Below are 71,080 nucleotides of genomic sequence, written 5' to 3'. Positions count from 1 at the left end.
GGCCGCTTATAATTCTAACTGACTTTCTTTCGAAAAAAATTTAGTCATATTTTTGCCTTTTCGAGTCCCAAAGCAGATGGAGATTATATAAAACATGTTATAAACTTTTTATTACTGCATTAAATGTCCCTTTTTCCCCTTCATTCTTTGTTTAATCGCCATTAATCATTTCAAGGAAATTAAAGGGATATTGGAATATCACTTTCTGAAACCTTGATTTTTGTTATTGCTCACCTGTACCTTAAACTTGCAGTCATGGCAGTAGCATGGGAAATAGGTATTTTATTGAATAAAAAAATTGTATATAAGGAAGAAAAATGTAACCATTTCCACGCTTTTTAGCAGAACATTCCCCCTCTTTGAGTCTTTCTCATTTACTTATCAATCTTTATGAATAACTTAAAGGACAAGTCCACCCCAACAAAAACTTGATTTGAATAAAAAGAGAAAAATTCAACAAGCATAACACTGAAAATTTCATCAAAATCGGATGTAAAATAAGAAAGTTATAGCATTTTAAAGTTTCGCTTATTTTCAACAAAATAGTTATATGAACGAGCCAGTTACATCCAAATGAGAGAGTTGATGACATCACTCACTCATAATTTCTTTTGTATTTTATTATATGAAATATTGTTATTTTCTCGTCATTGTCATGTGAAATGAAGTTTCATTCCTCCCTGAACACGTGGAATTCCATTATTTTAACATTTTGTGCTTCAGGCAAGGAGGTTCTAATCGTGAAATTCGTAAAAATTGAAATATTGTATAATTCAAACAATAAAAAACAAAAGAAATAGTGAGTGAGTGACATCATCGACTCTCTCATTTGGATGTAACTGGCTCGTTCATATAACTATTTTGTTGAAAATAAGCGAAACTTTGGAATGTCATAACTTTTTTTATATTACATCCGATTTTGATGAAATTTTCAGCATTGTGCTTGTCTGATTTTTCTCTATTAATTCAAATCAACATTTTTCTGAGGTGGACTTGACCTTTAAAATTGCTGACTGAAATTGATTGAAAATTAGATTCCATGTAAGAGTGTATTGTTCACAACCCTGCATAAGTCATTACGTTAAGCAACTTTTCAGTCTAACTTATCATTCAATCATGAATACATTAAACTTAGAGCATTATACTTGATTCACCATTCACAACGTGCTATTTCATTTCCTTCTTTCTATTTTTTTTTTGGGGGGGATGTTTTCACACAAAATTTCAATCGAATCGGGGTCACAAATTACTGTAGAGATTATTAAGCATTATTGATTCCGAAATCATCATGTTGTAGATATTATCACGAAAAACAAGATGAGTTACTTCCTTATCAAAATCTATTATGGTATGCCCATGAGATAATAAGAAATACATTCGGTAACTTCTTTTCGGGATATGTTTGCTTTCCAAAATACTCCTGTTTCTACCACCCCACTATTGGCTATATCGTATATAGGGTTTATACGAGGAAGCACGGCGAGTGAGGACAAACGCTGCCCTTATGGATCGTTCTACAAGTACATGTATATAGGTCAAATTTGTGACCTTGTTAATGAATTTGCTTGCTTTCCAAAACATCCGGTATACGAGCGAGGGAAAATGAGCATTTTAAAAATATTTGTATTGAAAATAAATATTTTGTTTTGCTGTATATATTTATTACATTATTAAACTCCAGTCTGTCATCATAATGATCCTTATATACAAACATATTAGATATCTATATAGGGTAAATGAATATGTACTATATCTGCCAAATTTGATTGTATTGTTGTTCGCATGCCGTCAATAAAACAACTGTTTTTTTAGCAACCGATAAAACTAAGATTTCCTGTGTAATCAAATAAAGAATTTCTATTAAAAATACGCTCATATATCATTATGTAATTCCTTTTGTAAAAGTTAGAGAGAGCTAGAAACGCCACAGCGCAAACACTACAAAAATGCATTACAAAGCAGGAAAAGGATGGTCACTGTCCAAAATCGCTTGAAAATAAATCATCGAGCGAGAGAATACATCAAGAGATTGAAAAACCATGGCCTGGTCTGGCCGCTTCCTGGCTTGATCTGCATCAGTGTTGGTTAGGAAGACGCACAGCCTTGATGTTGTTGAGATCATCAAGCCCAGGTTAATACTCTATCCTGTGTCTTTCTAACATGTTCCCTAGCAGCTGCCCCCGACTTGGGACGGGCGGCGGTGGGTTGAGCGCTTTGGTCCCGGGAACCCTCCCCCTCCATGCAGCTGCTGGAACTGTCAGGACATCTTGTTGTTTCAGTATGAAACAACAAGTATAATTCAAATATTCAAATATTTTAAATATTATAAATTTTCATTTTCATTTCATTTATTTTTCCATTTCCAACAATCATTTACAATAAGTTTTGTAACATACATCTTGATATAATTATAATCAATAAAACAAAGAAAATTATTATGTATAATAATCAAGAAAACAGGTTGGAAACAGAGGAAGCTGCTAAAAAAGCGAAGCTTGTAGAATGCAGCCTCCTATAACATATTCGTATGAACAATGTAAACAAAACACAAATAGAACATGGTAGAAGTTTGAACTTAAATCTATTTGAATAAAATAGTTTAAAAGAAAAAAAAGAAAGAAAGGAATAGAAAATGAGAGAAAAAAGCGAGATCAATGGTCTCCAGATTCAAATATTTCAAATATTATGTAATATAATTCAAATATTTAGAATCTACCTAATTATGATGATGTTGTATCTTTACGTGCATAGATTTGATTATGTGAAACGAAATAGTAGATCAAGGTGTGGGTTCAGATTACACACGGTCGTCAAGAAAGTTTCTTGAGCAAATTTTGAGGTTCTATACAGCTCCAGTAGAAATGGCAATGCGTTTCCATTATTAAATAATTATTCTGAAAATAATATGGGATCACAGAGAAGCAAGTCACCATTATGATAATAGAACCGAACAGGACACAATTTTAATGTTTTTAGCAAAACTTCTATTTAGTGCACCAATAAGATGAAAATTGAAATGCATGGGAATGTTTACTTTTGAAAACCCAATAGTGGATATATGTCTAGGTGAGCAAGCTACCGGATAAGGGGCGAGGTTGGAAAGTGCATCCCTTAGCATGCTTTATAGTGCCTATTCAAGGTAATTCGGTTTTCATGTGACTATTTTAGGTCACAGGAGAGAGCAAATAAAGGAAAGTTATCACAAGCTGGATAAATAAAATTTTACAATGTTTAGGCGGCTGCTGTTTCATGCGTAATAGTATGGAATACTTCATTTTGGCCTTGCAATTTCCGTGTTACATTCGAATGTTTTTACTGTTGCTTGTTGCTATGGTGAGAGTGTGGTCTAATTACGGAAATGTGTTCGAAGGAAAAGTGAGATAACGAGGGGAAATTTGAAAGTACAGAGATACCCCTTTCCGTTAAAAACAAGCAACTATAAGGTACAGTGCATAATAAAATCAATATTAATTATAGATATTTTTTAAAACAAGTGCACACCTAGTTACCAATAATGCATATAGCATTTCCATTTATTTGAAAGCAGGATAAAAGAGCGTTGTAGTTTAATTGCCTTGCTCACGGGCATAGGTGCCGCGGCCGGGGATCGAACCCCGGATTTTCAACCAGGCGCCTACAGACCACTTGAATGTTAGGTCTTATGCTGCAATGATCTATATTGGGCATTTTTAGAAACAATAGCAATCGAATTTAAGTTATCGTTAAATGATAAAAGTAACTTCATGTTTTTGTTTTGTTTTTCATTACCTAGCAACGACCATGAATAATTATGATAATAATATTGCGCACATATCCACCTTGTTAGGTGCTCAAGGCGCTCCTATATTACCCGGCTAAGCTAGGCGTTCATAGCGCACACAGCTTCTTAAGGAATTACTTCCTACCGGTACCCATTTACCTCACCTGGGTCGAGTGCAGCACATGATAAGACAATCAAGCTTTAAGAGATGATATATCAATAATATCCTGATAAAGTTTATCAGTTTTACTTGCAAAAATATTATTCATTAATTAGCTTTTACGATTTTCTTCTTGGTTTAGGCTACCTTTCTCTTGATAATGTATACAGTGTTAAATTAAAGTACCAAACGTAGAGTATTCTTTGGAGAAGAATTAAATTTCTGTATGGATTTGAATTCAGATGTTTTTTTTAATGCGCTTTGATCTTTTAAATGAAGGAGCCTCGGATGGAGTCTCATCGAAATGTTAAGTGGATCGGTCGATGATGGCGCTGTGCCATCAAATAAATTGTTCGGTACTACTAGTAAAGAATCAGAACTAGAATGCAGCAAATATTGTATGCCTACTTCTCGCTAAATCGAAAAAAAAAGTTTCTGTAAAATGGAAAACAGGGGGTGAAAATTAATAATCAATCAAACATTTACAGTTTTCCTCTACTGCCTATCCCTGTCTATCATAGCATGCCTTTGCCTATCTCTAACATGTAAAGCACATGAAAACTTAAACATGTTAAACGGTAGGCCTGTAGTTTCATATTGGTATTTGATTATGATCAGTCATTTTCGCAATAATAATGATGGTATTTGGTATTTATGTATCCCTAACATGGATTATCAATTTCATGGTTCACAGCTCTTTTTTTTTCTTTTAAGAATTATTTCCTACCGGTATCTTTTACCTCATCTATGTTGAATGCAGCTGATGAATTGTGATTAATAAATAATGATAATGTAATACTTTTTGACCAAATCTTAACACAATGTTTTGCTAAGAAATCATGCGGGGAGCGGGCCTTTGCTCATGCAGGACCTAGCCTGTGGAATTCTCTCCCACACAGTTTGAAAACCCAGACTTCAGCGACCACCTTCAAGGGCGACCTGAAAACTTACCTGTATAAAAGTCCCGATAAAAGTGTTTTTTGATAGTCATTGACTTATTGTTCAGACATGTATTACATGTATATGTAAATAGTTTTTGTTGTTCTGCTCTGAAGCGCCTTGAGCATCTAATCAAGATGGAAAGTGCGCTATATAAATCTTATGTATTATTATTATTAATGTTGATCATTTACCTCCAATCAAAATGTTGAATCAATTCTTAGAGTAGGGCCAGATGTTTGTAATTCACTTTAAATTGAAACATCACCCTGAATATACACTAACAATAGTGATTTGACTGTCTCTGTATAATTCATGTATTATCTATAAAAACAATAGCAACAAAATATTATCAATAACAAATTTTTCTTCTTCCTTCGTTATAGCTCCGGAAATCAGCAGATAGATCCTGCATTGCCGCACATAACATGTAGTATGCATCTTAAGAGTGGTCAGTCCGATAAGGTGAATGTATTCAGCAGAGAGGACTGCAAAGGGTCGTGCACATGTGATCCAGTGGTTTGAGCAATGGACTCATAATCGCAAGGTTGTGGGTTCGAATCCCAACTCTGCCATTATTGCCACTTAGATAAAAAGGCCAGAGAGTGATATCTGTCGTCTATAACGTCAGCCACTACGACTGATTAACAAAGACGTAAAATGTTTCCTAGGTAATTGGTTATATACCAACGTGGCGTTTACCAGCAAAATCCTGCCCTGCCGAGTTCACGCGGGAGTTACCATAAACGAAACAGGACTGCAACAACAATCAATATAAAGATGACAACAAAAACAACAGAATATTGATAGAGATCAATGACGTTGGGAAAATATATCAATGAATTCAATGCAACTACAGGACTTTAATTTTGACATTTATAATATGCAAAGGGCGCCACCTCTATTTCCGACACACGATGCTCTTTTGCATACATAATGAATATGACAAATGATTATTAGTATACATCTCTATGGTTTGGACCTACTCCATTATTACTAGAGCTGGAAACATTCGCTATAAAAAGATCTTACATGTTGCATATTGTTAGTGTATCATAATTGTTATTGTTCTATTCGTGTAAAATGGACTAAATTTGAGATTGTATCAAGAACAACCATTAGACGGCAAACTTCCGCTAGAGTAGGTTTTTTTTATAAGTCTGCTTATTTTACTTGCATATTGCACGTACACACACACACCCTCACACACACACACACCTAAAAAACCCACACCCTCTCCCTCACCATTATTCCAAACTGGTAAGTCGATATTATTTTAGGTGCAGCATATTCAAGAGTGAAGATTCATTTATTCTTAATGCATATTTGACAGTTTCACACCCCTCCCGAATGACGTGATTCATAATATTCGACATCTCCCGGTTTAGAGGCCTCTGATGGCATCTCTCTCTATCACCCCCGATCATCGGTTCTTTTTTCCCCTTTATCTTGCTATTCTCTTTTCTCTTGTCTCTGATGGTTTGCAATCTCTAGCTTGCTTCCATCTTTACCCAACAATATAGGGTCCAGGTAATAATTTGGTGTAGATACGGATAACATGGAGCTAATGTATTCCAGGTTAGCAGCTAATAAGAAGAGGAGTCCCATCTGGCTTTGGGTTTATGCTTGAACACTCCTTACCGTGACTCTGTTTGCACGTGATGGGAGATGAACATCTAAAGGTCAAGTCTATATACCTTAGCAGAGAGATGATTTGAATAGAAAGAAACATCCCAATAGGCACATTGTGGAAAGTTTCATCAACATCAGGGGGGGCGTTGCAATCAATCGCAACTCTAAAAATCATGCGCAACTTGATTTTCAACCAATCAACAGCGCGCATTTGGGACTTGCGTTTGATTTTTTGACTTGCGTTTAAACGCAACTCTTTCTGCAACGGGCCCCAGAGGTAAGAATGTCATAATAAGTTTCGCTTGATTCAGAAAACATTGATATGCACATCTTGGTAGGTATGTGGAAACCCACACACTCATTAGAATGAAAAACAAGATATGATGCCTCTGTGAGCATGCAATCTCAATTCCTTAGAGTTTAATTACTGATTAAACTAAAAATCTTAATCTTATAACATGGAAAATCAATCTTTATTGATTTATAGTTTATTTGATTCCTCACGTAGTGTGTGGAAATGCAATATATATTCAATCCTTTTTCAACATTGTGATTTTATTATCTTTTTTATTTAAAAAATGTACATATTTCATTGAAAATTTAGATATAAAAGTAAGAATCAAATAATTCCCTTCTGGTAAAATCTGCCAAAATTGAAATATTCTACGATTTATACAATAAAATAAGTTTGGACATCATCAGCTTTACGACGAAAGTTTAAAGCGTCAAATCTTTCTTATACTAAATCTGATGTTGATGGAATGTTCAGTTTAATTTGTTACAATTTATTCATATCAACTTGGTGTGGATGGACTTAAAGGAGTACTCCGGGCTGAAGATATTTATAGCGTAAAATTCACAGAGCAAAATGCTGAAAATTTCATCAAAATCGGATAAGAAATAATAAAGTTATTGCAAATTTTTTTAAAGATTTGCATTATTTCGGTGAAACAGTTCTAAACATGTATTCATGAATATTCATTATAGGTGGGCTGATGATGTCACATCTCCGCTTTCCTTTTTCCTGTTATTACCTGAAGTCATAAATGTTTCATTTTTTCATACATGTGTAAATGATGTGTCTCCAATATGATGAAATAAGTTGCAGGAAGAAATAACTAATGCACTTAATCAGTTGTCAATCCAACTGTTTTAGTTATTGGCAGAACTTTTTTTGAATAAAGCTAATTTCGTTATAATAAAATACAAAAGAACAAGTGGGAAATGACATCAGCTAATGAATATTCATGGTGACATGCCTAGAACTCTTCAGCCGGAATAATGCATATCTTTAAACTTCAATAACTTTGTTGTTCGATTTTGGTCAAAATTTTCAACAGTTTGCCCTATACTCTATTTATTTAGATATAAATATCTTCAGCCCGGAGCATCCCTTTAACTGCATCTTGTATTCCATTGGTTGTACAGATCGAAGGAGTGGCCCCGGGAGGGGGCAAAGAAGAATAAATAAATAAAGAGAGAGAGAGAGAGAGATAGAGAGGGGGAGAGAGAGAGGGAGATAGTGGATTGATCAAATCCGAACCAGGCATTGCGAAGCTAATCGACCATCATCATCAAATCCATCACTGATTGAAAGCACTCTAAATTCCGGCAGTTTGTTCTTCGTCATTATTTCATTTATGCGCAAAAGGAATCGGGGTCTAAATATTATATGGCATTCCTCTACCGACAACAGGTTTGTGAACCCCATGCCCTTATACATGCCCTTTGAACCGACCTGTTGTTTACCCCCCCCCCCCTCCTCCTCCTCTTTCTCTCTCTCCCTATGAAACCATTTCCAAGCAAATTTCTGTGCTCATAATATGTTTTCCATTTTTGTATTCCCTACTGCATATCTTAAGGGGTATATCGATGAACTTGAACAAAGCCCTGGGGGACACAAAAACAGGTAAAAATGGGTTTGTTTTTCACGGCTGAGAGATGTACGTGTGCGCGCGTATACCAGTGAAAAGGGTTTTGCCAAATTCAAGAAATAAATTACGTATACTTTTCAATAGCCTAGTACGTGTGAAAGTTATTATTCTTTATCATAATTTGCGATCATTAGATACATTATTTAGGAAGAGAAAACATGACATATATACTTTGAGATTATTGTTACTCGTGTAGGGGGCATTTTTGAAAGGCCATGCATGTATAGGAGTGTAATAGAGTATAGTCATTTAAAGGAGTATAGTTGGTGTCCAGCCTGTGCTATGACATGTCCCCCAACCGGAACTCTGAATCACTTTCCAAACAAAAAAATTGCATGTTACCCCCATCATTTATTTTTATTATTTTAATTAAAAAGTTGGGATTGATTGCTTAGAGCGTTTCACAAAATCTCTACAGTGTATAATCTCATGATGAATATGTAGTGTAGAATACTGTGAAATACTCCCTCAAGCATGGCCGTATGCAGCGGGGGGGGGGGTGGCAGGGGACAATTGACCCAAGAAACTTTTAAAACTCACATTTTAACTTTAAAAAGTTCCCGAAAGTGCGCAAGAAATCCTTCAATTTCACTTTAGAAAATACAAAAGCTCCCCCATGACAAGTTCGGCTCACTTGCATTGGATTTTCTTCTGATTTTTTTTAAACCTGTCTTGTCCCTCCCCTCCCCCAGGTAAACATTTCTGCGTACGGCTACGGCTAGGGTGTCAAGCAGTATGGGAAATTATACAATATTGACGATCACCAAAAGAGTCTTTTAAACAAACATAAAAAAAATTAGCTATCACTCTTTCATACTCGACCAATTTCATCAAAATCAGATAACCAATAGCAAAGTTATTTATTTTTAAAGTTTATCAATATATTGGAGACAATAATGCACGTCGTCATGAATATTCATTAGGTGGGCTGATGCTGTCACATCCCCACTTCCCTTTTTCTTATGTTATTGCATGAAATCACAATTATTTCATTTTTCCTACAGGTGAATAATATGTCTCCCTTTTGATAATGAATATCTAATGCGCTAAATCGGTTGTCAATCCAACTTTTTTAGTTCTTGGTAGAATAAACCTTATTTCATATAATAAAATATAACAGAGCAAGTGGGGATATGGCATTATCTTTTTGATAATTGAATATTCAGTGGATTTAATGACGCAGAACAAAATAGTTTTCTGAACGCATAATGATTAGATTTGACAACCGATGATTTCATTTGCATGTTATTTGATTGTATTCAAGGATATTTTATCTAATCACCACTCTCACTCCCTGTGTTTATAATTTTAACAGCTACCAACATTTTAATCTTTCATTAAGATAAGTCCCATCTCTATTAAAAACATGAATTATTAAGTATTCTGGAAAGGCTAAGCCACCATTATTATCAAGCTATTGCCCATGATCTCAATCGTTCATAAATTACATTTTATTTTGTTTGTAGCACTATGTCGTTTCTTTTTTATTTTCAAAACCCCTATTGAATCCGTCCTATTGCGTTGTAAATTTAATAACAATCGTTGCATGTGTGTTTGTGTACGCCGTACAGGCGTTCAAATACATCGCCCATGATCATAATGTTTGCAGCGACAATAGAAAATAGTTGTCTGACTCCCCTGCCATCTCCCCGAGCCCCGGTTTAATTTGCATGGTTAAAATAATATTCATGAATTATTCCCGAAACAATCCTAATCAAGTCAGTCTACATAGCTCACTCCTTAACCCATTATCGATCCAATGCTGTCGTGATTTAACATCGAGTCCCCGAATGTCTCTTAACAATCAAATAACCTAATTAAACACTGCGCCATAGTTCTTTATTAACAACCCCAAGCTATACATCTGGAGCTAGCATACATGCATCATACTACTCGCATACTGATCATGGAGTTATAATAACTCTATGATGCATCCATCCACTTTTGGCGCGGGGTTTCTTCTCGTGCATGCATGCAAATAAATATTCGCTTTACTCCGGAGTTCACCATCGGTTGTTCCATGAAGGTCACACACTTCAATGTATTGTATTTATAAATCGCCATGGTAACGTAGCTCTAGTGCAGAATAATAAAAACTTAATCTTTCTAAATGCCTCAATTCTTGGATCCGATTTCTACCAGCATTTGTCTGAGATAGACAAGAGTTAGTTAGAGTTCGCGCTCTCGTTGGATATATTTGATACCTTCGCACCGAGTCGAATTAACCTGTTCACGTTTATTTTACTGAGTATATGACGTATATAGTACTTGTATCATAAAGGAGTAGTTTTTTTACATACTATTGCCAAGGGCGGTTTTAAAATCCTATCAAATTTAAAGAAATGTTTCTCGAAGGAGGCCACATCATCTTTGAAATCGAAATTATGATACTGCAGGAAGGAAAGGAATGTAGACAAAGAGGTAAAAATGGCTGTTATAGGAGCTCATATTTCTCTCTCAGTTTCCGCTTTGGAAGTGTAGTTCCGGACGAGTTTTAAACTTCAGGCCTATATTGCTATATACTTGTTGGAGATCACAATCATGTTACTTAAACCATTGTTATATGAGGGAAAGTGAGGAAGTGGTTCATCTCTTGTAACTAGATCAACAAAATCCATGGACTAGCTTGAATCGCTCTTTGTACTGAACTGTTGCGGTAGATGAATATATTTAAAGAGAAGCTCGGCGGAATTAAGCAGATGGATATTTTTTCTCTCTCTCCAATCTTGGGTGCAGACATATTCATCGATATTTGAGTTGACATTAGTATCGAGAGCGACAAGTTAACCTATTCAACTTTTGATATGCCTTGAAAAGTTAGTCAACAGTAGGAATCAAAACTGATTGAGAGAGATTAAGGTCCTTGGCAGGCTATTCAACCCCGCTACTTCTGCTCATTTTTATTCAACTGGTGTCATAATATTCTTGCTTCGTTATGGCATGTTTTATTTGCTCTTGTTAACTCAGAATAGCATTGGCTTTATGGGACTGGGACGTGCTCATTTAGCGTGAAGGTTGTTATTCTAAATAAATATGATTAGAGTGCCGTATATATGGAATTATAAACCAAAATGCACTTGTAAAGGGAACAGATGGGATAAAATACAATTAAAGTGGTGCTCAAAGAGCGATTACCAGAGAAATTGAATGCGAAACTGGGTTTGTATTATTCGGAATGTGATCAGCTGTTGTACTGGCATCGACGCTGAACAAACATTTTCCTGTTTATTTTATGAATTCTGACTAGTTATGTGTGACTCTGTGACTCACATATCCAAATATGGTTATTACCTTTATAATTATTGAAGGTAGGCTCGGACGGAAGGTAATAATAACAAAATAATTGAATGGAATGATTTCATACACAAGTCATGCAAGTCATGTAAGCGGAACTTTGAGGGGAAATTTGTGAACCCGGATGTGCTCCATTGAACAACTTCAAACCCATTCGAGTCTCGATCATTGCACGGAAAAGTTTGACTGCGTGAAGTTGATTGGATCGTAATTATTATATCTGAATCAAGAAGTGGTGGTTACATTAATGTCAGATAATTATCACATATGACTGTCAAAGATGACTACAACAATGACAGCAGTGAATGACTCTTCGACAATGTCGACAACGCTCTCAACATCGACGTCGTTTGTGTCAGAGACAATGGAATATACCGAATGGAACGGGTCTTCGTATGATATGAACATGACAACGATTGCGACAACGAAAAAACAGCTTGTATCGGATGCAGAAGCTCTCGTGATGAGTGTGTTCCTGAATGTCATAGCGCTGTTAGGAATCATTGGAAATTCAGTAGTTATCATGAGTGTGGTGTTCTGTCGAAAGTTACAAACAGCGACCAATGTGTTCATTATAGCTCTTAGCGTGACAGATCTCTTGGTGTGTATTACACTACCATTTCAGACGTTTGCTTTAATTTCAAAAGATGGCTGGCCCTTGCCAGACTGGCTATGTGCCTCTATTGGTGGTATAACAAGTATCTGCTTTGGGGCTAGTGTTCTGCTACTCGTTCTAATCGCCATCAACAGATATTTCGTTATCACCAGACCTCGTAGCACTTGTCGACGGTTCTACAAACCCCGTAACCTTTTTTTCATGGTGTCCTCAACCTACCTGTACACTTTCATCATGTTCGCTGTCCTACCGATAGTTGATATCGGGAAGTTAGGTTATTCGGAATCCTATCGTATCTGTTCGTGGGATGACGAGCACGAACTCTCTGAAGTCAACGACATCATCGTGGGGCTGACATTCAGCGTATCGTTCATCATCATCGTCGTCTGCTACGTCCGAATATTTCTCTTCATCAAGAAGCATCACCGTGCCATGCTCTCCCATAGATCACCAAGTGAAGGAAACGTCGGGATGGAGAATGACTTTACTAGCGCAGATCAGACGGAGACCCAGCTACCCTCTACCCCTTCCTCCGTACCTCATAATGCAGCAAATTCTAACATTACAGAAGGACGGAAGACATCGGGTATCCAGACTGTAGTCAACAGACGAGAGGTGGAGATCACCAAGAACCTTCTAATGGTCATTGTATCATTTTTCCTGTGCATTGCACCTTACAGTGTCTCTTTGCTGTTACCCGAAGGTCTATCCCTGTCTATATTCACCGGGATACTCCTTATGGCCAATGCTTGCATCAATCCAATTATATATTCCTTCAAACATCCTACATTTAAAGTTGTCATCCGATGTGTTATCTGCTGTAGGTATGCAGACATTCCAAAGCCTTCACCGACATTAAAGAAGCTCTTAAACCTGAGGCGTAAAACACCTTAAGAACAACCTATCTAAGTGATCGTATTTGTGTTGTAATATTATTGTAATTTCAACTCTATCCAAATCAACTTTGACCAATCACGTGGCATTAATAGTTTAATTGTATTGTAAAGGATAACCTACAATAGGCATGTAATTAACATTTTGAATGATGATTTTTTTAAAAGTGAAAGACATGTAAAACGTAGAGCATTATGTTGGATGTTGAATGACTTTTAAGATTATTACCTTACATGTTGCAGTGCTTCAGCAAGAAGATGTACATGATCAAATTAGAGTCACGTGAGTGATTCGTTGAAGACTTATTTTAAAAAAATTGATACTGAAGTCTTTCACTTTCTTTGGAGATAATCATAGCTTAATATTAAACAAGAAAAGGGAAGTGTGACTTCGCTGTGTTATACAGACGTCTTTGGACTAAACAAAACTAACATCAAAGTCCGGAGACTAATCCACTGGGCCACAACGCTCCACGACCCTGTTAATGATATGAACGTATCTATTAGGCCTCTTTTGGTTATTTTATTGGTCGTGGCGTTTCATGCAGCTGTTCTTAATACTACCGACCTTACACTAAAAAAAAATGTTGGATAAACATTTTGAAAGGTTTGGGGAATGACAACCTTTTCTAATTGTTGCATTTACAAGTTTTAAAATGTTGGATACAAGTTTCATGCAAGGTCGGAAATAACATTCGGAAAAGGTTGTGACTCCTCCGGCCTTTCAGTTAGTGATGTAACATTTTCATTTTTTCAGACCTAGACCCAACTGGCTGCCAAATGGGAAAACAAATGCTCATTCACACCAGCATGGTCAACTAACGTTGAAATCAATCTTTGTAGATTAAAATAATAAATTTCAACAAGCACATGACATGAAGAATTCAATATAAAGTTTGATATGGTTTGTACTTATAGGAAATACACTCTCATCATCATATTAAAAAATGGGGAAAACATAATCTTAATCTCAGACCCTATAGTTGTTGCCACAGAAGTGTTGCTAGGAGTGTAACCAAACGGTATAGAGCAATATGTTTTTTCACACAAAATAGTTATTGGTACAAAGGCAAGACGATAGGAAATATTTTGGTACATAACACCTATGTCTTACCCAATTGAATTTATCATTTTTTTCCAAAATTGTATACGGAGATGTGGCCATCAACTTTGATTACTGTGTACCTCTCTGTTTCAGGGCCCAGGATGGCCATATGCGACGGACATAAAATATAATCTACTATTGACTTACCGTTGGGTGGCATCCACGTTGGGATATTGAGAACTTGGTAAATTATTGCTGAGGATGATTTTTCAATATTGATTCTTTCAATTCTTTTTCAATTCACATAGGCCTATAAGAAGTTAATATAATTGCATTCTTCTCCATTCTTGTAGTTTTCGTCTGGCTCATTGCAAAACATAAAGTGAACGTTATTGCGACGATTGATTAATGTGTTTTTTAATCATATTATCTTATAAAATATATTTCTGTAGTCTTTACAAAAGGATGAAATAAGTATGAACGAATGCATTCTTATACAACAAAAATATGGAAAATATAAAGCTATAAATACTGTCATACTCGTAAGCTTTTCGTCGTACACTCATCATGCTCATCATAATTGAGGTTGTGTTTCCATAGCGATCTGTCCATTCTCGTGATGAGATAAGAGTAATAAAATACGATACAAAAATCAAGAAACTAAACATGTTGTTGCGTTTGAAGTTCTGATTATACATAAGAAACAGCTTTAGTGTATATTATACATCATTGTTTATAGCATACATGTACATCATGTCAATAATACTGAAAGACTTCATGTCATTTACGTCGAGAAATGACAGTTATGGTGTTAATATACATAATTGTTATTGCTTTCTTATCTGGAATAAAGAACATATTTTACTTCAATGTGATATCGTACTTAATGTCTTCTGTTTTTTTGTTATAGCATACAGATTTAATAACTCATAAAAATAACATCCATTGGAAGCATTAGCCGCATTCTGGGAATGAAATAAAACATCTTGGAGGAAACTACATGACGTTTTATTGATTTCTTTTAACAATCTATATTTTGCATACATGACAACGCAGACACCAAACATAAGAAATGTGGAATTCAGTTAAAAATGCAATCAACTTTTTTAACGGAATTCCACATAAGAAATGTGGAATTCCGTTAAAAAAGTTGATTGCATTTTTAACGGAATTCCACATTTCTTATGTTTGGTCCAATTCAGTTAAAAATGCAATCAACTTTATAAAAAGAAAATTGCTTTATATCATAATTTTGTATACCAATGAATGGTAATGGTGTCTGAAATTATAAACAGATCTCCCAACTCCCTGTTATAAAGAAGCTCAAACACGTGGAGTTAATTTCAGACCTGGTTATTTATTTTGCTCTGGGGGGGGGGGGGCATTTCCATTGACGAGTGGATACCAATGCCCGACCATGGGGTCTCGAAAAGCACCCTAAATACATGTACGTATTTTCCATATTCTGAAAATGCACCCCTTAACAAGTATTGGCGTGTAAAACCCTACCCTTAACAAGTATTGGAAACAAAACGATACTATTGGCAAGTATTCCCTGAAATGAACCCCTAAACAGGTTTTGCCTTTACCTACATCGGGCCGGGTTAAGTACAGCCCCACCTCTATATACACTTGACGCAAATCGTAATCTTAACACGTAGTGCTGACTCTTGGACAAAAAGTACATCCTTTATAAAACATTTTAGTCTTACTTTTTTACCTTCGCAAATTTGACCTTAAACAGGTAGCTTTCCTAGCAAAGATAGATACCTCTTTTCATTTTTTATCGTTTTTGACACCTTTATTACGTTACGCACGTAACGTGCCCTATCTTGAAAAAGACATCCTTTTTACGTGTTTTTGGTCACGCATGGTATCCACTCGTCAATGTAAGTGCCCCCCCCCGAACGGGTTATTTTGATAAGGTTCTTCGAAAGAAGAAAGGAGAAGGAGATAATAGAAGAAGAAGGAGGAGAAGAAGACCGAAGAATCGCTATATATTACTGCTATTACCGCAAGCAAAATTGTCTCGTTTATAAAAAAAAAATCGCTTTATGCTTTTATAAATAAATCTAACACGATCGAAGATCTAAATGGATTCGACACTGCTTGCTCGATTTGATAGCAATGATCATCAACCGAACGAAGCCCCACTATTCGATCATTTCTGATTAGATTCACGAGTATTTCCCTGACGCCATCGAACAATGTATCACGAATGAAAGCGTTCTCTTTCCTTGGCACGCTAACGACATATTAAACAAGATGGAGACTGCATTCGATTGATCAGTAACGAGGAAGGGTGTATGATAGTTAAAGGATGATGAAATCAGTGTAACAGCTTGCATAAAATGAGGAAATATGAAAAAATAAGATCGACGAAGGTTTGAGTAAAATGAAATGAGTATTTGAATGTCGAGAACACTGTAGATGCGAGCATTGGTCTTTGTTGATATATACCGTACCCCCAAAACATACATTTCTGCTAATTTTGATGATGGGGCAAACAATTCATGCATCATAATCATAAATTGTGAAAACACGTATTACTGTCTTCTCATCAAAGAAACACCCGATTTTCTCCACTTTTCTTTATTTTTACTTTTTTTCTTTCCTTTCTCTAGTATACTTGCGAAATCATAGGCGGGGTGGGGAGGGGGTTGCCCCTGATTAGAGTTGATAATATTGACGGTGGTGTACAGTCTACGTTATTCAAATGTGGTTACACAATAATGAAAACACTCCTTACGTTTTAGAAAACAAATTAGAACAACCATTGTATATTCAACCTTGATGATTATAACAAAAACGCGATTTTCTTACTAGTAACACATTCTTCCTGGGTTGTTCGTGGAAATACAACGAACAGACAGACGAAATATTACATAATGTAAAGGACCGGAGACGGGCTTTTAAAACATGCAGTGAACATAAAAGATTAAATCATGTTTACATGACCTCAAGTTATTTGAAACCATCCCTCATTCACTGAATAAAGGTAGAATAGAAAAAAATCAAAAGTGAGTGATTTTAGGGGAAATTACAAACAATCTCTATAAACAAATTTCATACTTAGAGTGCCAAATTAGGCTTCGCTGAATACTGCAATTATATGCTGACCTATTTAACGACGGTATGAATACAAAAAATGATAGAGGTAATTATGTCGCATCCATACCACCAAAACATACTCCGGTATTATCTTTAATGGCATACCATCGTCAAATTGGATGCAAGACATTAGCATGTTAATTATGTTAACATGGAGTGAATACTTCGCTCACAATCCTTGTCTTTATTTTAATTGTTCACCGTGTTTCAAGAAGAATAGGAACCCAAACACAGTGACTGCTTCAAAATTGAAAAACATAGGTAGATAATATAAGGTGTCGAAATGAATTCATTTCATTTTAACCTGTCCTTATTAATCCCTGTATAAAAAAATACAATATAATATAAAAGTATACAAAGGTGACATCAATTATTATAAATGATTCATCTGAATAGGGGGAAATATCACAGCAGCAACAACAACAACAACAACAACAACAAGGGAAAAAAAAAATTACATGGTTGATGGCGAATAGTGATTGTAAAATATGAATTGAATTGAATTGAATGTATTTATTGTCCTGTGTAGGAAATTCATTTCACATCGGGTTTACAGAAATTACAAATACATATGCACATAGACAGAATGAAATAGACTTACAATACCGTGGCATTACATACACAAAACAAAATGCCGTATACGTTATTTCAAATATAATAGAAAAAGTACAATTGCAGATATATAAATTGATTGATTATTCAAATACTAATTGGTTTGTGATTCCATATCCAGCCCGAATACGGGGGGGGGGGGGTGGAACGAATATTGCGAGACGGTAAATTAAAAGTGAGTATTAAAAGGGGGCGGGGTTCATAGTAAAAGTGCAATTCCCCCTTCTGAATTTGGGACAAAAGACTGCCTAAAACGTACTTTGTTAGTACGGGAGACACAGAGGCGAACACCGGACCTATTGAAGTTGATGATTATCACCGTTTATACATGTACAGTATGCTTATTTACACTGTCTACGTGATTAAATACTGTATACCTCCAGACTTAACAAAATGTCCATAAATCAAACAGTTTGTAGGCGTCAAGAGGATACAAATCTATACCATATTCATCGAAATCAGGCATGTTAGGAGGCGGAATAAAAATAAATTGAGGAAGTCTTTAACCAAAAATACTGTTGTGTGTACAGCCTGCACCTTATTTTACCGCATCTGGGAATTAGTCACCAAAACTCTCTCTTAAAAAAAAGGGGGTTTTACCGACTGTGTCGTCATTATCATAGTCCTTGATATGCAGATACAGAATTTCTTGATGTCACCATTTTAACAAATCCGTTATAACACAAAAAAATCAATTGAAATCAATGTCTACAAGCTGGGGTGCTGGTGGTCATTTAAAGGAAACCAAAACCCAAGAAGAGAAGCAATCTTATTGGAAAGAGTAAAATGAGAGGAACAATTTAAAAAAAGTTTCATCAAAATCGGTTATGAAATAAGCAAGTTATGGACGATTAAAAAGTCTTGTTGTACTTACTATGTAGATCCTCAAATTGGCAAACGTGCTTCAAAATGGCTGATTTTGTGGACAACTCTCCATTTGTTTTGTACACATATTTTCAGATTTTCCCCTTTATTTTACATATTTTACATTATCTCCTCTTGACCTTGACATATATGGTGTGGATTATATTTTCCCATGACATATGTTGCGCTCAGAAGGAAGCAAGATGCAATTTGAAAGATAATGAGGAAAATCTGAAAATTTGTGTACAAAACAAATGGAGAGTTGTCCACAAAATCAGCCATTTTGAAGCACGTTTGCCAATTTGAGGATGCCCATAGAAAGTTCAACAAGAGTTTTCAAACTCCCATAATTTGCTTATTTTATAACCGATTTTGATGAAACCTTTTTTTAAATCGTTCCTCTCGTTTTACTCTTTCCAATAGGATTACTTCTCTTCTTGGGTTTTGGTTTCCTTTAAGACGAGGATCGGGGGGGGGGGGGGTGGGCCTTCTCCTCTAGGTCCAATTTGTTATTGTTTTGTTTGTCTTTTTAACGAGAAAGATTTTCCAGCGAGTGTTGTTTATTTTTTTTCAGTTCGCTTTGGACCCGCCCCTGGTTGGTTTCACAATTTGGCCCAGACCTTATATAACCAATAGGCCTGCAGCAGATGGCTCTAACTGGGATTTAGCATTGTTATAAATACTCTGACCACTTCACGACCGATCAAGATTCGAAGCACTTAATAATTATTATATATTTCAAAAGAATATTAAGGCACTAATATTGCTCCAAATTTTCCAAAGAGGGATTAAAAATAACGAAGACTTTGATTTGCAAGCATGCGGCAACCTGAGAATAGCCTCCAACAACCGCCAGTAAACCTCAATAATAACAGCATACTTGAAAATAAAGAGAGCATTAATATTCAGCCCATAACTACTTCCAGTGAGTCGAAATTAAATTCATGATGCATCGGTTATTTGATTTCTTTGACGATATATACGGCGCCACATGTAGGATTTAAATATGACTGTTTTAATTAGTCATTATGAAGCCTATGCTATAAGTTAATTAGGGTCTCGAGTCTCCACGTACATGACCAAGTGAAAAATCAAATTATATAATGGGATACAGTAGTTCACCCGGATATTACGTCTATAATACTCCATTACAGGAGGTGCGGGTTGGTGAAATTTGGACAATATTTTGATTACAGACCCAATTATATTTTGGATATGATCAAATAATCTAAACATAGAAGCTGTATTGTATCATGTATTTTGTTTAAGCTTGTACGGTGCAGCTTCCTTGATGATCGCAATATGACGACAAATAATCTTGCAAATTAAATAATTGCGAGCTTGGGGTTCTGAGTGGCCTGAAACTGATTGCCAACAATCGACATTCAGAATAAAAAAGGTATCTTTTTGCCTGGATTGGAAACCATTTGCATAATTAAATCGTAAATTAAACGCTATTATTGTTCTTATGCTAAAGTTAAATTGATTTTTTTAAATAAAATATAGAATGTGGATAAATTACTATGCAATTACGAAAGAGAGGAAAAGAAAAATAATGAAAACAGAAGGAGATGATGAAGAAGGTGAAGAAAAAGAAGACGAAGATGATGACCACATACATTGCACTACGGCATTCCGCAAGGTTCCGTCCTTGGGCCACTGTTGTTTACACTCTATGTTCGTCCAATTGGAGATATCCTTCGATCTCATGATGTTTCCTTCCACATGTATGCAGATGACATTCAGATCTACACCATGTTTGTTCCAACGGATCCAGTGGCAGTTGATACTGCTATTCACAAACTTAGCTGCTGTATCACTGAAATCCATGACTGGATGAAGGCAAACAAGCTCAAACTCAATGATGCAAAGACTGAATTCTTTGTCTCTGCTTCGCCACATCATTTATCATCTGATCTCATGAAGGATGTCAGACTGACAATTAACGAGAAATCTTTCCAGCCTTGTAAGTCTGTTCGCAATCTTGGTATAACATTTGAGCCTTCTGCAAATCTCAGCCATCACGTCACCTTGGTCTGCAGAAACGTCAAGTTTCATCTTCGTAACCTCTGGAGAGTGAGACGTTTTATTGACAAGCAAACATGTCATGCTGCTGTCAGGGCTCTTGTTCTTTCCAGACTGGACTACTGCAATAGTCTCTTCAGCGTTCTTAGCCAGAAGGACTTAGACCGACTTCAGAGACTACAGAACTCTGCCGCTAGGCTTGTCTTCTCTGCTCCCCTTCGGACTCGCACAGAACCTCTCCGACTGGAACTCCATTGGTTGCCTGTGAGACAGAGGATAGCCTTCAAAATTTTGCTGCTAGTCTTCAAGTCGCTCAACCACAGAAGCCCGGAGTACATCGATAACATTCTCATTCGTCGTTCTCAAGTCCGTACTACTCGTTCATCTTCGTCAATCTGGCTCACTCAACGCCTTTCCAAGAGACGTGCGGGTGAAACGTCCTTTCCTGTGATTGCTGCAAAACTATGGAATCATCTACCAGCTGCAGTGAAGATGGCCTCCTCTGTTGAACAATTCAAGAAGGCCATTAAATCCCATCTATTCTGCTAAGTGGACAATTAATTGCAAGGACTAAACTGATCATTCCGAGGTGTAGAACAGTTGTTTTAGTGGCCAAAACAAATATGGAGTAGTGTGTGTGCAGCGCTTTGTAACCGAAAGGAAAAGGCGCTATATCAAATGACTTTTGGATTGGATTGGATTGGATGAAGAAGAAGAATAGAAGAAAAAGCTTGCAGGATTTACCCCCAAAGTCATTCTGCTTTTTATGGCAACCCCTGCAACCTTTTAAATTTTTACGTTATAGAAAATCAACCTTGTTCTTATTTTTTGTAAATATTTATTTTGTTATGTATTTTGTATCTTCTTTGTTATTTTGTACAATTTAATAGAAAAAGTTGCCGCCTAGATGAAAATAAAAAGAAGAAGATGAAGAAGAAGAAGAAAAAAGGAGATATGTTACAAGAAGAAGAGCTAGGTCAGCCCTAGATCATGTAGATGTAAAACCAAATATTGAATGTTTCAAAAAATCTTTTATGTTCTCCGCCGCACGGGTCTGGAACAATTTACCATACTCACTTCAGAATGCAGTTACAGTAAATTCTTTTAAATCATCCTTTAAAAAACGTATTTCCTATGATATCATGTCAATTTTCGACTCACAATGGCTGCCACAATAATAACATAATAACCCTTACTTATATTTCATTTGTTGTAACATACAATTCCCCTATTCCTATTTAATATTGATGTTACATTGCTTTTATTTGTAATGATCCTAACCCTTTGATATCTTATAGTTAGACATACCTTTATAACGGATTGCCATTTTTCATTTTTTTTTCTTTTTCACTCGATTTTCTATTGTGCCAGAATTATTTCATTGTTTATTGTTTTTTATCAGCGAATAAATTATACAATTAGTTGTATTAAAATTAGTTACTGTTCCTTTTTAATAATTTAAAATATTTTAGTTTGATTAATATTACTATTGAAGTAACAATATTTGTTTATTTATATAAGTATTGTTATCTTTGATTTAGATTTTGACTATATTTTCATGTATGATGTGATGATTTATGTTATTCTTTATGTTTTCATCAGGTCATTGATGAAAAACAGTTTTATACTGATCTTTTGTACCTGATTAAATATGTTCGAATAAATAAATAAATTATTTGATTTAAATTCAGGACTCTTACATCATCAACACTGGCCATTCCCTCTTCATTTTAGCTTGTAATGTTTAACACGAATATCATTTAATGCCCTACAAATTATACGGTTTATTTTCTTTAATCCACTTTTTCAATTTTCAATTCAAATAAATATTTATTTTCTTCCATTGTAACAAGATATCGATTTACAATTATAATCCATACAAAATCATTTATCAAAAAAGACTGTAAATATATAAAAGATTTGTTAACAGAAGAAGGCATAATTCCCTGCAAAAATGATAAAGCAAAAAAGCTTGTGGCGGGATATACCTGTAACATAAATACAATACAAATACAAAACGAGAAAGGCTAGGAAAGGGGAGGATAAGAAAGGCAAGGGAAGGGATATTTGGAAGAATATATTTAACGCGAATTTTGAAATAGTATATCATTTTCTTAATAAAAAGAAAATGATTAAAATTATGCATTGCTCTATAAATGAAGATTCCTTTATGATAAACTCTTTTATAACTTGATAACAGTCTTTGCCTCAAAGCGTTTTGACCTAATTTGTCAAGAAATGTGTGGATGAATTGTCTCCTGTGATTGCTCGAATCATCAACCTGTTATTCAGAAATGGCCACTTTTCAGATTCGCTTAAACAGGCAAATGTCAATCCTCTTTTGAAAAAACCTGGACTAGATCCTGAGGTGTTGAAAAACTACAGGCCGATAGCCAAACTGAAGTTCATTGGTAAGATAATTGAACTGGCATGTGCTAAGCAGGTTCAAGCTTATCTCTCATCCAATGATCTGTATGGCAAAACACAATCAGCTTATAGAAAGGACCATAGTGTTGAAACAGCTATGCTTCGTATCTACAACGACCTCCTGCTAACGGCTGATAAGGGCAAGGAAGCACTTCTTGTGTTGCTTGATTACTCTTCTGCTTTTGACTGTATTAATCATGATGTTTTGCTATCTTGTCTGTCCTCCAGATATGGTTTTTCAGGTCTAGCTTTGAACTGGTTCAACACATATATTAGAAATCGTTCTCAGAGTGTAGTAATTGATTGTGTGTCATCTGCACCAGTTTCGTTGTCAGATGGCGTACCTCAGGGTTCTGTAATGGGACCGCTGTGTTATATAATGTATACTGCTTCTCTAGAATCCATTATTGAGGAGCAAGGTATGAGCAGAATTGTATATGTAGATGATACCCAGTTATATATGATGTTCTCAGATAAGGACCGTAGTTCAATTATCCCTAGGATAGAGTCCTGTTTAGATGAAATTATGAAATGGTCAATTACGAATGGTTTGAAGTTGAATTCTGAGAAAACTGAAATCTTGCACATAACATCGCGTCACAGAAACTCAGATAATGTCTCAACTCTAAATGTTGCTGGTTCTATTATTCAGCCAGTCTCCAAGGCACGGGATCTAGGGGTAATTGTCGAGAATGAATTAGAAATGAAGTCCCATGTTAACAATATTTGTAGGGCTGCTACAATTGGGTTACACAAAATTGGGAAAATGAGAAAATATCTTGATAGGAAAACAACAGAAAAATTAGTACATGCCTTCATTTTAAGTCACTTAGATAATAATAATAGTTTACTATTCGGAATACCGGAATCGCTTCTCGATAAATTACAACATATCCAAAATTCTGCTGCAAGACTTATAACTCGAAAAGGAAAATTTGAACACATCTCCCCTATCTTATCTGACCTTCATTGGCTACCCATTCGATCAAGGATCAAATATAAACTTCTCATATTAACATTCAAATGTATTCATGGTATTGCCCCTGCTTATCTTCAAGAACTTGTCCAGATTCATAAACCTAAGCGTAATCTCCGTTCTGGCTCACAAAATCTTCTCTCTGAAATTACTGTCTAGACCAAATCATATGGGGATCGGGCTTTCCAGAAAGCTGCACCAGCACAATGGAATTCTCTTCCATCGACATTAAGAAATATTACCCAGCTTGAGAAATTCAAAGTTCAATTAAAAACCCACCTTTTTCAGAATGTTTGATTTAGTCACTTGCGCATAGAGACCTGTAGGTGTTATGCGTATTTAAGAAATGTACTATTATTATAGGTTTTCCCGTCCAATTTCATCAGGGCTGCATTTAAATTAATGAAAGGACTTTCAAATTCGAAATATTCTGTCAACCCTCTGCACACATGGTTCATTTTCATTTATTCATCATTTAATTCCGTTTTATATCATTCCTTTGAATTTGGTAGAAATTCAATTTAGGGAGAAATTCGTTCAAATTAATGGCCAAAAGTTGTCATTTAATTTCGCAACGACGAACTGATCGTTCAATTTCACCCAAAATACCATTTTCAATTTCATTAATTGGCACACATATTTGCACTTTAAACGTCCAAATTCAGATAACATGTTTCTGTGTTCATTTTTCTTTTATAACGTTATACAATTTTTTTTCTCCAAACTTTACCCTTTTTTCTGATCTTTCAGTTAGAATAATTTTATTCCATTATGTTTGATAAAGACGCAATTCATGTAACACTTATAGGATATGGTTGTGAACGGTTATTCTTTTAGTGATTAATGAGTGGGTGCAGGGGCGGATCAAGGATTTCCAAAAAAAAGGGGGCATTTTCCTTAGGAATTTGACGAGCAAAACAGAAGGTTTGTAACCAAAGAATAAGGGACGGTCCACGATTTTTTTTAATCGTGGCTCTCAAAGGGGGGGGGGGGGGGGGTACGGACACGAGCCAGGTGTGCCCCCCGGATCCGCCAGTGAGTGGGTGGATGACCTATGCCAATGGTAGGTATTTTTCTTTTCATCATCTTGTTCTTTTTTTTATTTCATATTATTGTAAATTATATCGTTGTGGGGAAGGGATGGTATTGACCACGATCTATAGTAAATGGAAAAACGAGTTGTTGTTCCGATGATGGTTTTTCAGATGGATGATACATTTCAGTATAATGGTAAACATCCAATTAAGAAGTAAAACCCATTTCCATAATCATTCAAATGAAGTAACAAAATAAAAAATAAAAAACGAAAAACACTGTGCATATCCTATAAGTGATCGCATATTAATGATTTTGAATTCCTAAACCTTCGCAAGGAGGGTACCGTTGCGAATTTGAAAACACCTCTTCGGCTATTTGAATTTGATCGATCTTTATACTTGTTTAAATGAAATAACCATGAAATCGCGTGCCAATATGATTAAATTAAATAAAGTATTTGGGTATTTAAATGTTTATCTCATAGGTCATTCGAATTAGTTGCAAATTGAACTATTACATCATTAAATCGGTTGAAATTTTGACGAAATTGGACGGGAAAACCTATATTATTATTATTATAATTTCCGGGAATATTAATATACCCCTTTAAACACAAAGCTAGCTATTTTACGTATGAATATTTGATACTGAAAGTATATGGTGTTCCACTTTTTCCATTCTAAAAATTCATCTGATTTAAAATTGATGAGAATGGGTAATTAAAAAAAGAAAACCATTAGATGTACCCACGAGTTGTCATAGTAACCAATTGAAAAAAGGCACGCGGCAATGCTAAAGAATGGACATGAAATATTTATGAAGAATTCAGTATTACTAAAGATGAAAACAAAATTGAAAACATGAAAGGGATTTCAAGTCTCGGATCATGTCAGTGAAAAATATGATACAAATAGGGATGTCACACAATTATGTGCTAAATATTATTTTCTATAGTTTACGATACTTTCTGATTTAAAAACAAAAAATTAACCCCCGTTTTATTGAAGAAAACTTTGAATTTCATTTAATATATGAGCCAAGTATGATTCGAAGCCTATTAATATAAATACAATTTCTTATTAAAAAATCCGATTTTGACATTTATATTAACCACATTGATAAAAAAAAAAAAAACATGTGTAAGGATCTAAAATCAGTAGAAAATATACAACTGCTACGGGGGGGGGGGTGGTGCAGGGAGAGGGTATCCTTCCTCCCCATCATGCGCGAAGCGCGAAGTTTTGGATGTCTCATCAAATTCAAATCGAAAGGAGAAGTCTCTTGCGTCTCTAGTCCCGGAATTTGACTGATATGCTGAGATGAAAAAAAATTGTTTTTGAAAGAATTTATGAGCATCCCAAATATGGAAAAGGTTGAATAATTTGAAATAATTCCTCTTTCCGTGCGAAGCGCGAAGGCTAAAATGTTTTAGAAAATTGTGAAAAGAAGTTGTATGTTTGTGAGTGTCTTCCTTGCTCAGATAAGATCTGATAGCAAAAGATTTAGCCACATTACACTCGCAAAACAGAGTAGTAGACACTTATGCAGGGAGGAAATATTCCTTTCGAAATTTCTCTAAGAAATAAACCTGATCTAGTTTTGATATTTCTTAAATTATACAACTCGATTACGAAGAAAAATTAGCTCAAAGTGTGAAAGGGATGATGCCAGCTTTAAAAGGAGAATGTCCTTTCCCATGCACGCGAAGCAAGGAATCCTGACGCTGTGATTTGTTTTTGAAGAAAAAAAAATGTGCAATTTTGTTCATATTAAGCTCACTCAAAATGTAGGGTAACATACTGTCTACTGTGCTGGGTAATCTATGTTGGTAAACAAATATATATATTCTTGGCAATTATTATGTAATAGAGGGGGCCATTCTCTACAAGCAGTTTGCTTTTTTTATGGTCCTAGCCATGTTGTGTACCATTTATAATTATGTACACTGTATAATTTGTATATACATATTTTCATGGTTGAATAAAATTTAATAAATTGAATTGAATTGAAATGTATTACCCAGTTATTAGTTTACATTACCCAATTTGGGCAGATATTAACCAATAGTTGTGTGGACAGTATATGTTGCCCAGGGTTGGTTAAAAGTACCCAACTATTAAGAGAAGTGCTTCCTTTGTTTGAATAAGAAACTTCAGAAATATTCAGTTTCAAAATAAGACAGGAGATGGATGTACAGCGATGTAGGATAAAGTTTCATCGCACTTTTGCATATAGCACGGCGCGAATTAAATGCCTGCCCCCTTCAGCTGATACTTGCCAAAAATTCGTTGCTGAAAAACAAAAATAAGCATATGCGGACACGGGGAGTGGCGGCAGTGTTTACCCGCTCTGACCAGAAGAGCTGTTTTTTTTTTGTCGATGCATGCACTAAAAATACTTTTCATATTTTTAACCAATGTATACTTTATAATTTCTGGCAAGAAATACACAGTCTCATAGCCGGGAGGGGAAGACGAAGTAGAATAAAATGCGTTGAGAAACAAAGGGGAAAGGCATTTTCGATATCTATCCCGCGCGGAGCGCGGAAGCAACATTTTGTATGAAGAGAGAGAAGAACGTCTCGTTTAGTTTTTTATTCTTTCGACAAAAAAATAAGGAAAAACAGGAAAGCTACACACTTCTTCCTTTTTTCCCCTTCGCTTTTTATTTTCACTTTTTACCTTTTTTCTTTTTGGGGACGTGGGGGGGGGGGAGGCGACCGCCCCTGGCTACGCGTCTGTACTACCTCCTCCTCCTCCTCCTGCTCCTCCTCCTACTCCTCCTCCTCCTCCTCCTCCTCCTCCTACTACTACTACTACTACTACTACAACTACTACTACTACTACTACTACTACTATTAATACTACTACTACTGCTACTACTGCTGCTACTACTACTACTACTACTACTACTACTACTACTACTACTACTACTACTACATGTTACTTTTTCTGTTTATCCACGACATATAAAACACATCAATAAATGATTTGTTATTTTAAGTAGTCCTACAATTTGAATAATGTCGTTGGTGTTGGGTTAAAGCATTAAACACCACCCAGCACAGTTAAATAGTTTTCCAAGATTGTTAGGGATCTTTACAACACTCTACTTCTTTAGTATAATACGATGATTATTTTTTTCTGATAAACTCAAATCTGTTTTGGGGTCTATATCTGACTAGTTCAGCAGCGTAATTTATTTTCTTACCATTTACACCAATTAACATTCTTTACTTTTACCTTTAAGCTCCAATAAACATTGAAATTATTGTGTTAAAACATACCAGTAGTTGTCTAAAATGAGCATGGCACCATATCAGGTGTTGAAAATATGCCTTTGAGTTTGAACGTAGCACCAAATAAAGATACAATAGGTATTAAAATTACACTGTGAATTTTAGATTGGTGTAAAATGCTCGGAGTTATGGTGTATCTACCACTGTTTTGCATGCGCTTGCATCAAGGTCCCTGCATCTCATACAGTTGGCCTACCCCATGGCGAATCACTGCTCTGTGAAGCCAATGACTTTGCCACCGTCCTAATGAAACAACCTTCACTAATGAACACGACAAGAAGATCAGAAACCCAGACACCAGTAATGATAATATATAGATTCTCAGGGTGGGTAGGGCTGGTGTAAATGGTGGTGTAAATGATGCTTCGTTTTACGCTCAGCGATTCATAGTTGCATTGTTCCCATGAGACCGTCGATACAGGGATCTTTCACAACTCGACCGAGATTACATTCTTAAAGGTCTAGTCTACCTCAACAAAAATTATTTGAATTTTTGTTTAAAGCTGAAATTCACCATCAATATAAGATTTAAGAAGTTATGATATTAAACTTTCACTAATGACCCAACACCCCAAATGAACCCACAGGCAGTATATGATGAGGGAACTCATGACGCCCGGAGGGGCCACTTACATTGACGAGTGGATACCATGCGCGACCAAAAAAACACGTAAAAAGGATGTCTTTTTCACGATAGGGCACGTTACGTACGTAACGTGATAAGGGTGTCAAAAACACAAAAATAATGAAAAAAGGGTATCTATTTCGCTAGGAAAATTACGTGTTTAGGGTCAAATTTGCGGGGATGATAAAACAAAATAAAAATGTTTTATAAAGGATGTCCTTTTTGCCCCAACACTTCGTGTTTAGAGTCCGATTTGCGCGAGGTGTAGATGATGGGGTCGTACTAAACCAAATAAGGTAAAGCCGACGACCGAAGGACCCGTAACAATAAAACATTCCTGTACTTGTTTAGGGGTTCATTTCAGGGAATATTTGCCAAGAGTATATCGTTTTGTTTCCAATACTTGTTAAGGGTAGGGTTTCACACGCCAATACTTGTTAAGGGGTGCATTTTAAGAATATGGAAATTACGTGTTTAGGGTGCTTTTCGAGACCCCATGGTCGCGCATGGTATCCACTTGTGAATGGAAGTGGCCCCCCCGGTCATGACGTTACACACTTGATAAATTCTTTTCATCTTGATTCATTTTTGCATCAATCATTCACTTGGTCGGATTTTTAACGGAAGAAGTAAAATCATCAGTATATGGGTGGAGATTCTCGTCTCTCACATAAAATTTCTTATCATTCAATAAAATATTTAATATAATGATGAAAAAGCAAAATGAACGTGTAATATACTGGCTCCCTTGATTTGCCTACTCCATGTCCATTATGAGCACAGAACAGAACTGTTACATAAGCATCACAAATCCATTTTGCATCCGATTTTGATAACATTTCAGTATTATATGCTTGCCTGATACGTTAATTTGTTCGCATCAACGTTATTGCACTTTGAGAGCCTTTGATTTGGGAAGCTATACCTTTCATTGGAAGTAGAAATTCAAAGCCCAAATGAAACTAGTGGACATGGTCTTTAATTAAGAGCCTATACCAATCAGTTTGGGACTAAGATTTTGAAATGGTTGATAGTTTTGGATAGGGTCCTAGTCCTGAGAATTGTAGAGTTATAAAAAGCATACACGTGAAATAAGAGTAAGATCAAATGAAATAGAATGTATAGGTCAGGGTGCACAAAAGATAAATTTGGGGGGGGGGGGGAGGGGTCAGACCCTTCAAGTCATTTTTCATGAGCATACGCCACTGAGTGGATTTTGACAAATTATGGACCCAAAGTAGAACCAAGAATTACTCTTGCTAGGGGGCAGACAATTATAGGGGCAGATCTTGATGACGAATCTGAAAAATATACATACAATCCAGATTAATATACATGTATATTACTTCCTTATTCCTTCAACAACAAATTTATTCATTCTCTGGTTGTTCTCAGTGGCGGATCCATAGGTGTATGGCGCCCCATGAAAAAAATTATGGAACACGACGAAGTGTGGGTGATTGGAGTGATGACCTTTCTTTTTTTTAAGAGAAAATTTGTGTAAGATTTCTTCCCAAAATGTTGAGTAGACCCTACGTTTTATTTTTATTTTTTGCACGTCAGAATCCCCTTCCCCCCTTGTTGTCAATGCAGGGTCTGCCACTGGTCGTCATTTTCCTCAACTTAACACGACATACAGGTACGTGTAATCCTAATAATGGCTTTTGTATCCCATAAAATCCAGGCTATGCACATCGATCCGTTCCTGCCTTGAAATAACAATAAAGAAGGGGAAAGAAGTTGATGAAAGCCATATCACCTTCAAGACATGCCTTTTTCATGGAAACGTTGTTGCATGTTATGAAGGAAGGGAGCGGATGTGAGAGGGAATATTCATCTATTATGAAAGAGAGATGGTTGATGAGAATAGGGGAATAAGATGGTAGGAATAAAGCATTGGAGGGGGGTGAGGTTTGAGGGAGAGAAAGAGATGGAGAGATAAATGGAGAGGGAGCCAGATAAGGGGGGGGGGGTAGTAAAGGAGAGTAAAAAAAAGGCATTTAGAGCAAGATAGTGTAGTATGTCACTAGTTCAAAATCGATTTTATTTATACTGACTTTGGTATTGAAAGTTCCAACATCCCTCTCAAGCCTGATCAACTAAAGATGGAAACTTCTTAATATTCTAATTCGTCATTGTTTTGATTACACGTCTCTGGAACGTGGCTTTGCTCTTTTACATTCATGGATGAGTCCAGGGTAGTTTGATTGGGGGGGGGATGGCCTAAAAATGATGTCATTTATTTTCTTTTTATTAGTGCATTATTCTACATACACTTACATGACCTCAATCTCTCTGTTGACTCTTTCTCTCTTTTCCTCTCTTCCTTTCAGCAATTGCCTCCTGCATCCCAGTGCCATCCTTGTTCAACATCATTTTGAAAATAATACTTAACTTAAATATCCATGGACTTGGAATAAATTATGGCAAGAAACAAAAGATATTTACCAATTTATAAAAATCAATTTATTATTCACTGAATATCTTCATCAAAAATTAAACTTCACATTATCAAAATATGACTAAAATAATATACTGTATATTCTTTGAATAAATTCACCATGAGTTTAGCATTGTGATGCATGTTGCTACAAAGGCAAGATATTGAATTTCATAATAAGAGTAGAAATGATTCTATAGGCCTATATAATTTGTTAAGGCCCCGTCTCACTGTTCTGTAAAAGCGTTGTGGTGATTGCCCGCAACTCACCAACAAAATGTTTTTTTTTAGCATGTTCAAAACTGTTATGCATGCAAATCAGATTCAATTTTGCGTGCGCTTCTGCGTGTGAGATACTGTCAATGCGGGCGACTTGCGGGCAACCTACTGGGAGCAAAAAAGTTACCAGCAAGTAACACACAAGGCTTGTACAGAACGATGTGACAGGACCTTAAGGCCCAAATTCACAAAGGTGGTTTTGAAAACCCACGGTTGAGTCCATGGTTTATGCAGATTTCCTGTATAAATTACGCTTAATTTTAATAGCACGTGTGTAAGAAATGTCCAATGCAGATGCATGCATTTATCACAGTGCACCAAATTGACGCCTGTTACCATGGTTAGATACACTATTTTATTCATGTTTATTACTGTTTGAAGAGTGGACTCATGAATAAAATAGCGTATCTAACCATGGTAACAGGCGCCAATTTGGCGCACTGTGATAAATGCGTGCATCTGCATTGGACATTTCTTATACACACGCTATTAAAATTAAGCATAATTTATACAGGAAATCTGCATAAACCACGGACTCAATCGTGGGTTTTCAAAACCACCTTTGTGAATTTGGGCCTAAGTGTCTCCCAAGAGCACTACAAGTAGTTACTATGACAATAACCAAAGGGATCTTGCTAATCTTCGTATCCAATTTTAAATCTTAAAAACAAATACAACCATCATAAGTTGTCTTCATACATTTCAGTAACACATTATCAATGTTGTCAATAATGAAATAGATTCAAAGAAAATTGCTTATAATATTTCAAACATATACACATGCATTAAGCATTGAAAAAATAATACTGCTATATGATGAATGTTAATTCTAAATGACCATTCATTTTTCATAAACAATTATATATTACAAATGAACCATAGCCGTAATACAATAGCATTACATTATCACATCAAACATTGATGGAATGATCTCCCTTACAGGTACACACATAGTAAAAGCATGAATGGTAAAATGTTAGTTGGCCAAAGAAATGATAAAGATGTAACATATAATTGATATATAGAATATGAGAGCATATATAGAGATATCAACACATAGGGTGCAAAATCAAATTCAATAAGGTGCTCATGACCTCGAATGATACAGTGCTAAGCTTCATATTATGGGTAACTGATCTCTTCCATATGTGGTGCTTCAATGAAATGATGATACTATATGGCTTTCAAATGCCAAACTTCTAAAACATGCATTGATTTACATGTAGATACGAGTATCAAGCAAAATATGGCAGTGCTCAAGTAATCAGTTAAAAAAGATCAATTTCATATTTCATGGGCAATTATTGTATTACAAAAGTTTCTGAAATGGATAGCAACTAATGATACTAATCACAACATTCTTGATCAGTGTTGCATAAACAAATGGTTAAATCCAGGAATGAATCCAAGATAAAAAAAAATAAAATAAAATAATAATAGACGTTGCTTGCATATTGCATATTACTACCAAAGGGGGGGGGGGTCACTTAAAAAAAACGTTTAACAAGCATTATTTCAGTGATTTTTTTTTTACATGAATTTAGAAAAAAAAGAGAAAACGCCCCCATTCCCCCCCAAAACCTCTTGCAATTGCTCATATGAAACTTATACAATTGAACACAAATCTTTGTGTTACAGACCCATGCACACATGGGATCATGTGACAACCGTAATTTTCAAACCATGGGCTTCACAGGTGTTTTCAAAGCTTGACACAATCTGATTCTAGTGCCTTAGGAAGATGATAGAATGAAAGCAAATATATATCAAAGTTCCCGTTACTATTCATTTCTTTTTAATTTTTTTTTGTGAGGAGCGTTGTGGCCCAGTGGATTAGTCTTATGACTTTGAAACAGAGGGTCGTGGGTTCAAATCCCAGCCATGGCGTAGTTTCCTTCAGCAAGAAATTCATCAACATTGTGCTGCACTCAACCCAGGTGAGGTGAATGGGTACCTGGTAGGAATTTATTCCTTAAAATGCGTGTGCGTTGTAATCATAGTAATTATGGCTGCCAAGCTACAGCTGGGGTAACAATATACAAGTCCTTTGGAAGCACATAGAGACATTATTCATAATGTGATATGTGCGATACAAGACTGTTAATTAAATCATAATCCTACATGAACTGAAATCAGAAGAGATGAATCATTACTTAAGACCCAATGGAGGAATTCACTAATACGTGTAGCTGAAATAAATTCCAAGTCATATCTTCAATTGACCTTAAAAGTTTTCTAGCAGCCGCATGCCATGAATTTTACATGACATTTCTTTTGAGGATGGGCGACATATGATTTTGAATAAAATATGGTTCCAGATAAATCTCTAATTGACAATATATGCTGACTTCAATTTTTGGCCAAAATTAGTTCAAATAATTATCATTTTATCGTTTGTGATTAGATCATATAATTTCTTATCATTTGATCAGATAACTTTTTTAAATGTGTTTAAAATAATTGCAAAGCTAAACGTATAAAATTTATCATATCATCTTAGTATTACAATATCATATCTACTAAGTATAACATAATACTAGTGAATGTAAATATATATATTTTGATAGTTGTGAAAATATGTGTCAGCATCATAATCGATATTCATGATTATGTTCTTGTTGATCAATGTGTTGACAAGCTTCTGTCTTATACAAATCATGGTTGACAAAATTGAATTCCCTGAGTTTATTCATGATTTAAATGTTTAAGTTCTAGACAATCCCTCCTTATCTGTTCATTTGGACACTTTCTGTACAGAACTTGATTGATAACAAGGATAGCAACCCACCCTGTGATGGTTCATGTGAATGGCAATGTCACATGACAACAGCAATCAGCTATTGGTCACAATGGATCACATGACATCAACAGCAATCAGCTATTGGTCACAATGGATCATGACCTTGATGGCTCCACCCTCTCCAGTCTTAGCCGTCTCAAATGCCTTCAGAGATTCTGCTAACTTGAAATGATGCGTGATCAGAGGCTTGGCATCAACCTTCCCACTTGCAATCATTTCCAATGCTGTTGGGTAGCTGTGAAAGGGGGAGGAATACGGGAAAATTAAGATTATTTTGAGAAACTATCATTAAAGCTGTTTACATTGGGAGAACAAACTTGATATTGATGTAAATTGGGCAAATGTATTTAAAAAATAATCTTATTCAAGTTATAGAAAATAAATTACGAGAATTCAATCTTAAGATATTATATAATCTCTTACCAGTAAGAAGTAGCCTGTTTGAATGGAATTTTGCAAAAGATGATTTGTGTCCAACATGCAAGTTTAAAGAAGATATTATGCTTTTATTGACTGTGAAGTAAACAAATCCTTTTTTAAATATATCAAAATTATTTTGCGAGAAGTTTACAATGTAAAAGTGGAAGTAAACATCAAACAATTACTTAAAGGTCAAGTCCACCTCAGAAATATGTTGATTTGAATCAATAGAGAAAAATCAGACAAGCACAATGCTGAAGATTTCATCAAAATCGGATGTAAAATAAGAAAGTTATGACATTTCAAAGTTTCGCTTGTTTTTAACAAAATAGTTATATGAACGAGCCAGTTACATCAAAATGAGCGAGTCGATGATGTCACTCACTCACTATTTCTTTTGTTTTTTATTGTTTGAATTATACAATATTTCAATTTTTACGAATTTGACGATTAGGACCTCCTTGTCTGAAGCACAAAATGTTAAGATAATGGATTTCCACATGTTCAGGGAGGAATGAAACTTCATTTCACATGACAATGACGAGAAAATCAAAATATTTCATATTTCAAACAATATAAAACAAAAGTAATAGTAAGTGAACGACATCATCGACTCTCTCATTTGGATGTAGCTGGCTCGTTCATATAACTGTTATTGTGAAATGAAGCGAAACTTTGAAATGCCATAACCTTCTTATTTTACATCCGATTTTGATGAAATTTTCAGTGTTGTGCTTGTTGAATTTTTCTCTTTTTATTCAAATCAAGTTTTTGTTGGGGTGGACTTGTCCTTTAAAGTTGGAAGTGATAGTATAACAATATCTTTGTAACTATTGCATTTTAGTCAATATATAAAGTTATTTTGGATAGGAAAAAATCAGGAATTGAAAAAAGAAGTTTTGTTTTGAAACATGTATTTATAAAAGAAAAAAATGGATAGAAATGTCCAACATTGCTAGTAAAAAGACCAAAGAAAAAGATGAACTGCCCTAGGGCTTGCTACGATTTGTGTAAGAACAACCTATGTATTACGTAGATATGATATTGTAATTATTGTAATAATACTTATATGTTTCATGATTAATGATTAATTGTGTAACCTTTGCTTTGAATGTGATTTACTGTATAACCCCTGCTTTGGATGTGAATAAATCCTCTAATAGAGGAAAAAAACAATCATTAATCAATAGAGGAGGTGTGATAACACAGTTGGTAAAGCAGTGGGATGCCAACCTGGATTTGAAGACAGGTTGAGGCACTAGTGCACTTTTGTAAGGCATATATTCCTATTACCAAGTCCTGCAGAATACATTTATTTTACCATTTTTGACTTACTGTAATCAGGGTGCTACATAAGCACTTGCCCGATTGCCCGGGCAAGTAAAAGTTACAATCGGGCAAGTGTTTTGAAGTAAAGATCAAAACTACTTGCCCGAATTGGGCAAGCAAAATTCTTACAGTAGAACAACCCAAATTAGGGTCGATATATGATATTGACCCTAATTTTAGTTATGGCAGGCAAGGCAAAATAAATTTGGAAAAACAAATACAATAACAAGGTAGATCGGTTAATGTCAAAAGAGTCAATGGTTTATAAAACTGCAAAACTTTCTTTTAAAGATGTATAACTATTTTGTCAAGGATTATTTCGGGCTAGTGAAATAGAGTTTTGGGCAAGTATGTTTCAACTATTCAAAAATTTACTTGCCCGACTGGGCAAGTGCTTTTAAAAAGTTATGTAGCACCCTGCTGTAATGCTGTTTGGGCAGACACAAATCTAAGTTGAAGTCCCTTTTTTATTACAAAAGAAGGCTGTTAGAATATGTTCTTTGAATTCACATTATGCCCATAGTAGACCCCTGTTCAAATCACTCAAAATTCTTAACATTTATCAGATGAATAGATATTGCATCTTGATTTTATTGTTCAAACATAAAATTGGGTTTTTACCTTGTTAACTTAATAATATGCTTTCATTAAATATGTCGGTACATATAGTAACTATGATACAAGGAATAAAAATAAATATCATTTATTGGCAGTTGAAAGATCCTATCTGCTATTTTCATTCAGTCACAAAGCACCAACAGTTTGGAATGACCTGCCAAGTGATATAACATCAATAAAGAATTATAATGCATTTAAAATAAGTATAAAGGAGCATTTAATCAGTCTTCAACTTGTGTAGATTTATTTTCCACATTTTACCTTTGTGTAGCCTGGAGGGTTTGTTTGGTTTGTTTTGTGTTTTTTTCTTTTTGATCTAGTGTTTTATTGTGGGCAAATAAGTTTCTTATATCTTACTTTGTCAATTATATTTTATCTAATTCGTTTGGGGGAGGTTATCTTGACAAACTCTATTTTGGGGTTTTCATAATTTCCCTATTTCCTCTGTTCAAATGTTGACTTATTGTATACATATATATTGGTTTACATTTGCTCATTTATGTATTTTTATGAATTTTTATATTGTGATTTTTATTTGGAAATAAATGAATTGAACTGAACTGAACAGAAAGGACTTTAAGCCATTGGTCCTCTGGTTAATAACAATGCATTGGCCTATTTATGCTTTACTGGTTACCAAGGAAACCAATAATACAATGGAGGCAAATTTATTTCTATTATGTTCCTATGGTAAATCTTCATCCCTTATTTACATTCAGTTTCTAATTAAAGATTAAAGATTTAACACAGAATTCAACACTGCAACGCATGAAGAGATATGCTTGATGTTTATGATTTAACAAAGTATGGATTGCCATAGAAAAAGAGTAAGGCTTAGTGAAAAAGAGATTTTTTCTTCTACATGTATATTACACAGCATAAATTAGAGATTTATCAGAAGATATTAGCATCAAAATCCTACAGAATGAATAATATAATGCACCAAAAATCTAAACTACAACATGGGGAGTGACAACTGTCTGGATTGGTATTAGATAGTTACATGAATAGTGCCATCCCTAGACTTACCAGTTAACATATCTGAATATTCCTCTAATGTCCACTTCTCTAACCGCTGCATTCACAACTGGTAGAGTGATCTCAGCTGGTCCAAGTCCAACCAAAACAAGAACACCTCCTGACTTGGTTGCCTAAGGGGTAGACAAAGATGTACAACAAAAGTGAAATAAACATGCTGAAACAAACCTCACACCTGTAAATAAGTTTCTGGGTTGGCAATATCTTATTCCATGACCTTTAAGAAAGGAGAAAATTGCATCGCAAAGCATACCTCTTTCTGGACTTTTTAATTGCCATATAGAAGCTTGAAGCACTGACCAAATAGTCATAGAAAAGGGATTTTGGCTATAAACAAATAGTCATTACATCTATTTTCCATAATCTACTTTGATTCAAACTGTTGATCATTTGATATTACTCTCTATAGCTCTCTCCAATAATTACACATCACCTACGTTCATTATCATGAGAATCTAAATTTTCTTTGTACACTGACTTGCCATTGCCACTGCCACTGTAAAATCAAAGAAATATTGAACTTGCCAACGAATCTCAGGTGCGAGGGAAGAACAAGGCCTAATTGGTGGAACTACAAGTAAGGTCTTAGGAAAACTACAAAAGTTAGAATGAGGTTTGTAATTACTTTGAAAAAAAGAAGAGAGAAAGAGAAACAAGTGGAGGAGTGACATCATAACAAGGACTCAACTTGCGCTCATCCACGATGTGCTGCACTCGACCCAGGTGAGGTAAATGGGTACCGGTAGGAAGTAATTCCTTTAGAAGCTGTGTGCGCTATGAACGCCTAGCATAGCCGGGTAATACAGGAGCGCCTTGAGCACCTAACAAGGTGGATATGTGCGCAATATAAATATCCTATATTATTATTATTATTATGTTATATGATGAAACATCCAAATTGAGGTAGACACCAACTTACATAGATCCCTGTTTGGATGGAAGGTGGTGCTCCGGTACACTCAATAGTAATACTTGGTTCTTCTCCCAATGCAGTATGAACACGTTTGACCACCTCCTGTACATCCCTGGTGTCCACTTTGATGATATGATTGGCACCAAGCTTAGAAGCCATATCCAAACGGTTCTGATCAAGATCTGTAATAAACAATGATGTCTCACATCATGGTCTAGAACTCAAATTAAATGTCTCTCAAACTGTACAGGGGGGTGTTTCACAAAGATTTAAGTATGACTTAGAGTCGCACTTAAATGTCTAGTTGCGCGCAGTATAAGAGGCATGACAGCATTGGTCAGATCATGCCAAGAGGACGCACACTAATGCGTATCTATCAATAAGATTGCGCGTTGCATATCTTGTACGCGTCGACATTTAAGTGCGACCTAAGTCATACTTAAATCTTTGTGAAACACCCCCCTGGAATGATAGTTTAACAGCTTTATATATTGTTGCAAGGGCTTCATACCCAGGGTGGTGTTTGACTGTGTTTTATGAAGCCATGCATTCGACTTTAAAACATTTACGCATGACATTTATACATAACTTTTACAAAAGACATTTACGCATGACTTAAATGCATGACTTTTACGCATGACATTTTCACATAATTTTTATACATGACTTTTATGCAATACATTTTACACCTATGACTTTAAAACATAACTATTATACAAAACTGGTGACTCTCTCTTGGGAGTTAAATCCAATTCTCAATCATATGAGCTTCAGGTGAAAAATGATAATTGATTTGATTTGACTTTATTTTACATATTTCACAAGTACAAACAAAATTATGAAAACAATATCAGAAAACTTATGAGAATACAAATCACACAAGGCATAACAATTAATTCAAATTAAAGAGAATAACGATTTGGAATTAAAGACAAATAAAAGGAGTGAAATATGAGGGAACCTGCATAAAAAAACGAGACTTGTTAAGTCTGCAGGATCCAGAAAAAAATTCGGTCTTAATGAGGAGAGGACAGGTAAGAAATTGATTATAACAAAGTAATGCCAAAATGTGACGATTGTGTAAGGAATACAAAAAAGTAATAAAATAAATGAATAAAAATTGTAGAAAAAAACTCTTATTTTTTAAAGGAAACCTGAATGGAAAACTAAAAATCTATCAACATTTCTTAAATGTTACATGTGATGTGCTCAACACTGGAAAATTTTTGTTTTATTTAGCACAAGAAAAGGTCACCCACATTCCTTAAAAGAGTGTGTAAAATGCAACCAGCTATATGATCTAGTATATGTCATTCAAGAATAATATAAGCTGGTGCTTCACAGAAAAATTCAAAGTCAAAGAAAAATTATTGAATTTTCAAGAAAATATTCACACAATTCCATCTATATTAGGTTTTTGATATGATATGTAAGAATAGAAATACTGACTGACTTACCTGTAATAACAACTGAAGAAGCTCCCATTGCTTTGGCAGTGAGAAGGTTAACCAATCCGATAGGGCCTAGTAAAATTCAAGAAGAATAAATGGACAAAATGACAAAATTTTCTACCGAAAATACTTTTATTAAATACTGAAAAAAAATATTGGATACACCTCACAAAATAGTCTGTAATTTTCCCTAACTTCTAATCTTCGCCTTTCTGCATTATATAAACAAAGCAATGGTTGACCAGAAAAACTACTAGCAGTACCGAAGTATAGTTCTCAATTATTTTTTTTATGATACTAGGGACATCCTGAAGCCTCAAAGTACATTACTGCATCACATATACAGGCCTGTGAGTGGGGATTGTAAAGCTAGCTGAAAAGACGAAAAATTTACCCAAGCTCAGGGATCACAGTGGCAAAATACCACAGGTCCTGAAATGTTATGGACAGTGTCAATAACTTAGAAAAAGAGTAGGCCTATAACAAAATTAATTGAAGCCAATAGGGTCTCAAGTCTAGCTTACATCAATATATAACATTAAACACAGGATTTTTTTGGCGGGAAGGGAGGGGGCGCAAGAAGCACAAAATGTTTTAAAGAAACTAAAAACTGAGGGAGCAAAAAGACAGAGCTTATCATACCTGTAAGGGGAGGGGGGTGCTTTTGCAGTTTATACAGTGCAATTGAAGAATTTCTTGCACACTTATGATTAATGTCATGTGAAATTTTAATTTTCAGTAAAAAGATGTAGATCTAACATAAAGAAAAAATAATAATGAAGGGCAACTTTGCCACCTGTCCCCCATCCCAACTGAATACAACCATGCATTGATATCACATCTGTATATCCTTCATATCTATAGGCAATGTAGTGAAATAAGGGTAAAAACCACAAAGAAACCAAACTTGAACTGGCAGTGTTAAAGTCATTACCAAAAGTGTATTTGTCCAGCTCCAGCCGCAGCTGCTAGCAGCAATCAGGCGCTCACCGATGCGCCCCAGATGGGCTAAAAAAGTGAATCCGGCACAAGTAGTGAGTAGCGCCACAAACAAGCAGTACAACGTGTACTGTCATTAAAGCTGAAGGCAGAAAAAATATGTGTATACTCATAATAACTAGATTACTGTCAAAAATGACATTTTAAGCCATGATATTGTCTATTATGCTCCAAAGTGTAAAATTGCATGCAGTACAGTACACAAATGAATTCACTTGGATTCGTCAAGCTCTCAGAGAAAAAAGCGACTGCGGTAGAGATCACTATTTGACATTTCAGTTATTTTGCGATATACGCATGCAATGGAAACATAATTTTTATGATAATGAACTCATGAATGATGTTGACTGATAAATACCAGGGGTGGTATTCTGGAACACTGTCATAAAGTTTGTCATTTCTCTCCAAGATGTGACACGGCTACGAGTGTCACAAATCGGTATTCTGAACATTGTCTTTTCCCTGTCATATCCATGTTCCCGCCCATCTCCTTGGTGGCAAACAAATCATAAGGTGGCATATAGACAATTGGAGGGCATTAATGACAATTTTGGTTGACCTTATACAACTTACAGTGTACATGTACACCATTTGGTATTGCCTGGGTATATCCAATTATCTCTTAGGTCAATTTGTTTGTGAGACAAACCTGTATTTACCTATTATTTTGGTAACATCACCCGTTAGCTGTTGTTGTTTTAATGTTATTTTCATTGTTACGCGCATGCCCAGTTCTGATTTCAACCACATAATATGAGATAGTGTTACATGTGTATTCCAGCATTATGCTGCGCACTACTACATTGTATTTGTGCGTCAATTTCAAATGCAAAATGCTCATTCTCTTTACTGTGATCAATGACTTCCTTTCAAAAATCACTCTAAAAATGCAGGGTTTTTAAAAAAAAAATTTTAGTTCTATTTTATTGATTTACCTCATCTGCAATATTATAAAGATACACTTAAAGAGATAAAACTGTTACACCCTGCTTGTTCTTACAAAATACGGGAAAAATCTATGTTCTGGTTCCAATTTCCATTCGGCCTCTGGCCTCATAGGAGTTGGAACCAGAACGTGGATATTTCCCATATTACGTGAACAAGCCAGGTGTAACTAATAGCGTTTCTTCTTTCTCTGGGTGAAGTACAGGCGTAGGGTATTGCCGTACAGTACTCTGTGCAGTGATGAAAAACTAGTGTGCTGCCACATTGTCAACCCCTTGCAATATACTCATGAGATTACAGGTTTATGTATGTATGTATTAAAGGTTAAAGAGCTCCTGTGCAAGTGAACACTAACTCCTTTTCCATCTACGCCTGATGCAGAGTTATCCTGTCCAACTGCCTCTTAAACTGTTCTAAAGAAGCAGATTTTACATTGGCAGGAGCTGGTTCAAAAAGCCTACAGTACTAGGAAAGAAACACGTCTGAAACCCAAAGGTCATACAGCGCCTTATTTCCCCATCTATTTCCTGAGATATTGCCAACCCTGTAACACACAATAAACTAACTACAAGAAACAAAAACTTGAATGAGTATATATTTCTTTTTGGCTCTCTTCTGTAAATTCTCACTTTTATTCATTTGTTATTTATTCTTGTGTATTTTGAGCTAATCTGCAGTAGGATCATAGGAAAATTCAGATTAAACAGCCTAATTTGGACAGAGAGAGAGAAAAAAAATGGTTATCAGTTGGAGTAAATAAATATTATTGGCAGAGATTCACAGGCCTGCATATGTTTATTCCTCCCCTTTCCCTCCTACTATAAGTTTCAGGATAATACAATAACTTGTTAAGTACCAATTACAATCACTTACATGTATGATGTGAATATAAACAAAGCAACAGATAAAACAAGAGTTTCTAATCTTTACCTTTTATTTCAAATCGTCTAAGAAACTGAGCCAGTTACGTTCTATAAAATCAGTTCCTAAAGATGATCTGGGTCCCAAAACACAAAGGTTAGCAAATTACTTAAACGCTTGATTTTTATGACTGATTCTAAATGGTAGTCAATGGAATCAAATGTAGAAGAATGTTCTACAATCATTGCTATTAAACTGGGCGCTGAAATAATAGGTCATCATGACCCTATCAATCATAGTCCCATATGTTTCTTTGTATGTTATAACAAAACCATACCTGCACCACAAATGAGGACCTTGCTGCCTATTGTCACCCCAGCTCGTTTACATGCATGAACTCCGACAGAAAGCGGCTCCAACAGGGCGCCCTCTTCCATGCTGACATGATCAGGTAATCTAAAAGAAACAATGAAATAAAAAAAGGTATGAACAAAAAATCAAGACTAAGTGTATTAAATGATGCATGTATTGAAGCCTCATTTTTGTCTATCTTTTTAATATTATGTCTCATAAGAAATGGTGGAGAAAATATTGAAATTTTCATAGAAAACTGAGCTCAATGTCACTAACCTCATGCCTTTCATTATTGTTAATGTGATGATAAAACACATATTCTATAATATATCAATACATGATCAACACTTCATCGATATTTCTACAGGAAGTATAAGATGACACTATGTTTACCAACTCCAATTTTCTTAAGAAAGTATTACTCATTCTTCTTCCAGCTTAACTTCTGATGCACACATTTTATGGGTTTCTTATTGACTACTGGTACATTCCTCCTTCTTACTAAAAGGTCCATTCCCCCACATTCAGAGTAATGTCATAACATACAGATTGTTTTGGTGAAGCATCCAAGGTTGACAAGCACCTGTTAGGCTGTGAAGAGTCTTCGCTGGAATATCATTAAATGGGTTCACTTCTGAACCCAAGTCAGATTACAGTTTTAGATTTGGCTCCAGCATGCAGATATTTTAGAAATCAAGTTTAGAGCTACAGAAGAGTTTACATTTTATACATCAGTTTGCAGAGTTTATTTTACTCATGTTATTTGTCATCATCAAATTTATGTATTCATAATCATCAATAAATGTGTACAACCTGCATAGAATTGTCTTCATTTAAACTGGTTGAAAGTAAAAGTGCAATAGATCCCAACAGCAACATAACATTATATAATGAAGACACACAGAAAACTGTTTCAATAAATTGACACAATTATATAGCTTCTTATTCTCAATTCCATTTCAGGCATGTGCTATAGACTATACATATGAATCTTCAATTTCATCTTAGAAAGGCTTCAATCCATAATGTTTGCATGTAATGCCTAAAATACATGCAATCTGTATTCGATAAAATCAGTTTTCATCATGTGTACCGAACAATATAAAAGCCTTGGTTACATACATGTATGTATATAAAAATGTTTTCTTATTTCATGTTTTGTGTTAAGTTTCATACAATTCAATTTCATGTTTTGTGTTAAGTTTCATACAATTCAATTTCTTAATTTGGTATATTAAAGTAATTGACAATGTATAAGTTTGAGTTTCAATTCAGTCTTTCAAAAAGGATTGTCCATGACTTGGTTCCAATACCCTGGATTCAGACTCCAAAGTGCGCTGATAATCAAATAAAGATAACCTCACAAGAGCAAGAAAATAACAAGAGGAAGCCAAGTAGGTCAACACTAACCAAGTACTACATGTATATTCAGTCAATACATACAATGGAAGTTCTCATTTATAAAGTAATAATAGAGTATCTCTAAAGTGCAAAATCCACATTGATAATATGCTCAAGGCGCTGAGGAACATCAAAAGATTACATGGAGAGGCCATGGTAAAATAACAACAATCATCACAAAGAAAGGAAATTGCTGGAAGATAGTTTTCAACAAATGGGTTTTAAAAGCAAATTCTAAACAATCAACATTGGAAATATTGCTTGGATATCATCTGCACAATAATTATAAGTACAAGATTGATCAATATTCATGCCGAGCTCATCAATTTTAAGCACACAACGCATATCAATATCCATCAAGATCAGAGATCACCCGTACATATAGGCCTACTGGATTATAATTATGAGGAATAAAATATTGTTTTGAACTTCACACGGCAAAATCGGAACAAAACATTATACTGTAAATGCTAGGAGTTACCACAAAGTGCTGGATGCGAGAGGCATTAAAATTTGGAGGGGCTGTGGGTGTGCCTCTCCCCCCCCCCAAAAAAAAAGAAAGCTTAGGGGCTGAATAGGCTAATTGACGAAAATTCTCTTCCTTTCTTTTTCGGGGGGGGGGGGGGTGTCTATCTGCACCCAGCCTGTCTCAATAAAATTAGAAAATATTGCTGTCCCCTTTTACATTCATATGTTGTGGAGGCAGTTGCCACATGTTTTCAGTAAGCAATACCTCAGAATAAGCACAGGTGGGGAGGCATAAGATGACTTTTTCAATTGATTAAAGTATACAATCAAATGTTAACCCTCCCCCCCTCCAAATGCCACCCATGCAGAAGACTATACTTACTTATAGCAGAAGTCTGCTGCATGACAGTAATAGCGTCTTAGGTTGCCATCATAAGGGGGCGTGGCACAGAAAGCCATCTCACCACAGAGATTGTAACGACCTCCCTTACAGAAATCACACAATCTACATGGTACACCTGGTTCAATGGCTACACGGTCACCTAGCGGAAATAGAATAAAATAAAACAAGATGAGGGTGGTTCATAGACATCAGCATTTCTGTTGTTTGCATTTGTATCATTATCATTAAAAATATACCGTAAAGGTATTGTTTGAATGTCAAGAAAAATGTTGAGTCATGTGTAATGTTTCGAAGATCAACATATCTTTGCATTACATGGCAGTTAATTTCAGTGTTGGGTGTTGAGATGTGTCTTCCAGGACAGTGACTCTGTGTCTTGTCTTGGTGTGGGAAGCTGATGTCTTTATGCCTTTCTCTATTTTATAGGAACAAAGAGCTTGATGTCAATAGGTGGTTTCAAACCGCCTCGATCAGAAGATTTTCGGTTAAATTACAAGAACTTTTTTAGGCTAAAAAATACCATCAATTATTCCTGCATTCACACCGCCCCGAAACATATCCTTCGGGATAAATTCCTTAGATTTGGAGCATGCGCAGTATGGTCTGATAAGCAAGCAAGCCGCGACTTTCAAAATCACTAGCCCAGCAGCCACCCACGCCGCCCGCGCCAAACTGCATACTGGGCTAAAAGTTCCCGTAAATTGCTTTCACATTGCCAAAATACCTGCAACCTTGGAAAAATCCCCACGAAAATTCTCATAATTTTGCCAAGTATCTACTAATTAGAGGGTGTTTTCTTTTGCGGATATTACGTGTAATTTGCTTTCACATTGCCAATGCTACCTGGTATTTTCTGATCGGGTAAATTTCCCGATCAGAAAATACCTGGAACTGACGAGCTTCGAGGTGGTCTGAAAACACCTAGTATTTCAGTGTTTGCCTGCTGAGACATGTCTCAAGACAGTGCCGATGACTTGATGCAGGGAAACCCGATTAATGATAGTTCAACTGGGCCATTTCATACCAGGCTCTTACTAGGGGAGGGGGGTAAATTTGTCCCCCCCCGGGGGGCCACTTCCATTCACGAGTGGATACCATGCGCGACCATGGGGTCTCGAAAAGCACCCTAAACACGTAATTTCCATATTCTGAAAATGCACCCCTTAACAAGTATTGGCGTGTGAAACTCTACCCTTAACAAGTATTGGAAACAAAACGATACTCTTGGCAAATATTCCCTGAAATGAACCCCTAAACAAGTACAGGACTGTTTTATTATTACGGGTCCTTCGGTCGTCGATCGGCTTTATTACTTTGGTTTAGTGCATGCGACCCCACCTTCTACACCTCGCGCAAATAGGACTCTAAACACGTAGTGTTGGGGCAAAAAGGACATCCTTTATAAAACATTTTAATTTTGTTTTATCATCCCCGCAAATTCGACCCTAAACACGTAATTTTCCGAGCGAAATAGATACCCTTTTTTCATTATTTTTGTGTTTTTGACACCCTTATCACGTTACGTACGTAACGTGCCCTATCGTGAAAAGGACATCCTTTTTACGTGTTTTTTTGGTCGCGCATGGTATCCACTCGTCAATGTAAGTGGCCCCCCCGAGCCCCCCCCCCTTAAGATCTCGGTGGCTGATCGCTGTTAAATTCTGCATGCAAGTAGTGCCGGATGCAAGATGTTGAGTAACATTAAAATACCTACCGGAGCATTGCGAAATTGGCTCAAGAGATGCGCAAGTCTTGGAAGTAAAAGTCAGCAAGCGGTGCAGTGACAATTTTTTAGCAGTAGCATAGTCACAAAATTGTTGAGGGGGTGAAATTGTACCCCCTTAAAATAGAGTTGAGCTTTGCTACAGGAATGTATAGCTCTGCTACTTGCACTGCTTTGCAGTGAATTTAGTAAGCACACCAGAAATTTATTAAATCATTAAACTGCCACTGCAACCTTCTATGTAATGTTTATTTCTATCTCTACACATTACATAATGCTGAATAAAACTCAATATGTTTTGCAGATTTTCAGAATGAGATCTGGAGGATCTTTTAATAAGTTCTAGCAAATGAAGCAAGTTAAAAAATCTTTTTTGAAGATTATTCAGAATCTATCAAACATATTGGGATGCTTCTGTACAAGTTGTATTCAATACTGTGCATGGATGGGAATCATTTGTTTCTGTTGCACATCTTTGTCAGCTAATCAAAATCCGAAGACCTACCCACTTTCAAGGACGTCACTTTGCTTCCAATCGCCGACACGATACCACTGGCTTCATGACCAAGAATCATTGGTGCTTTGACGATGAAGTCACCAATACGACCATGAGTCCAGTAATGAACATCCGATCCACAGATCCCTACAGCGTGCATTTGTATCTGCACCTCTAAAATGAAATGGGGTAAAAGAATACACAATGTGTGTGAATAGGCCTAATTACAATAATCACTTGCTGGGGCAAGATTCAAGATTCTTTTATTGGTCAATGTACGCATACAAAGATAGTTGGTTTCCAATGGCTTTAACATATAAAAAGATGAAAAGTACAATATTATAATAACAATATTGAAAACTTTACATACCGGTAAACAAAATAAATCATTAACTTTCTGCAATTACTTTAGTACCCCTAAACTTTCATAATGCAGGTGGATGATAATTAAAGGTCTGTATGCTGCTATAACACCCCCCCCCCTCTTAGTATTTGCAGAATACATTCTTCATTAAACTTCAAACACAATAAATGTAGAAGAAATAGTTATACGCAATATAACACTTGTACAAGTGTTATGTGATTTTTCAAGTATCAAAAGGAAAAGGGGAAAAAAGAAAGGAGTAAAGAAACAGTAGCTCTGCAGGTTCATATAAATCTACTTGAACAAACTCTAGATACAAATAGATCTTCTAAATGTAAAATTCTTGACAGCACTTTGAAATTATATTTTGCCAACAAACATGAAGCATCTTTATGTGTCATGTATGCTCAGGAATCTAACAAGAAAGGCACTATCTATCTTTCACATAGGTTTTCCTGCATTCTCCACTATGTTCATGATTAATGTGAAGATGAGAGATGAAGTTTTAGGAATCCTGGTAAAAGACACAGCTCTGATTCTTGTTCAAAAGTCTGAAGGACTGAATGAATGACACACACACACACACACACACACTGCATAAACAACCATAACTGGGCTTAAGACACAAGTAACAGATCATATTGAAGACCTTCACACTCTTAGTTAATTTTTCAAATACATGTAAAACTAGTGCTAATGAGAAACTAAGAAAAACAAAATCTTCTTGTCTGCTTTTTTCTTAATTTATTATTTTTTTTATGATTTCATGATTTCTTAAATTTATAGTGATTAATTATCATATTGGCAAAATAGGCATTACATGTACCTAGCCAGGAGGGTACACTGCATTTGCTGAGAATTTTCTGCAAGCAGAAAAAGAAAAAAGGGTTCGATTAAAAAAAAAGATCAAATGAATCACAATATAAAGCTGAGTCACGTACCATTTTCTTTTGGTTGAGGAACCGAAGTGTCTTCCTGAAAAAGATAACAAAGAAATTATAGAACATATATAATACACACGTATGCTATTTCTCGTTATCCGAGTCCCCTCCTATGGGAAATAGGTAGTCTCAACACGGGAAGGGGACTCGGATCACGAGGAGTAATTAGACAGTTTCAATAGGACCTACTATGTTTTTAGTGTGATTAATTTTGTTTTATTTAGTGTTTTTTATCATTGTTTCATCAACTTGGAAGAATATAAAGCAGTCTGAGGAGAGAAAAAGACTTAATTTTTGTCATTTGAAAAAGAGTCCGTGAAAGATTGCTGATACTATTTGAGGTGTTCCTCAAGTTTGTCCCCTGTGACTTGGATGACGATAAAGCCATTGCCAATTGGGTAGTACCGGTATTTATGACTGTCCGTACTGTATGGACACACGCAAAGTTTGGACTCACTGACACTGCCAATGGCAAAGACCGAGATAAGTGGGCGGGGTCTTTCTCCAGTAGGAGGCCGAGCGCAGCTACATAGCGGATCGGAGCCCGCATCATAAATAATAGAAAAAAAGAAAAAAAGAATAATAAAAAGAAAAAAAAAATGACGCTCGTGTGTGGATACTGGGTTGCAGATTTCTATATATAATCCTAAAAAATCACTAGGACTTCGGGAACATCCTATCTTAATTAAACATATTTTGACATCTGTGAGTATTAAACATTTCATACAGAGCATTTTTACAAATGATCAAGATTAAGAAATTGAAAAATTAATGAGTTAAATAAGGGCTAGCAGTGTCTACTTCTTGAGCCAGTCCCAATCACTGACTTTTGTGTTGGTTTATTCAGAGTGGTTGTGTGTGTTGAATTGACTCTGGATTATCGTCAATCTTGATTTTGAGTGTTTGATAATTCTGCTTTTAAGCTGCATTTCATGCATAAATACTGTATTTTGTGCTTTGAAGAATTTTAGCTGTTTCAGCCTTATCTATTTTGGTTTGATCATCTGGTTTGGTGTACGTGTGCTTGCTATTAAAGTATGACTGGAAAAGGGAAGAATAAGCATGATAGGAAGGGCAGTCCTGGCCCAAAAAATGTGGGAACTCCAACTACCACCACTTCTCATGCCTCTGGCGGTATTATAACCCGTTCATCTAGTTCAAGCCAGCTTGGAGCTAGCTCTAGTCAGGTTGCGAATCAGAATGGTAGAATCAGAGATAGTGGTAGCCAGGAGGGAAATGCTAGCCAGTCCCGTGGAAATGCTTTGAGTCATTCGGCCTCAGGTGGAGTAGATTTTTGTTTGGAATGTCTGGAAGTTGTTACGGATAATGACAATGCCATCTTGTGTCAGGGTTGTGATGGTTGGGTTCATCAGAATTGTGCTAATATTTCTGCGCCGGAGTATCGTCTTATGAACCGCGGGTCTCCTAATCTCATGTGGTTTTGCTGTGATTGCCATTCAAAGGTCAGTGTATCCACCAAAAAGATCATGTAAGTGAAATGGATCCCTCTGTTGAAGCGATGCAAAGTATTATTGGCGAATTGGTGAAGAAGATCGATGCTCTTACTTCTCATGTCATGATGTTAGAGAAATCTTCTACAAAGGTAGAAAACATTGAGGCACTTGTGGAGGAGAAGGTTAAGAAGTACATGGAAGAGAGTAAGGATCAGGCAGAGAGGGAGTGTAATGTAATCCTTCATAATGTCCCTGAGTTGGATTCTGATGAGGTTAAGGATCGTGTTGCACATGATTTTGACCAAACTAAAATGATCCTCAACCAGCTCAATGTCCCAGATGCAGTTGTGGTACAAAAGCCAATTCGTCTTGGCAAAAAAGTGGCTGGTAAATCTAGGCTCCTGAGAATCTCGTTTGCTGACAAGAGTGCCAAGAAGAATGTGCTATCTCTGGCTTCCAAGCTGCGTGGAAATCCGAATGGAGTAATTAGCAATGTGTACGTTACTCCTGACCTAACTTACCAGCAGCGCGTTGAGAATAGAAAACTCCGTGAAGAACTCAAGCAAAGAAAAGAGGCTGGAGAACAAAACCTCAAGATAAGCCATGGGAAGATTGTGCAGGCTACCCCTGCCTTTCGACCAAATGGCGTCGGGGAACCTGGACCAAGCGTCCAGCAGTAGTGGCCCAGTACAGAGGCCGCCAACTGTAAATAATGTAAATAGTCATAATGTAAATAGTCGTAGGTTAGATAGTACAAATTTACATCGTAAAAAAGTTAATAGTAAGAAAAGTTCAAATTCATCTCCAGTGTCTAATTTAAGTTCTAGCATAAAATGTGTTTACACTAATGCAGATTCATTGCGCAACAAAATGTCTGAACTAAAAGCTCTCGTTAAGAAAGAGAAACCTCATATCATAGCGATCACTGAGGCAAAACCAAAACACTTCAGAGACTTGTGCGATGAAGACTTTACATTGGAAGGTTTTACATTTTATCACACAAACATTGACAAGGCTGTTGGTAGAGGTATCGTATTGTATGTTCATGAGTCATTGAATGTAAATCAAGTGAGTTTTGAGGGATTTCATTTTGAGGAAGCAGTCTGGCTTGAACTGTGTTTGAAGCAATCTGATAAGCTGTTAATCGGTTGTGTTTACAGGAGTGATAGTGCTGCTTGTGGAAATAATGAGAAACTCCGTCGTTTGATCTCGCATGTTTCAGATTTGAATTATAGCCATTTACTTGTACTGGGTGATTTTAACTACCCAGAGATTGATTGGGACTCTTGGACAACTTCAAAGAGTGAAGCAAGTGAAGAATTTAAATTCATTGAATGTGTAAGGGATGCTTTCCTGTTTCAACATGTTTCTGATCCTACAAGGTTTCGATTCAATTCTAGACCAAATGTCCTTGATTTGATCTTTACTAGTGAAGAAGGCATGCTGGCCAATCTTGTACATTGCAGTCCTTTAGGACTAAGTGATCATTCTGTCTTGGTTTTTTAATTTACTTTGTTATGCTGATTGTAGTTCAAATGAGAAAAAAAGGTTTGTGTATAAACTGTGTATGATAAAGGTAACTTTGGAGGTATGAGAGTGAAACTAAGCTCCGTAAACTGGGAAAAAGAACTATCGGCAATGGATGATGTAAATCAGCAGTGGCCTCATGTTTTGAGTCTAATTGATGAAGCTGAGGACGAATTTATTCCTTCTGTAGTAACATGTGGTAAACATGCATGGGGCAAAGGAAAAGATTTCCCAGTTGATTATGACACATTGAAATTGATTAAGAAGAAGCACAGAGCCTGGGAAAGATATATTAGAGACAAAACTGTAGAAAAGAAGAAAACTTATAACACAATCAGAAATAAAGTGAAGACAGCAACAAGACATTGTCAAAAACGATATGAGTCAAACATTGCCAAGGAAGTAAAATCTAATCCTAAGAAATTCTGGCAGTATGCAAAATACAAGACAAAAGTAAAGAGTGGAATACCACCACTCTACCAAGATGGAACTGGAAGTAGTAAAACATTGACAGAATCAGATGTAGGGAAATCAAATGCACTATTGAAACATTTTTCTAGTGTCTTTACTAAAGATCCGGATGGACCACTCCCATCTGTTAAATGTCATGACGTTCACATACTAGACACAATTGTAATTACTGAAGAGTGTGTATTTAAGAAACTAGAGAGTTTGAATATATCCAAATCACCAGGGCCAGATGGGTTGCATCCCCGTGTCTTGCGTGAACTGGCACCTGTTCTTGCAAAACCATTGAGTATTATTTACTCAAACTCTCTTGCATCAGGCGTAGTACCAAATGTGTGGAAAAAGGCCAACGTCAGTGCCGTGTTCAAAAAGGGTGATCGTAAACTCCCTTCTAACTACAGACCAATAAGTCTAACATGTATTGTATGTAAAATCATGGAGTCTATCCTGAGGGATGAAATATATGAGCATGTGAAGAGCAACAATCTTCTCAGTTCAAAACAATTTGGATTTGTATCAGGACGATCAACAATGTTGCAATTACTCAATGTGTTAGATGATTGGACAAATATGTTGGAGGTTGGTGGTGCAGTTGATGTCATCTACCTAGATTTCATGAAAGCCTTTGATAAGGTCCCACACCAAAGACTTTTAGCCAAAGTTGAGGGATTTGGCATATCTAAGCTCATATGCGAGTGGGTTAGGTCATTTCTTGTTGGTCGACAGCACCGTGTTTGTGTGAATGGTGTGTTCTCTGACTGGGCTGATGTAACCAGCGGAATACCGCAAGGGAGTGTCCTCGGACCCCTGCTTTTTGTAATGTACATTAATGATCTACCAGATCAGATATTGTCAAGTACTGTTCATTTATTTGCAGATGACACCAAGTTATACAAGCATGTAAAAAATGACAGAGATGCTGAGTTATTACAAGCGGACTTAAATCGTCTAGTTTCATGGTCAGACAAGTGGCTATTAAAGTTCCATCCGGATAAATGTTGTGTACTTACAATAGGTAAAAGAAATGATGATTCCAATGACTATACAATGACACATGATAATGCCTCACATAATCTATCACAAGTTGAAACTAGTAAAGATTTAGGAGTGATCGTTGACACAAAGCTTAGTTTTGACCAGCACTTTCAGTCAAAGATAAATAAAGCCAATAGGCTAATGAATCTTATTAGGAGAACATTTGTTTATCTTTATCATCATCATCATCATCATCTGGTACGGGATGAAGGCGCAAGCCTGTAATTCCCGGTCGCTTCTTGTAAGATTGGTCACTGGAAACTACTACTTCATGAGCTTGCGTGAGGAGTCATGGAAGCTCAAAGTGCTTATTTTGCCAAAATATATCAATATTTCTTTTAAATTTGTCTGTTGATGGCATTTGTATTAGGTTTTCAGGAAGACTATTCCAGTCATTAATTACTCTTCTACTAAAAGATTTATTTCTCACATCCAGTTTGCTATGGGATTTCAATAATTTCATGGAGTGACCTCTTGTAGAGTTACTACCAGACTTGGAGAAGAAATGGTCTGGAGAGATGTTGACCAATCCATGCAAAATCTGGTGGACCATTATCATATCTCCTCTCCTTCTTCTATAATAGAGTGAGTACATGTTAAGTTCCCTGAGTCTCCTTTCATATGGTAAGTTTCTCAAATCCTTTACTAGTTTTGTTGCTCGCCTCTGTACTCTCTCAACCTTCTTGGCATGTTCTACAAATCTGCCATTCCAGATGACGCTCCCATATTCCAGATGTGGCCTAATTAACGTCTTGAAGAGAATTGGCAAGGTAGATTTGTTTAGTTGAGTGAAAGTTCTCTTTATAATTCCGAGCAGTTGATATGCCTTATTAACAGCAAGAGACACATGCTGATGAAATTTCAATTGATTGTCGACTGTTACTCCAAGATCCTTTTCAGCAGCTACTGACTTCACTTCTTGTTCCAGCATATAAAATTTTGCTTCTGGATTATTCCTTCCGATGTGTAGAACTTTACATTTACTACTGTTGAACGGTAACTGCCATTTCTCTGACCATAATTGTAGTCTATCCAGGTCCTCTTGCAGATCTTTGATCTGTGATAAGTCACTCACTATATTGTAAAGTTTGGTGTCGTCAGCAAATAAAGCAACATTACTCTTGTTGACAGCAGATGATAGGTCATTGATAAAGACTAGGAAGAGAACAGGTCCGAGAACGCTCCCTTGCGGTATTCCGCTTGATACTGGAGACCATGGAGATAGTTCCCTATTTACTCGTACTCGCTGAACTCTTCCTGTCAGAAATTCTCTCATCCAGATAAGAAGTTGGCCCGTAATTCCGTGTCCCTCTAATTTACGAAGAAGTCTTTCATGTGGAACACTGTCAAATGCTTTGCGAAAATCTAAGTACAAAACATCGATTGGCTTCCCTTCATCAAGCATTTGTGTCCATTCTTCAAGCACATACAAAAGCTGTGTGGAACATGACCATCCTGGGATGAATCCATGTTGGTTATAATACAACAATTGATTATTTTGCAAATGGTCCACTACAGCATTCCTCACAATCTTTTCCATTAGTTTTCCTGCTATCGATGTAAGACTCACCGTCTATAGTTAGAAATCTGTGTTCTATTTCCTTTCTTGGGAAGAGGAATTACATCTCCCTTTTTCCAATCAGCTGGAATTTTACCTTCATGCATTGACTTGTTGAATATGATAGATAGTGGTTCTGCAATAACTTCACCCAACTCCTTCAGCACTTTAGGATGGATCCCATCTGGGCCGGCTGATTTATTCACATTCAAGTTTTTGATCATTTTTATCACATCTGATAATTCAAATCTTAGCTTTTCCATACAAGATATATCAACATCTAATCCAGTCACATAATCTGGAAAGTTTTGTAAGTCTTCAACAGTAAATACTTCACAAAAATATTTGTTAAGGACATCTGCCTTTTCCTTATCGGTTTCTACTAGAGATCCATCATCTCTTCTAAGACTTCCTATCTGACTTCTACCTTTGATCTTGCTATTTGCGTACCTCCAAAAAGCCTTAGGATTAAAGTTGATACTTTCCACTAGGTCATCTTCAAAGTTACGACTGGCTGTTCTTGTTGCCTTTCTTAGCTCATTCCTTGCCTTTTTATATGAATTTAAGTCTGCTTGTCTCTCGTCTTCGTTTCTATAATCTCTTTTGGTACAGCGCTTCCAGGTTCGTGCTTTTCACAAGGAGAACTTCTTGCTCCTATACAAAGCATTGATTAGACCTCATTTGGAGTCACCCATGGGTTCAAAGCATCTCGCGTGCGAAGGAATATCAGTCGAATGCAACGCGACACACACGACACAGTTAAACTTTTCTGGGCACATGCCCACATAAAATATTACTTAAAATTTTATATATCACATTCTGCTATGACACTTACCGAATCATTTAGATCCTTCCGTGACTTCTCCTTGAAGTTTCTTTTAAAAAACATGTATATTTTCTTGATCTTTAGTGAAGATTTTACGGAGATGAAAACTGCTCAGCGCGGATATCAATTTTCGCCTAAAGAGGGCGCGCGATTTATATTCATATCAAAGACACGACAAGGGAAAGACTAGGCACCTACACTACTTCTACACGCAAATCGACGCAAGGCATTACGCGAAGTCCGTGAAGTGTCCAATCTTTTTATTGTATAGACTTTGGGATACCGTATACGTATTATTGACGTTTGTTAAATCCTGTACTGCTGGTTTCTTTCCAGGCATGTATATTATTTTCATTTTTTTTTATTAGTCATCTTTTTAAATTCATTGCAAATAAGTGTTATCATCACCAATAATAATCTTTAATTATGTTTTTGAAGGTATTTCATTCATTGGTGCCCATAATTAGTAAATTAATCATAAGGATTGCGCATTCAAAGAATTTAGATACAGTTATAAAATTACCGAGGAGCTGAATCAAGTTTGTGAAATTATTAGCGCCACCAACGGGCTTCCTTGTATTTCCGTGGAAGAGACAAGCGAAGTCACTTTCGAGGCCGAGGTAAGCGAAATTTGTTTTTTTTTAATGATTATTATTTTATTATTATTTTCATATTTCTTTAATCTATTGCTACTTACCGGCAAGAGCCCCGGTGCGTAGCGAGAAGGAGTTTCGGCAAATATTACTTCAGCAATGAAGCGATGTTTGCCGACTACTTTGAAATCCAGGGTCAAACACGGTCTATTGTACGAGGTTAGTACATACTAACCTCGTACAATGTGTGAGTGATTTGGAGTATGCTCATGCAGTATGGAGTCCATACTTAAAGAAACATATTCAAGCAATAGAAAATGTACAAAGAAGGGCCACTAAGTTGGTACCTGAGGTTAAGAACCTCCCATATGAACAAAGATTGATTCAACTAAAACTTCCTACATTAGCTTATCGCCGTGCGCGAGGAGACATGATCGAAACATACAAGTTATTTCACAGGTATGACCAGGAAGTAGTGCCAGATTTGGGACAGGTGCAGGGGCCTACCAGGGGTCATGATAAAAAATTGTACATTCCGAGGTCAGTAACTGAGAAACGTAAGAATTCCTTTTACATAAGAATGAGGAAACCTTGGAATAGCCTAAGTAATGAATTAGTAAATGCACCCAGTGTCCCACAGCTTCGAGAATGGATTGGATAAGTATTGGATTTGGAGATGTGAACCTGTGAAGTTCAAGTTTGATGCTGACCCACCAGGACATGACCCGGCCAACCTAAAAAGGAGACAGAATTTGGAACTGAATATAGAGTCTTAGACTGCGTTCAGAAGCATCCATAGGTATCCATAGGTATAGGTAGGTATCATATCCCGCCGCGCCGCTGATAGCTCCACTGGCAGTGTGACACTGCTGTCCTCTCAACGACTTGAGTCTTGACATGACACTCGTTCTGCAGCTATAAGTAACAGTGTCAATGTCATATATTAATAAACACTAAAAATATAACGGTCTTCTTACCAAAACAAGATTTCCCGTAGATCGTAATACAGCAGAGAGATTACCACTACCCGGTGTGGGACTGGGAGTCATTTTGACAGGATATCAATCCACAAATCAGCAGCAACATGCATCAACTACTCGCTCCATCCAGCTACCTAGCTAACAATAATTTACCGATACGCATACACGGTATAGTTGTACATAAAAATTAGGCTAATCTCAAATCTCTTTCGTAAAAGTAATAGGTTCAATAATATGTTATGATTTCCAGATTGGCTTGAAACGGGCAATTTTCTGCACAGAAGAGTAAGAAGCTATTTTTTGTCATTTCCTTTTTGTATTTTGGAGTAATTGTCATAACTTATTCTTTTCTTCAATACATATTATTCTGCAGGTAAATAACAAACATGTCTGAAATTAAACAAATTTTCGGCAATAAGCTGAAGATTTCGACCTTTTTATTATTATTTTTTTTTTTAAAGAGGACTCAATCCTTTCCCCTAAGACTTTTTGTTTAACAAAATCTCCGGCAAAATCTCTAACCAATATGCTCCTATTGGCGGTACGAAGGTGTATATTTCGAATTAATCTGCAAAAGATCGAGTAATTTTATTTTGAGTTTTGACTAGGCAAATCAATAAATTATCAACATCTGTAAAATCTCCCAATCTCCACAGTAACGGTATTGTCTTCAAGGGGGGGGGGGGGGGGGGGGGGCGGGGGCGGGGCGGCGGCTATACAGTGTCTATGTAGAGTTCCCTGCACTGCTAGAAATAAAAGAAATATGAAAAGGAGGGAAAATGAAAGTAATATAATGTGAACAATGATTAAAATTCATGAACATAACCATACAAAAATATGCTTCAAACTACTAGATATTCTTTTTTTTTAAGAAGTTATTTAAAAAAACGAATTTTATTTTGTTATTTGTGATGTCATACCAGTAGCTTCCCATTGTTAAGTAGTAGGCCTATAAAATGCATATATTTCCGTTTTGTAGTGTATGGTAACAGTTTTTTTCTTTGAGGAACGGGTGTGAAACAATTTGTTGATATATACCTATATAGTATAGCCAGGCCTAAACCGTTCATTGATATTTTTTTACTGAGCTGTTCGCATATGACATCACAAATCGCAAATGAATTTCTATCTTTGATGGATTTCTCTCAAAACTTCACCATTTTTTTTTTGGGGGGTTACAATAAACATTTTGACAGGGTGAACTTCCCCATTTGCTCGCTCAATCGCGACTCACGCAGTTTGTAAGTTCTAACCAGGTGAGCTTCGGGTCGAGGCTTTGCCTCGGCCCTCCCCCCCCCGAAAAACTGTTGACCACAAAGAAAAAATCATATGTAGGCCATATTATATATTGAATAGTAATAGGTATAATATACAGATATTGACTGATGGGGTGTGTAATACAAACATTCTTTGGACCGCCGGATTTGTATTTTCCCGAGGGGTTATTATATTTTCCCGAAGTGCGCAGCGCTGAGGGAAAATATGATCACGAGGGAAAATATTAATCCTTTAGGTGGTCCAAAGAATGCTTTTTTTACACATCCCATCAGTCAATATCTGTTATATTAGATAGCCTCTAATGATGAAGATAAAGTTAGGCCTATAACGATGCGTGCATATATTCACAGTGATTGATTGAACTGGTATAGATCTAACGTTAGATCTTGATCTATAAGTAACGTTATTCTAATCCTTTTCTATTCAAATCAACTTTGTTTAGGCCTAGCCCTAGATCTAAATCCAAGTTCGAGCCCAGACCAGGTCCAGGACCCAAGGCAGGCCGATAATGCATGGTAACATCTAATCCACAAGAGGGCGCCATACACGTAGAAAAATATATTCATGGACCGGTTGGTCAATATATTCATCGAAGGTGGACCGGCTGGGAAAATACATTGATTTTGATCATATCACGTGACGCGTAATGGACCAATCGCGCTCGGCTATCTGTCTTGGCTATCTAATATTAAGAATTATTTACCCATGGTAGCCACTCTCAGCTGTAAGATAGCTGTTCTTCCAGCGGGACCTGCATAATATGTTATTATTACCCTTCTCCGTTCTTCATACGTCGAGCGCATGACAAGAAGGTCCCATTTTTAACGTCTTTGGTATATTACTCGGCCGGGATCGAACCCACGACCCACCCCCCGTCCATGAGGTGGGCGCTCTGACCGAGCCCCCGGGGGGCCACTTACATTGGCGAGTGGATACCATGCGCGACCAAAAAAACACGTAAAAAGGATGTCTTTTTCACGATAGGGCACGTTACGTACGTAACGTGATAAGGGTGTCAAAAACACAAAAATAATGAAAAAAGGGTATCTATTTCACTAGGAAAATTACGTGTTTAGGGTCTAATTTGAGGAGATTATAAAACAAAATTAAAATGTTTTATAAAGGATATCCTTTTTGCCCCAGCACTACGTGTTTAGAGTCCGATTTGCGCGAGGTGTAAAAGGTGGGGTCGTACTAAATCAAATAAGGTAAAGCCGACGACCGAAGCACCCGTAACAATAAAACAGTACTTGTTTAGGGGTTCATTTCAGGGAAGTTTGCCAAGAGTATCGTTTTGTTTCCAATACTTGTTAAGGGTAGGGTTTCTCATGCCAATACTTGTTAAGGGGTGCATTTTCAGAATATGGAAATTACGTGTTTAGGGTGATTTTCGATACCTCATGGTCGCGCATGGTATCCACTTGTGAATGGAAGTGCCCCCCCCGAGCCACACTCCGGGGCCACACTCTATACGCTCCCTCCGCAGACATACATGCTCTATAGCTGTGTTTGGTCTACTAGAAAGACAATGATCTCCTGCATATACAGTTTCTTTCAAATTGAACTCCCACCATGATCGAATATATCAATACTTTATGCTGTTAAATTGATGTTTTTAATTCTAGTTTTTGGTCAAATGTATTTAGGGAAGGCCCTATATATGTTTTCTTCGTTAAGTTATTCAAAATGTATACTATACTATTAGTAGGAGTAAACAGGGATATCGATCCAAAATTTAGACGGGGAGTTGGGGGGGGGGGGGATAGGGGTGAAACTAAAGCGTCAAATTAGCCGGAAGACATAATTTTGCACGTGAAGAACACCGAAAATGTGGCAATTTTGTAAATTCAATAATATTTAACGTAAAGTTTAATTGTTTTGGTGCTTTCCGCTGCCTTTCAAACACTATATTGCATTGCATATCAATACAATATTTTCAAGTTGTTAAAAATATTGGAAGGGAGCAAATAGATACACGCGATCGATGTCAGTCTACTGCCATCTCTAGCTATGACTGACCACTGCCAAAATAATTACCCCTCGAACTGATTTCGAATATTGTATCGTGTACCACGGTTAAGCAATGATAAGTCCCATCCAAGGTCGCAAAGTGCTCTGTGAAAAAATACTACCGGTATTCACGGTTGGCGATGTAACCTTCCTTCCCGGGGGGGGGGGGGAGCATTCACGAGTGGATACCATGCGCGACCATGGGGTCTCGAAAAGCACCCTAACCTATTGGAAACAAAACGATACTCTTGGCAAATATTCCCTGAAATGAACCCCTAAACAAGTACAGGAGTGTTTTATTGTTACGGGTCCTTCGGTCGTCGGCTTTACCTTAAGTTTAGTACGACCCCATCTTCTACACCTCGCGCAAATCGGACTCTAAACACGAATTGTTGGGCAAAAAGGACATCCTTTATAAAACATTTCAATTTTGTTTTATCATCCCCGCAAAGTCGACCCTAAACACGTAATTTTCCTAGCGAAATAGAGACCCCTTTTTCATTATTTTTGTGTTTTTGGCACAATTATCACGTTACGTACGTACGTAACGTGCCCTATCGTTCAAGAGACATCCTTTTTACGTGTTTTTTTGGATCGCGCATGGTATTCACTCGTCAATGTAAGTGGCCTCGGGCCTTTCTTGCTACAGAGGCGTCGATCATGGGGGGGGGGGGGCGATCGCCCCACCAATGAAAATATTGGGGGGCAAACATATCGTTTAGCCCCCCAATAATTCCGCATGTGCAAAAAACAAAATAAGATTGTAATGCTACACAGAAATCAGCAAGCGAGACTGAGATACACAACTCATTCTTTATTTAAAATCGTGCTTAAAATGTCCGATTTTCAGATTGGAATATATAAAAATGTTCAGCTCGCGCTGCGCGCTCGCATCATTTCTATAGCAAAATCCTTATTTTTCACGGATTAAATAGATGAACAGAATGACCAGTTTTCAGTTTTGAACCCCAAAGAATTCCCGCTTCGATTTGCAATAATCTTTTGTTGGATCTTATTTTATTTATCATGTTCTTTATTAAAAACTCAATATTTTCAGATCGAAATATCAAAATTTTCAGCTCGCGCTTCGCGCTCGCATCCATTGTTTGGTTTTTAGATACCCATCTTAATCATTGGTACCAAAAATGCTTAGACTATCAAGCCTTCGGATCTCAGCTCGGTCTTGGCACTCACATTATCTGTGTAGTGAGACATGTATTCTCATGAATTACAAACAGTCCTAAGCAGGCACCTTTTTTCTGTTTTCAGGTCAGTATAAAAAATTTTCAGCTCGCGCTTCGCGCTCGCATTAATTTGTTGCTGAGATATGTGTCTCTATCTCATGAGTCATATATATATATATATATAAGACAGGGGAGGCAGGGGCAGGGGCACTTGCCCCCCCCCCCAAAAAAAAAACAATCAAAATGGAAATTACTCCTTTAAAAATAAAAATGTGTCCTTTCTCAAAAGAAAATACCTTTTTAAAAGTACATGGTAACATTTTAGGTTAGAAAATTATATTTTATTGTCTCGCGCTTCGCGCTCTCATCAATATTGTATTGTAATACTCATTCTACAAAAGCACTTAGAATGTCAAGTTTTGATCAGAAATCAGATCAGCTTGTGTTTTGAGCTCGCATCATTTATTGCTTTGTAAGAAGCCTACCTACTCATTCTTTTTTTTTCATTACAAAAAGTGCTTAGAATGGCCGTTTGGAATTAAAATAAGAATATTTTCAGCTTCGCGCTCACATTATTCATGAGATAATGTATCCTATTTATCAATCACTAAACGCAGTCCTTTTCTGGTCAGTATTACAAATGGCAGCTCACGCTTCGCACTCGCGTCAAGATATAGGCCTACTCATCTCTTTCATAATAACAAACAAGTGGAATGCCTCTGGCCGTCTCACCTGCATCACGCTGTTCAATATAGCAGCAGTGCAGACTTTGAATACTACTCTAACTCGCACAAGATGTTCAGTGATACATGGTTACTCTTATGTCCACTTTTTATGAACTAGACCAATAAACTTACAGAGATATGATGGTTATTCAACAAAAAAACCCAACATGGCCAAAGTTCATTGACCTTACATGACCTTTGACCTTGATCATGTGACCTGAAACTCGAACAGGATGTTCAGTGATACTTGATTACTCTTATGTACAAGTTTCATGAATCAGATCCATAAACTTTCAAAGTTATGATGGTAATTCAACAGATACACCCAATTCGGCCAAAGTTCATTGACCTTTGACCTTGGTCATGTGACCTGAAACGCGCACAGGATGTTCAGTGATACTTGATTACTCTAATGTCCAAGTTTAATTAACTAGACCAATAAACTTTCAAAGTTATGATGGTAATTCAACAGATACCCCCGATTCGGCCAAAGTTCATTGACCCTAAATGACTTTTGACCTTAATCATGAGACCTGAAACTTGCACAAAATTTTTAGTGATGCTTGATTACTATTATGTCCAAGTTTCATGAATCAGATCCATAAGCTTTCAAAGTTATGATGGGAATTCAACAGATATCCCCAATTCGGCCAAAGTTCATTGACCCTAAATGACCTTTGACCTTGGTCATGTGACGTGAAACTCATGCAGGATGTTCAGTGATACTTGATTAACCTTATGTCCAAGTTTCATGAACTAGGTCCATATACTTTCTAAGTTATGATGACATTTCAAAAACTTAACCTCAGGTTAAGATTTCGATGTTGATTCCTCCAACATGGTCTAAGCTCATTGACCCTAAATGACCTTTGACCTTGGTCATGTGACATGAAACTCTAATAGGATGTTCAGTAATACTTGATTAACCTTATGGCCAAGTTTTATTAACTAGGTCCATATACTTTCTAAGTTATGACGTCATTTCAAAAACTTAACCTCAGGTTAAGATTTGATGTTGACACCGCCGCCGTCGGAAAAGCGGCGCCTATACAGTGCGTATCAAAAAAAACGGGACAGATTTGAAAAGTCTATAAAATTTTTGTTTCAAATCATGATCTCTATATTTTGGTGTCAATAGGTGCTCTTGGGTCTTATCCTTCAAATGTAGTTTAAAAATGTAGTTTTGTTCATGCTTGAGTGAACACGGAATGTTTTTGTCTGGGGTTAAAAAGGAGGCTTGCGCCAAAATGGCATCAAATGATAAATATGATGATCGACTTCTCGCTAATCAGCAGACTTCCTCTTAATCTTTTCATTAACTTTGCCATAATTTTCGAATTATGCGGTCTAAATTCATTTCCAAATCTACTTATTTGCTTGAATATTTCTGTTGTTCCTTTTTAATATGTTCTCTTTCAGCTTTGAATATTCCTTCTTTAGGCAAGAATAATTTTTTTAAACCGAAGTATGGGAGAGCGTGTTTTCTTTTTTTTTTCGAATCCTTTCATTGTGCTACAAAGGTTATGATGCCTTTGAACAATGGCATACTGATGGGTGGGGGCTTGGGGTGCTCACCCACCCCCCCCCCCAAAAAATGTAAAAAAAAATCATGACCGAGAAAAAAAGGTGGAAAGAGAAATAACAGAAAACATAGAAAGTGAAATATGATATCATTTTCTGAATATTATGTCAAAATCACAAATTTTGATATTTTAATGAAAAAGTGGAAATGTTTGCTTGCTCGCTTCACAACTTTTTAATACATTTTACCCGATCTGCGCTGTCTTACTCCTTCAAAATTGACTCAGTACACCATTGCCATTGAAAGACATGAATCTTTTCCTGTTTGTCCTGTCAAGCACATACTTAAACTTTTTTTTTGTATTTATGTTTTTATTGTAAAACAAAATAATATATACAATAACAACAAAACTTCATAGCTACTGTACTTAAGATATCTACACAAAATATCTACACAACTGATGACAAGACGACACATACACAGGACAAACACGATTCTCTCAGTAACAAAAAGATAAAGAATAAATAAATAAGTAAATAAATTAATCAATAAATAAAAAATACATAAAGGCATCCAGATTCCAGAATATGGAGAAAACAATAATTTGGTGAGGGATAAGCATTAATCTACATTAAAGGACCACTTCTTGAAATGCAGTGCCAATTTATCATTCTTTTCAGCTATATAGTATTCTGTTTTCTGTTTTACTTTGACAAAGGTTATGAAAGCCTGAAAGTTTAAATCAATTTCTTGAAACTTGCATCTCATAATATAGAATTTAAGACATAAAAATAGGAAATTAATACACATATCATGTTTGCCACCAATATCAAAACCAAAAATGAAACTGATATCAGGATAGACTGTTGTTTCATGAATAATACTATCAATGTAGTCTGTGAGCTTCTTTCTAAATGGTAAGACCTTTTCACATTCACAAAAAATATGTTTTAAAGTTTCAGGGTATTTACCACAAAAATAGCACAGTGGTGATTCACTTCTATCGATTTTAAATAAGAAAGACTTCACTGCAATAGCATTATGAAATAATTTGAAATAAAATGACTTTAACTGGGTCTCTATAGTACATCTGAAATTTCTCTTGTGGACTGCTGGCCAATCAATGTCATTGGAATCCAAACCTAACCATTCTTCCCATTTGCTTTCTATCCTTTCACAAGACACAAATTCTTTACTTCTCAAGACATCATAAGCATGTTTTGGAACCTTACAAGTTTTTACCAACCGTGATAAAATTGAATCAAACAAGTCTTCTGTTACCTGTTTAGGATCAAGAAACCAGTCTAAATAAATAGCATTCAATAGTGAATCATATTTCCTTCTATCCTTAATGGGAATATCAAAATCCAACACTAACTCCTCAAATGTTTTTACCCTATTGAATCCATAATACAATTGACAGATAGTATGAATACCTCTTTGCTGCCATACTGGATAGTAAAAAAAAGGTCTATGTTTTACACTGACATTTTTGTTCCACCATAAATAGTCTTGTAAATGATAATGATGTAAATTCATGTCTTTCATCATTGCAGACCTATACTCATACCAAATACTTAAAGATGCTGCTATTTGACAGTTTCCTATTCTTCTCAAAACGCAATGAGGTGCCTCAGTTTTCCACAATACAAGATGATCCTCATTAAAAATTTTCAACATTTCTATTTCAATACATTTCCAAGAATTACTATAACTTTCATCAAAAAAAAGTTTTACCCACACCATTTTCTGCGCTTTAGCATACAAAAATGGATCAATCATTTTGAGACCACCTTCTTCATACTGGTTACATAATATACTCCTCTTTACACGGTCATTTCCATTACTCCAAATAAATCGAAACAATAAGCTGTTTAATTTCTTGAAGAAGGTTTTAGGAATATCAATACATAAGACTGAAAATAAATACAAAAGTTGTGGTAGTATAAGTGACTTAATAACTGTTATTTTGCCCAATAAAGAAATACCTCTTTGTCGCCAACAATTAATGGTTTGTTCCATCTTTTTCAATCTTGGAGGAAAATTGAGTTCGTAAAGGGACTTAATTTGTAAAGAAAATGTAACCCCAAGAGCTTTGAATGTTCTAGAATTCCATTTTAATCCTTCCTCCTGGAAGGGGGGTTAAACCACTATTCTTTAAACTGCCAACATGAATGGCTTCAGATTTTGCTACATTTATTCTGCATCCTGAGAAGGTAGAAAAATAATGTAAAGCTTCAAATAAATTGAGAAAAGAATCAATATCTCCATTCAAAAAGCATATAGTATCATCTGCAAACAAACTGACCTTTTTCTCCAGGTTCCCTATCTTAATACCATGTATATCATGATTATCTCTTAATGCTATTGCTAGAGTTTCTATGGCTAAGACAAACAGATAAGGAGAAATAGGGCAACCTTGAAAAATGCCTCTTGACATTGAAATGGGACGAGACAAAAATCCATTGTTAGTCACATAGCTAACTCTGTTATTATAAAATGTTTTCACCCAATTAGTGAAATTCCCTCCAAGATTAAAATACTCCAGCACCTTAAATAAAAATTCATGTTCTACACGATCAAAAGCTTTTTCAAAATCCAACAGCACTATCGAACCTGGAATATCTACAAAATCTGCATACTCAATAATATCAATAATAGTGCGAATATTAGCACTTATATTACGTCCTGCTAAAAAACCCTGTTGATCCGGATGGATTAGAGAATTCAGCACTTTTTTCAAGCGATTACTCATAATTTTAGCTATCAATTTATAGTCAACATTTAACAGAGATATAGGGCGATAGTTCTTAACATATAAAGGATCTTTACCCTCTTTGGGCAAAAGGGTTATTACTCCATCTCTTTGGGATTGAGAAAGCAAACCATTGGCAAAAGAGAATTCATATGATTTCATCAACATATCTACAATATCATTAAAGAACACAGTATAAAATTCTACAGGTAGGCCATCCAGGCCAGGGGTCTTGTTAACTGCCATAGACTTCAATGTTAACCATATTTCGGCCTTGGTTACTGGAGAATTTAAGCGGGACACATCATTCTGGGACAGTTGTGGAATATCAAGGCCAGAAAGAAATCGGGAAGCTGTTTCAGAATCATCTTTAGAGTAATTAGATGAATAGAGAGACTCAAAAAATAAATGTAATTCCTTAAGAATTTTATCAGTAGCCACCTTAATTTCTCCATTATCCAATTTAAGCTGCCGAATTGTTTTCTTTTCATTATTCCTTTTTTCCAAATTGCAAAAATATTTTGAGCTCTTTTCACCATGCTCTGCCCACTTTATTCTTGACCTCACAATTAAGCCTGCTGTTTCCTTATCAAGGATTTCATTCAAATCCTTTTCTAGACTGGCTAACTCTGCAAATAAATCCTGGTTTTTGTCATTTACATAGTTCTTATTTTGGCATTGTGGAAGTTTCTGTTTAAGTTCTGAGATCTGTGTTAACAAATTGTCTTTAGTTCTATTCCTTTCTTTCTGTTTTCTACTAGAGTATTCAATACAAAAACCACTTATATAACATTTAAATGCATCCCAGATAATATTGGGGTTCTGCTCTGACGACCTATGAATTTCTTTAAATTCTTTGATCCTTTCCTTAATGAAACTACAAAACTCAGCATCATGTCTCAAATAATTGCAATTACATTTCCAATATCCCCTTCCTCGAGGAGGGTGACCCAACAAAAGTGTCATAAAAACAATTGAATGGTCAGAGCATATACCCCCTCGTATATCAGATTCTTTAACCATACTAATCAAGTCACTTGATACAAAAATATAATCAATCCTTGAAAATACAGTAGGACTTTGTTGATGTCTAGTAAAGCCATATTCCCTTTCATGCTCCCTCCTCCAAACATCTACTAGATTAAAGTCTTCTGCATATAAATCAAACATTTCTTTAGCATGAACATTGCTATGATGCTTTTTTGAACCTTTATAATCCATTGGACCCAAAGCTATATTCAAATCCCCAGCAAATATAATATTAGAGCTACCTAGTTCACATAAGTTTTCAAATACTTCAATAAAAAAGTCTGGGCTATCTTCATTTGGGCCATATGCATTCACCAAAATAAATACTGATTTATCCATTTCAATTTGTAATATGATATATCTTCCATCCTCATCTGAAATACAAGATAAGATCTTCAAATTTAGGGAAGGCTTAAACAATATTGCTACTCCTCTACTTTGGGTAGAAAAACTACAAAAACAAGCTTGGCCCCCCCACTGGGTTTTCCAAAAATTTTCATCCCTGGCTTGGGAGTGGGTTTCCTGTAAGAATAAAATATCATACTTTTTCTCATGAAAAAAAGAAAATAACTTTTTCCTCTTGAAATTGTTTTGTAAACCCCTGCAGTTGAAGGTAATGATATCTAAAGCCATTTTACGTGGACTACCAAACACATTTTTTCTCTTACCACTGCACTCTTATCAGAAAACCCATAGTAATAGTATTCACCTAAAATGCAATTTATCACCAATTCTGGTTGTTGTACATACATATATTCTTTAAGATACATGAGAGACAACATAAAGACATAACAAAAACATGACAGACAGACAACACATACATGAACATTTAACAATGAACACGTAACACCTAACAAAGATCTTGTATGAATGAACAACAAACAAAAACAATATAGTAGTAATCCACTACAAAAATACCCCTCCGACATTCTCATAGCTTTGTAATACCTCACAAATACTGACAAATATAACTTTCTCTTCACAGAGGTAAGCTACCAACTCCCTTAACTTCCCCTACTCTCCTCAAAAGTAAGGAGTGTTTACAAAATGCGTGTACTGAAAAACAAAAACGGTTAACCATAGTAATGTCACGACGACTATAATGTCATAATGTCTATGATGTCAAAATGTCTATGGAGTAAATAGCTTCAGGGAATTTCCCTCCACATACTTTATCTTGGCGGGATATACGAAGAAAGCCTTCTTTCCTTCTTCTCGCAACTTCTTCAGGTGGGGGAGCAATGCCTTCCTCTCAGCTTGGACTCGGTGGCTTAAGTCATTTCCAACAAAAAGACGTCTGCCTTCATAAGTGAAATCCTTCTTGAATACCCCTACGCAGGTCTTGAATACTTTCTCTTTCTCCTGATAGGAAGAGAAGCACACATGGATTGGTCTGTCCTTGACCTTTCCATCTGCACCTGACTGCTGTGGACGGGGTCCTGTTGGTGTACGGTGAGCCCTTTCAATGCCGACTCCAGCAAGACTTGGATCTACCTTGCTCAAAAAGCCAAGCAGGAACTTCTTGCACCCTCCTTGCCTTCTGGAATGTTGAAAAATACTACGTTATTACGCCTAGATCTGTTCTCTAGATCGTCAACTTTCTCCCAACATCTCGCCAGCTCCTTCTCTAGTGCTTTCACCTTCTCATCACAATCCGCTACATGAAATTCTAACTCTTCTCTCACCTCTGACATCTGCACCCGCAGCGAATCGAAGCGTTTCTCGAGCCTTAGTTCATCGACATAGGCTTGAAACCAGGCAGGCGCCCGGCTCTCCTCAGCACCGACGATTTCGGCGTGTAAGGTCGCCGCATTACCGCTGCAAACTTCGGCACTCATGGCATTCGAAACATGCATTGAATTCTCCTTAAACAACTTATTTTTAGAGTTACCTTGTGCCTTGGTTGGAGTGTCCTGACGTTTTTGTTTCTTTGACATTGTAGAGGCTTGAAAACCGAAGAGAAATGTAGATCAAATGACTTAATTTGTGAGGTACAAACTTAGCGTGGTGCTTACTACGTAGCCGCCATGACAGTCCCCAGCACACTTGGTGAAGGATTCAATAGCCCATAGGAGTCATGTCTTTTAAAGGTACCATAACAGAATTTGTTTCACATAATAAAAGGATTTGAATAATTACAAATTCTCCCAATGAATAATGCAAATCTTCCTACTTGGGTTGACAAAAAGTCTTATTTTCTTACTCATGAAGGAAAAATTTAAAGGTGAAAGAAGTTTAAATGAAAAACAAAAGAAGTCAGGTAAATAATTTAATTTGTAAATGAAATTTGACAGCATACTTCGAAAATTATGGCAAAGATAAAGAAAAGATTAAGAGAAAGTCTGCTGATTAGCCAAAAGTCTTATCGTCAAATTTTTCATTTCTGCCATTTTGGTGCAAGCCTCTTTTTGAACCCCTGACAAAAACGTCCCGTGTTTGCTCAAGCATGAACAAAAATTATTTTTAAAATGACATTTCAAAGATAAGATCTCACAGCATCTATTAACATCAAAATATAGATATGATATTTTGAAACAAATTTTTTATAGACTTTTCAAAACTGTCCCGTTTTTTTTTATACGCACTGTATAGGTGAGACAAAAACTGCACGGAATGTTTAATTTTTTTTACATGAAATGTCCAA

General features: G+C 36.1%; 3 protein-coding genes and 1 long non-coding RNA gene across 4 annotated transcripts; 3 read left to right on the top strand and 1 right to left on the bottom strand.

The window, feature by feature from the left end:
• The first annotated feature begins 11,805 nt into the window (after nucleotides 1–11,805).
• Nucleotides 11,806–15,143, top strand: LOC121416259 (G-protein coupled receptor moody-like). The gene has a single exon (XM_041609775.1). It carries the CDS (start codon nucleotides 12,000–12,002, stop codon nucleotides 13,227–13,229), a length of 1,230 nt encoding a protein of 409 aa, XP_041465709.1. The 5' UTR covers nucleotides 11,806–11,999; the 3' UTR covers nucleotides 13,230–15,143.
• Nucleotides 15,144–20,585: 5,442 nt separating this feature from the next.
• On the top strand, nucleotides 20,586–21,434 carry LOC121415475. The gene has a single exon (XM_041608677.1). The coding sequence runs from the start codon at nucleotides 20,586–20,588 to the stop codon at nucleotides 21,432–21,434; it is 849 nt and encodes a 282-aa protein (XP_041464611.1).
• Nucleotides 21,435–31,699: 10,265 nt separating this feature from the next.
• On the top strand, nucleotides 31,700–32,753 carry LOC121414986. The gene is made up of 2 exons (XR_005969934.1): nucleotides 31,700–32,161; nucleotides 32,596–32,753. It is a non-coding gene; the product is annotated as an uncharacterized LOC121414986 (long non-coding RNA).
• A 1,228-nt stretch (nucleotides 32,754–33,981) lies between these two features.
• Nucleotides 33,982–58,072, bottom strand: LOC121416258 (sorbitol dehydrogenase-like). Its single transcript, XM_041609773.1, has 9 exons — nucleotides 57,931–58,072; nucleotides 49,493–49,526; nucleotides 48,197–48,361; nucleotides 45,948–46,107; nucleotides 43,680–43,798; nucleotides 40,544–40,609; nucleotides 39,093–39,268; nucleotides 38,165–38,286; nucleotides 33,982–35,003 (listed from the first exon to the last, which is right to left on the bottom strand). Exons 1-9 carry the CDS (start codon nucleotides 58,000–58,002, stop codon nucleotides 34,847–34,849), a joined length of 1,071 nt encoding a protein of 356 aa, XP_041465707.1. The 5' UTR covers nucleotides 58,003–58,072; the 3' UTR covers nucleotides 33,982–34,846.
• Nucleotides 58,073–71,080: the final 13,008 nt, after the last annotated feature.

The sequence above is a fragment of the Lytechinus variegatus genome, chromosome 5 (genome assembly GCF_018143015.1).
Source record: "Lytechinus variegatus isolate NC3 chromosome 5, Lvar_3.0, whole genome shotgun sequence".
Taxonomy (NCBI): domain Eukaryota; kingdom Metazoa; phylum Echinodermata; class Echinoidea; order Temnopleuroida; family Toxopneustidae; genus Lytechinus; species Lytechinus variegatus.
Note: the sequence above shows the minus strand (reverse complement) of the source record. Positions and strands in the feature narration are given on the sequence as shown.

Excerpts from the sequence above, each read along its gene's own strand:
- LOC121416259 (XM_041609775.1), top strand. The coding sequence starts at position 12,000 with ATGACTACAACAATGACAGCAGTGAATGACTCTTCGACAATGTCGACA.
- LOC121415475 (XM_041608677.1), top strand. The coding sequence starts at position 20,586 with ATGTATGCAGATGACATTCAGATCTACACCATGTTTGTTCCAACGGAT.
- LOC121416258 (XM_041609773.1), bottom strand. The coding sequence starts at position 58,002 with ATGACTCCCAGTCCCACACCGGGTAGTGGTAATCTCTCTGCTGTATTA. Across the intron at positions 48,362-49,492 it reads TCCTCAACCAAAAGAAAATG|AGGTGCAGATACAAATGCAC; the intron begins GTACGTGACTCA and ends ATTTCATTTTAG. Across the intron at positions 35,004-38,164 it reads ATATTCAGATATGTTAACTG|CTACCCAACAGCATTGGAAA; the intron begins GTAAGTCTAGGG and ends CCCCTTTCACAG.